This window comes from Protopterus annectens, chromosome 7.part0 (assembly GCF_019279795.1).
Source record: "Protopterus annectens isolate FY-2018-M chromosome 7.part0, PAN1.0, whole genome shotgun sequence".
In the NCBI taxonomy this organism is placed as follows: Eukaryota; Metazoa; Chordata; order Ceratodontiformes; family Protopteridae; genus Protopterus; species Protopterus annectens.
In genome coordinates, this window is record NC_056739.1 from 1,814,284,044 (window position 1) to 1,814,356,132 (window position 72,089).

Consider the following 72,089-nt stretch of genomic DNA (forward strand, 5'->3'; position numbering starts at 1 on the left):
AAAAGTCGGCTGGTAAGGGGGTATTGACTGTTGCATGGGAATATGAGGCATGCTCCCCAATATTATATTTTTAATACATAACACATGCTTCACTTGCTGATATCCAGTCAAATTACCTCTGCAAAACTCGCTGTTCAGAATACACACACACACGTGAGCGTACACACACTCACACACTCATACACAAGCACATTTACTGTAACATACTTTTTCTTCAGTTTGCACCAAGAATTTTTGTCTATGAGACAATTGTATAAGTATAGCTTGCATATACTCCATGTATAAGTGGTATTCCTTTAAGGAGAATGGGAATATGGCTGACAATTAGTCCCAGGGACAACAAAGGAGTATAAAAGCGGGTTGTGTAGCCCAGGTAAGTGAAGTAAAGCCAAAACATCAGAAAAGTCTGGAAAAGTGAAAAGAGAGACAGAGGCAGTGAGTAGTCACCATTGAAAGGGAATTGAGATCTGAATCAACAGCTCTGGAGAAGGGAAATTTATCCAGTGGCAGTTTGTCAGAGGAAGATACCTGTAGCCTGTTTACAGGGAGAATGCCAGAACTATAGACTTTTATTTTAAGTTGCATTCAGCACCTAAATTTGATAGATATTGTAATTTATTTTACACTAAAGACCATGAACATTAGTTTAATTCTGGCAAAACTCCAGCTTTTAACAGCTGCATTAATGTCTTACATTGGTGGATGCAGTGGGCAAAACTTCAGCAAAAAACTTTTTTTGAAGTCCCAATTTAACTTTTCACTGCCAAGTATGCAGTAATTCCCCTATGTGAAAGTGTTCTGTGGTCTATCAGTGCTGAGAAACCTTTACAGTCTTAAGCGCTGTACTAAAGCACACAGAAATATTATTGAAATTAAGCAGACCTGTTTCCATTTTCTGTTTCAGAAGTGTACTTGTGCCTGATTTCCATGCTGTGCTCCCAAAAAGAGTATACCTGCTCCTGAGCCTTGTGTTGTGCTTTTAAGTGAGTAAACCTGCTTTGAAAGCCTGTTTTTTTATACATTTCTAAACTGTGTGAGCCCAATGGACATGCTTCCTTATTTCAGTGGTGATCTGGGACCACTGTATCTTAAAGTGACTAGCACAAAGTCATATGGTAGGTAAACTGAGGTGGAAGGAAAGAAACCATGTACCCTTAACTACAGCAAGTAGCTTGTTAACAATTCAGAGATTCTGTGTACTAACTACCAGACGTGTGCCATGTTCCCAAGTGAAACTGCCTATCCTTATATTTCTGACAAGTTCACTACCATAGAGCAACTCTTCTAAATCATTGCTGCTGCTACTGATATCATGATAGCAGTTGTGAAACTCCATCCTAAAGCCTAAAGTCATCCTAAAGCCTAAAGTCATGCCACCACTGAAGCCATTGACACAGAAGGAAGATTTATTGGCTTACTTAGCTGCTTTCTGAGCAGGTCACCACCCAGGAAGAATGGGACCAAGCCAAATGGGCCCCCATATTTTCTGCACTGTTGATAGGAGATCCCCATCTGTGCTTTTATGGGCATGAAAGGAACAAGCTACATGATATGAAAAGATGGTCTCATAGAGATCCAAGCATATAGGATTCATGAGAATTTAAGGGAAAAAATAGAACAGTAAGAGCTCAATTGTCTAAGTTAAAACATGAAAAGTCTTTCTGGTTAGACCAGAGGATCTCAGTAATACATAAACCTTGACAGAAATATTGATGATTGACAAATTTAAATAGTCACTGATGACTGTGATTAGAAAGTGAGTGTGTCAGTCCAATCCAATACATTTTAAAAGTTTTGTTACATTAGTTGATAGAATTTTATGTCAAGAAAATCATAAAATAGTGAGTAACCTAGAGTGACAGAGAAAGCAGTTAATGAATCAAGGGGGTTCATTTACACAAACTTTGTTCCAAATATGGGGAAAAGGCTGCAATGCTAAATTATGTAATAACAATGATTATTCTGATACAGTTACAAAACCTACTGAACAGGTAGTAAGTGACATATAACTCATGGAATATGATAAGACGTCTGCTACAATGGTTGAAAATGCATTTTGCTGTTATACAACTACTACATGAATTAAGTGTACTGCATTAGTAAATAGAAAGGAACTGTAACGGCTGTTAGATTCTAATAGTATGAGCACCCTTATAAGGGGCAATATAGTTGCCAACAGAAGGCTATGTCACAAAAGTTTGTGGAAGTGGTCTGCATCTATGGGTACAAGAAACACTATCCCATTGCCCAGGTGATGGTCCATCTGAATTTTGGGAAATAGTACATGCTGTTTCAGCTGTGTCAAGCTTGACACATGCAATTAAAATTGCAAAGGACTTACCTCACTTTAAATCATTAAAAAAACAGCAGGAAGGGGTTATCACATTTGATAAACCATATCTCCAAGTTAAAAGGGGTGAACTCTCAAGAAAATCAGCCAATAGTCCTACATTGGCCTTCTTCTGAAATTGAGAAAAAGAACTGCCAACAGTTGTGAACATTAGTACGTTTGGATGCATACAGGGCTGGAAGTAGCAATAGAAAGCCCTAAAGGAGCACTGAGATGGGTGAAGATGTAACAAGAGAATAGCTACATGGGGAGTGTTATGGCCTTGGTGTAGAATAGCTACATGGGGAATGTTACAGCCTTGGTATACAATAGCTACATGGGGAGTGTTACGGCCTTGGTGTAGAATAGCTACATGGGGAGTGTTACGGCCATGGTGTAGAATAGCTACATGGGGAGTATTACAGCCTTGGTGTAGAGGATCATAAGCAGAAAGTCAAGATAGCCAGTAAGAGTGTGAAGAAGGAAACATACATTAAATATCCTTCAAGATCTGTGGGACTCACATCTAGGAGCACAAGTAAAGAAATGCCTCTGGGGATTGAGAAGAGCAATGAAGAGTTAGCAAACACTGAAAACACAAGTATAAAAACTCTTTAAACAAAGAAGTGGTTGTCACGCACCAAATCTCTTATAGTTAACAATAATAAAATCTCTATGGAAGACGAAGCAACCGGCAGTTTATCTATTTCTATTTGTTTACTAGGGTAGTGCACTGACTGACAGCGACTGATTTCAGGCTTAGCACAGGTGAAATACAAAATATTTCACAAACAAAAACAAAGTAGTTCAGACTAATTGCATAGAAAAAAATGCTATATACACATTCTTTTGAGCAAGCACAGTGCAACGTACAGTTAAGGAGAGTATAATGTGCAATATTTACATTAGTTTCTAAAGTGGGTCAATCCTCAGTAAATCTTGAGAGAGGAGAAGCGTCTTGGAAAAGAGCTAGGTTAGGAGATATGTTTGAAGTAGGAGCATTTGGCTTGGATGAAGAAGTGCTTTTGAGGTGCATTCTAAATTTGGAATAAGTATTTATTTCCTTCATGTTTATGGGAGAGCTTGCCAACGAGTAGGTCCCTTAGAAGAGAGAGTATGTGCAGTGCTGCTGAGTTTGGCTATAGGGATAACGTGAGATGGTGTGGCTTATGAGAAGTGTCTTAGGGTGTATGGGGAGGGTTTTTAAATAAGTTTAGCTGAAAGGAGTAAATATGTGGAGTTAGAGTAGTTTATAGAGTTGAGATCCTAAGTGTAGGTTAGATCTTTGTTTTATGGGTAGCCATTTGGCTTTTTCTAGGGTGATACAGTGATGCCAACAGAGATGAAAGTCTGTACTGAATCATCAGATGCTGTCAGAGATAGTCTTCTGGAGTGTGGCAGTATTTTTCTTGGAGGCAGAAGACACCATCAGAACCCATATTTAAGTTGAGAAAGGAGAACTACTTTGTCAATGGCTGCTCTGGCTAGTAGGGATAGAAAAACAGAGATCTTTTTGGCCCAGAAGAGGAGAGAGTTTATTTTGGCTCTCACTTTGTCAATAAGGAAATGTAAGTTTACTGACTAAGCCATAACCCCAGATAGTTGAAGGTGGAGGTTTGTCTCTATGGAATGGTTTTGGAAGTCAGTGATAGTTAAAGAATCTGGTGCTTGGTGAATTTTGTGTGGAGTTCCAAAAAAGCATAATTTTGGACTTGCTGGGGTTGAGATGTAGTTTATGGTTTATGAGGTATTGGTGGATCTCATCTCAGTCTGATTGGAATTGGCATTGAATGATGGCGTGAGAGGGACCTAACTGGTAAATGACCACATTATCAACATCAAGGCTAAGTGGAAGATGGAGGTGGAACTAGCAAGTTCATTAAAAAATATGGAGAAGAGGCAGGGGGCAAGAATGTTTCCTTGTGGTGCACCTTTTTTAATAGGTGCATATTTTGATTGGGAGTATGTTTCTGTCAGTCAGAAGTTTTTAAACCAAGAATTGCTGTCTATTGTTATATTAATTTCAATTAGTTTGCTTTTGAGAAGATAGTGGTCTGTGAGGTTAAATGCCTTTATCAGGTCTATAAACAGGGCACCTGTAAGGAGGCCACTATCAGAGTTTTAGGTTCATAAGTTCATAGGTGTTTATTAGGTTTAACGAACACAAGGGCCTTTTTAAGCCTAGCCATGCATCCCAAATCTCTGACACATTCTGGTACCCTTGATAAGTGTAAGCAGGGGCTTAAGAAGTGAAATATTTATAAGCAGGTGCTTGGAAAATGAATCATTTACAAGCTGCCTGTGTCCATTAGGGGCATAGGTACCAAACCAGGGATGAATTTCCTGTTCCTCATCTAATTGTCTAAGTTACACTTGAATTGGGTTAGGGAGGAACTCTGCTTCACGTGGATGGGAAGCCTGTTCCAGATAAGTAGTCATCTCTGGGACACATATCTGTCTTTCCAGTAGGTCCTATTTATATCACAGACAAGGTTTAAGTCTTTAGAATGGGTAACTCTGGCGCTGTTTGTTTGGTAGATATGCAGGTCTGGCAATACCTTGTATGCATGTATGGATCTCACATCAACAGCCTGTGGGAGACAGAATACAGGGCTAGAGCCTTGAGGTGGTCTGCATAGGACATGTTACTTACACCCTGCATTCTTTTAGTGAGGAACCTCTGTGGACATTCCAGTTGTTGGATATGCAAGAAAACAATGAAAGCCAAGCTGCAAATGGCCAAGGTACCAGATCAGCATTAAACTGGTGATGTCTAAACAGCCTTTCATTGTTTTTTTTTTTTTTTTTTTTTTTTTTTGCATTTACAGAATTCATTGTTGGTGCAATTGTAGGATATGTCTGGGTAGGAACATACTAAAGGGGCATTGTACTCAATGATAGGTCTAATGAATGTTAAATACTTTGGAACAATGACTTCCTTGGATGTAGATGCCATAACTTTTATAGAATGATTTCTTCACTACTGTAGGTCAATCGCTAGATTACTGTCTATGTGTGTCCCCAAGTCCCTGACTACTGGGTCAACTCATAGGGGTGTCTTTTGCTTATGTTTATATGGTGTTTGTGTGTGTTGTTCTTGATACATTGTAGGCAGCTTAGTCAGGGTTTTGTAGGGTCGATGTTCTGTGTATCGGATAGGTGAGGTGTCGGGTGTTTGAAATGTCGGTGTTTAAGGCTCAGTGATGTGAATGTCAGTCTACTGAGATTTCGATAATCTCAAGTAGACCCACATATATATATATATATATATATATATATATATATATATATATATACAGAATAAAGTAGAACCGAGGTCCAGATCCACTCAAAAATATTGTTTATTGAGTGCTTTCGTCTCACTAATGGAAACTTCCTCAGAATGAAGTACACATTACCCAACATCCCTTTTATATAAAACCTATAACAATCACCTGTACAAATAATGAAATATATATATATATATATATATATATATATATATATATATATATATATATATATATATATGTATATACACATGTATAGAGAGAGAGAGTTGGGTGTAGACAATATTTTGTAGACGTTTTCCAAGAACTGGCAGGATGGATATTAGACAAAAGTGAGAGGTATCATTTAGATTGGTTTGTTTTGGGAGGGGATAAATTAGATCAGTTGTCCAAATATGTAACACGTTTAGTGTAAGACAGGGATTATATATGTTGGTGAGAGGAAAACACTGATGATCTCTGCAGTGACATATGAACCAGAGGTTCATGTTGTCAAATCCAGGAGTCATTTTATTGGAAATATTTTCAAGTAGAATAGAGATTTCTTTGGGACTTGTGCATTTGGGGTGGAAGAGGGGGAATGAATGGTGGTGAGGTGGGAAGTATGTGATCTGTGGGAAGTGTGGTGTTTATTGATGGGAGATTCTAAAATATTTAAGGAAATCTAGAGAACGTTTTGTTGTGCCGCATTGAGTGGTTTCATGAGGAGGTCTCCTTCCTGTAGGAAGGTTAACCATTTTCAAAAATGTTTCTTTGGAGATTTTGGTAGTGCCTTCTGATGGAGTTAAAACTATAAAGGAGGTGCGGTTGTTGATTGTGTTTTTTTTCCATTTTTCCATGCTTCATCCCTAAGAGTTAAAAGATGTTTGATTTCAATGTATATCCATTTAGTTATGGTGGTTTTATAATGAGAAGAATTTGTCTTGCAGCTGGTGTAGAAAGTCGGTTAGGCTTGCAGCTGCTATTAGGGTCATGCAAGGAGAGTATATGGTTCTAGTTGTAGACTATGAGAAAGGTTCTGAGCTTTCAATATTAGTCAAACAAGGAGATGTAAGCGAACTAAAAAAGAACTAGAAACCACTACAAGAGTTCGCTTCTGGAGATCCAAATAAGGGGATGAGACCAAAAGTGAATATATTCCAAAATACGATGTGTTTATTCAGAGCCACAAACAATAACGCTTTACACTGGAAATACGTTTTCGAGCGTCTTCATCAGAAACCAAAAGGCTTAATCAATAAAAAACATTCTTATATACACCTTGTTAATTAAAAAATGTATAATTAGCCAATCAAAGGCTGGTAATAATAATAACATCAATTTACCAAAAACCTTTAAAAGTTATAAAACAAACTTAAAATGTTCCACAACTAGTCCACAAACCAAATAGTTGTGAATGCAAAATATAAAATATAATTTATTTTATCCTCTAAATTCTCTTTTTAATTATACTATTGAAAAATTTAACAATTACATTAATAGTCTAAGAACAACCTCTAAAACAAAAAAATAAAATAATGCTTGATTACAAGTTTGGGAATGACAAAACAAGGCATTGTTTACATTTTGTTTTTTAATTTCATAGTAATTCTCATAAATTCTAGATTTTAACTTTCTTTCCGTCTTCCCCACATAAAAAGAATGACAGGAGTGGCATGTGGCTAAATAAACAACACCTTTGGTATTACAATTAGAAAATTTGGTGCTTGAGATAAACCTATTTCTACTGGGATTTAGAATACTAGAACCATTCTTAATGTACTGGCATTGGGAACAAAATCCACACTTAAATGTACCCACTCTATGGGGTCTATTGGCAGATTTTATACCCCCCCCAAACTCAAACAAATTTTTAAAATTTAAATCATTTCTATATATAAATTTGAGTGGCTAACTGTGTATCTGTTCAAGGTCCGAAATTTGTTTGAACCTGTCCCATTCCCTGTTGACCACTTTTTTAATAACAACTGAATCTCCAGTATAGTCCATAACATACGCTTGTTCAAAATTTTTGGTCTCACTATAATAACTATCAATGTTTAAATTACCAGGATCATCTTGACCTAAAATTGGGGCAAACCTCCCTTTTCTGCCCTCTAAAACCTCTTGATACATCTCATCAATTAGATGATCAGGATAACTCCTCTCCCTGAACATGTCCATGACAAATTGACTATCCTCATAAAATTCAAAGTCCACTGATGTCGTCCGACTAGTCTTAACCAGTTGTCCCTTAAGAATATGTTTCTTTTGGTGAAAAGGGTGGCCACTAGTAAAATGAAGGTAAGAGTTTGAAAAGGTTTTTTTCCGATGTATCCTAGAAGAAAAATAATTGTTACACTTACTCAAGGAAAAATCTAAATAAATACATTCTTCACTGTTCAAATTATATGTAAAATCCAAAAAATTGGTAGTACCCTTAATATAGGCCAAAAATTCAAAAAAACTTTATTGTTTGTGGCTCTGAATAAACATATCGTATTTTGGAATATATTCACTTTTGGTCTCATTCCCTTATTTGGATCTCCAGAATCGAACTCTTGTAGTGGTTTCTAGTTCTTTTTTAGTTCGCTTACATCTCCTTGTTTGGTTTTTGGTGTTCTTTGAGATGGCGGAGGTACCAGGGGCGGAGACTGACAACGAATCACTATACTATGAGAAGGGTGAATTAAGGAAAGTGATAGGACAACTTTCCCAACTGGTGGATCTTTTGATGCCAGCGTGTGTTTCTATTGTGTCTCTTGTTTCTGATCGAGCAGTTATACCGGTGAGCAACCATTTACAACAAAATGACCCTCTTCCTGTTTCTCATCAATGGAATAGTAATGCCGAAGTTGTTCAGTCGACTTCACAACATTTGGATGATGATTTTATTGAATTTCCCAATCTTTTGTGAACTAATTCGGCTGACCAGGGTGAAAAACAAAACAGACAGCCTATGGCCGCTAAGGAACAAAGTACGCTACGTGAACAGCATATGCAATGTGAACAAGGTGACTTTTCACATCAGTTTAAAGTTACAGATTTAAACACTTTTTTGGACAAAGAATTTACTCTTAATCCTTTGAGTCCTAACGCCAATAATATTGAAATGGGTACTAAAACATACAAAGAAAATTTAGATACTTTGTTTTTTTATGTGGACAAATACAAAAGACTGGGATGTGATTCTGCTTTTTTAAAACAATGTTTAGACAAAAAAATTGTACCCAAGGGTTTGCGCGTTTGCAAATTTCCCAATCAGGTGGAGGAAGAGTCTACCTTCTACAAAGAATTGATAAATATTTTTGATAAATGTGGTTTGGATGTGGTGAATGCCATCATTGCAGAGAATGATAGAGTTAGAACTTCTCTTTTGTCCAAAATGAATTTTATTAATATCAATATTATTAATGATTTGATGTTTACAGTCGAATCTGAAAAGGCCTCTAACTACAACATTTTCGCACAGATCGAAAAGGAATGTGTTAACAACATGAAAAGAAAGGCAGGGAAATTAGAGAGGGATATAAGGGAATATAGATTAGGGATAGCCTACCCTAAACCCAGGCCCTTTAATATCCACTGAATGGAGTCATGTGGACACGACAATACTAATTTAGACCAACAAACTGAAGGGGTTACTGAATGTGGAAATGGTGAAGTTAATTATAGAGATATCCCTTTAGAACATATACCTCCCTTCGGAGATCAGACAGGATTCGCAACCAGAATGCTGTATACTACAATTGCAATCACAATTATTACCACAGGGGGAATTTCAGGAGATAAACCAACTGGATAACAACATTAAACAATATGGGAAAATTTTAGAGTTTAATAAATACAAAATTTTCAATTACAGCACCTTGGATGTTACTCTTGACCATTTTGAGCTTTTTTCGAAAGGCTTTAAATTTATTCCTTCTAGAAAGGTTAGTATTCCTAGGGCCATCGTTGACCTTAAGTTGTTTTTAAGAAAACAGAATTTGGCGCTTATGTTTCATGATTTAAACCCTAACCTCCAGACATCTCCATTGTTTAAAAAGAAGAGTATTATAAATCCCCCTCTTCGCCCACAGTTGAAAAATTTGGAGAGTTTGTTGGAAAGGGAAATTAGGAGCACCATTAGTACACATAGGGTGTTTTCTAACCTTTCCAAGAATGAGAATAGTTATTGAATCTTTTGAAAAATAACAAGTCCATTAGAATAATGCAACCGGATAAAGGAGGTGGTACTGTATTAATGGACAACATTTTATATGAGTCTAAGATGAAGGATTCCCTACAAAACACCTCCAATTATTCTAGAGCCTCCATTAATGAAGTTAATATTTTTAAATCCAAGATCAATCTTATAATTAACAAGTTATTGTTAGAAGGCTCAATTGATTTAGACACATATAATTTTTTGATAAACAAAAATCCCAGGGTTCCTTCAGTTTTTGGTATTCCCAAGGTCCATAAAGATCCTAATGACCCCCCTCTATGACTTATTGTATCCTCAGAAGGTTCTATTACTACCCCCCTAGCAAAATATATAGATGTGAAATTAAAAGGATTATCCAATTTGAGTTTCACAGTGTTAAAGGATTCTTGGGATTTCCTTAGACAAGTAAAGACTAGTCTTTTTTCTACTAATATTACTTTTGTTACCTTGGATATTGTGGATCTTTTTGGATCAATACCACACAATGTTGGTCTTTTGTGGCTTGAAGAAAGCATGAAGGAAAGTGGCAACTTTTCCCCTGATGATTTCAGAACTTGCCTTCTATTGATGGAGGTTATTCTTAAGAACAATTTCATGTATTTTCAAGGGGAATTTTTTAAGCAGGAGAAGGGTGTTGATATGGGGGCCAAATGTGCCCCCACATATGCAAATATTATACTTTCGTTGTGGGAGAATTTATTTATTAATCATTGTGAATTTTTAATTGTTGGGTCCTGTACAAACGTTTTTTAGATGACATTTGTATTTTTTGGACCGATACTCAGGAAAGATTTTTTTGAATTTTTGGCCTATATTAAGGGTACTACCAATTTTTGGGATTTTGCATATAATTTGAACAGTGAAGAATGTATTTATTTAGATGTTTCCTTGAGTAAGTGTAACAATTATTTTTCTTCTAGGATACATCGGAAAAAAACCTTTTCAAACTCCTACCTTCATTTTACTAGTGGGCACCCTTTTCACCAAAAGAAAAATATTCTTAAGGGACAACTGGATAGGACTAGTCGGATGACATCAGATGACTTTGAATTTTATGAGGATAGTCAATTTGTCATGGATATGTTCAGGGAGAGGAGTTATCCTGATCATCTAATTGATGAGAGGTATCAAGAGGTTTTAGAGGGCAGAAAAGGGAGGTTTGCCCCAATTTTAGGTCAAGATGATCCTGGTAATTTAAACATTGAGAGTTATTATAGTGAGACCAAAAATTTTGAACAAGCGTATGTTATGGACTATACTGGAGATTCAGTTGTTATTAAAAAAGTGGTCAACAGGGAATGGGACAGGTTCAAACAAATTTCGGACCTTGAACATATACACAGACAGCCACTCAAATTTATATATAGAAAGGATTTAAATTTTAAAAATTTGTTTGAGTTTGGGGGGGGTATAAAATCTGCCAATGGACCCCATAGAGTGGGTACATTTAAGTGTGGATTTTGTTCCCAATGCCAGTACATTAAGAATGGTTCTAGTATTCTAATTCCCAGTAGAAATAGGTTTATCTCAAGCACCAAATTTTCTAATTGTAATACCAAAGGTGTTGTTTATTTAACCACATGCCACTCCTGTCATTCTTTTTATGTGGGGAAGATGGAAAGAAAGTTAAAATATAGAATTTATGAGCATTACTATGAAATTAAAAAACAAAATGTAAACAATGCCTTGCTTCGTCATTCCCAAACTTGTAATCAAGCATTATTTTATTTTTTTTGTTTTAGAGGTTGTTCCTAAGGAGGTTAGGGGTGGCATGTGGGAAACAAAATTAGAATATAGAGAATTATTCTGGCAGATTACTTTGGAAGCAACAAAAAGGCCAGGTTTGAATGATATGCTTTCCCTTTTACCAGTATTGAAGTTAAGGGCAGCTAAGCTATAATCACCTTTTTCTTTTTGTTTTTGGCTTTGTTTTCCAGCAGATGGCAGTAGACCACATCCCTTAGACTATTAATGTAATTGTTCAATTTTTCAATAGTATAATTAAAAAGAGAATTTAGAGGATAAAATAAATTATATTTTATATTTTGCATTCACAACTATTTGGTTTGTGGACTAGTTGTGGAACATTTTAAGTTCGTTTTATAACTTTTAAAAGTTTTTGGTAAATTGATATTATTATTATTACCAGCCTTTGATTGGCTAATTATACATTTTTTAATTAACAAGGTGTATATAAGAATGTTTTTTATTGATTAAGCCTTTTGGTTTCTGATGAAGACACTTGAAAACGTATTTCCAGTGTAAAGCGTTATTGTTTGTGGCTCTGAATAAACATATCGTATTTTGGAACATATTCACTTTTGGTCTCATTCCCTTATTTGGGTCTCTGGAAGCGAACTCTTTCAATATTAGTGCTACTCTAGTTTCTGAAGACTTTTAACATAGTTTTTTTTATAGGACGGTTGACAATTGTAAAGGTGATTGGGCAGCGGATGCTTAGTGATGAAGGCAGAATGTTTATGTTGGAGATGCAGTTTGATATGTTTGTAATAATTAGGTTGAGTGTGGAGTGAGGGTAAGTCATATTCATTCTTTTACGAGTTGAAGGGGACCTATGTCTTCGAGGAATGTACCTATGTCTGATCAAAGAGGGCTAACATAATTAAGACTGGTCATCCAAAATTATTATGTTATTATTTTGGGAGAGTTATTAAGGATGTTAGTAATGAGTGATTTTAATTTATTTAGGGAAGAAGGGGGTGATAGATTGGTTGTTGTAATCAGTAGTGGTTAACCTTTATGAGCTGGAAATTTTTGGAAAATTCAATTAGAACTGCAGTCTGAAGAAGAGTTTCCTTGGGAAATGACTTTTGGGTTTTGGTTACTTTTTGAACATAATTAGAGAGCCTTTACCAGATCATTTACTGGTCTGGCATGACTGTCATACTTGTTGGAGTTGGGGGAGCCTTTATTGGCCTAGGATTCTGTGAATGCTAGAATATTAGGGTTGTGTTGAGAAATAAAAGCACATATGTGATATAGCTTGTTTCTGATGCTATGTACATTGAGGAGGGGGCAGGCTAGAGTAGGAAAAAGTAGTTCTGATGTCGAGGAAAGCGATTTGTTAAGCATGGGTTGGGTTCAATGTTATTTTTTAAAAGAAGTATAAAAATTATGGAGTATAGTCTGAATGAGGTATTTTGTGTTTTTTGATAGAGAGAGAAAAATATTTCTGAGTCTTAGTAATTATACAGAAGGGTGATATTGACAGTAGTAAGTGGGGGAGTTTGTTTGATCTGATTACTGGGGTAGTAGTGGTGGTGTGTTAGTGTGGAAGTTATGGAAGCAGGGGATAATACACGGTGATGTGACAATTGGTTGGGTAAGTGTTTTATGAAGATATTTGGTATTGGTTTTAAGGGGTGAGGGAGATTAAGAGGAAAGAAGAAGGAGGTAGGATAGAGTGAGTTATGGGAGGAGGTACATTTTACTAACTGAATGTGTGTTGTGTTTATATGGGAAGTTCTCCATAGGAATTACGACTTGCAGTAATTTGTAGTACTGACTATGAGGGCCTTGAGTTAAGATGGTGATGTTAGTTTTATGGCAGTGTCTTTCTAAGAGGAGTGTTTTAAGGGTATGACTGTGAGATACACTGAACATTGGTATGAACTGCCTTCAGAAGGGAAAGGAATCCCTGTGCCTATTCTAAAACTAGAAGGGACAAAACTCTGTACCTCACAAGATGCTGCTAGAAGGAAAAACCTCCAGTTTAGTTGATCTTTTGGTAAGTTGTACTTTCTTGCCAGTCATTGTTTCTTGGAGAGGAAACATACATACGCTAAGGGCTACTACAGCAGAGGGAATGATGCACATCCCAAGTGCCTATGCTAAAAGGAGAAGAGACAAACCCTTGTACCTCACATGAAGCTGCCAGGTGAGAAATCCCTAATTTAGCTCACCTTCTGGTGAGTTGTTTAAAACTTAAAAAAGCCCAGTGAGAAGATGACATTTTAAGAAGAACTAGAGAAAGTGTACCTAGGGTGGTAGATGAGGAACACAGATATCTCTGCTTCCTATTTTTATTTGAAATACAAAATGGCCTACTGCATAAAGTAAATAAAGAGAAATAGGGAATAGTGATTTATTTTATGTTCACAACCTCAGGCCCTAATTTTATTTTGGCAAAACTCCAACATTTATGTTTCATTTTGTGAATAAACTTATTTTGGGCAAATGACAATTGTGTCAGCTGCATTGATTTTTCCCAGTACATACACGCTTCATTACATTGGAAAATACAGTACCAACAATAACTAGAATATGGAAACCATTTATGCACCTGACCTACTGGATATTTCTTGTTACTGCAATACATTTACAGTGAGTAGATTGTGTATACCTGCTCACATATATACTAAGTTACATATTAAATCACTGTTTCATTTCACAGAGTCGCTGCATTCTATTTTGTATTGTCTTATTTTTAGGTATTTTTACTCTATTATTTTATGTTAGTTCTGTTCCAAAACATTTTTCAGTAAAATAAACAACCTAAATATTGTTTGCAGTATTACAATACTTGTGATTTGAAACACGTGCTGCAGCATCTGGCTGCTTTGTTTTCACATTACACTTACACCTCTGCTTTTACTTTGTTTCATATCATTTTGCACTTATAACATTGTTCCTGAACAGTAACAGTGGCACATAACTGATTATTGTAAGCCAGTTATGTGGTTACAATCTACTCTTCTTCATTGTGCAGGAAGTGGTTTAACTGCACCTGAGATAGTGCTGAGTTAAAACTACATTTCAAATTGGCAAGTTTTGTTGTCCCCTTTAAAAGAACAAATGGATAAAACATAGCCAAACCAGTAACAGCTGTATTGATTAACAAATATATCTGTTAATAACAGGCACAATAATGCTGGAAGGAGATAATGTCTCTTTTTGAATGGCCATAACACATATGATTTAACCTTACAACCTTGTGCTACTAATATGTTCATCTTCTACATGGTATGCAAGTATTTTCAAGTTTATTCAAGCAAAAGGAGAAAAACACAACTGACTCATAATTTAAGGTGTGCATGAAACTACATTAGAAAGTGGTAGTGAACCTGCCATATTCCCAGTTAAAAACAAACAAACAAACCAGAGTGCCTCTCATTTCCTCCAGACGAGCCAAAACAAGGAGCCTACAGAATCTTCATGCAGAACAAGAAACAGAGGTTTTGAATGTATATTAAAGTGGTAAAAGGTGGAGAGGTGTGAGTGAAAGGATTCAGAAGGCTGAAAAAACAACTGCATACATAAATAAATCAGAAAGGATACCCTGAGCACAGTAACTACCTATAATGATATGCCCTTGATTTCAAGTAACTGCAACGAGAAGAAAACAGTTTTTTTCCTGTACTCTGGCCTCTATGCCCTTAGGGAAATCTAAAACACTCAGCAGTGCTTGTACCTTATTGAATCTGCTAAACATTATTTATGGAACTTGTGTAGTGCCTCAGAATGATATTACCTAACAGATATTACATTGTGAAAATGATAAAAATGGCACATTTCATTAAAAGCACATTCTCTGTATCTTTCTACTAACTAAAAGCTCTTCTGCTTAAACTTATGGTATGAGGCAGAACAGTATGACATCTTTAAGCTGGCATAGCTCATCGAGTCATTTCTCACGTCTTCTTCACTTTGGATCAAAATTTGATGCTCAATGTGTCAATAAGGAGCCAGTTTTCACATATGATATTCAATGAAAACAAAGTACTGATTCTCTCTGAACTGAGACACAGGGATATGCTGCCTTATAAGCATGACCAAGATTTTTGTGTCTTTCTGTAACATATAGCAGCAGCATGTTTTCTGTCCTGTTTGACCTTTGACTTTAATCTTGTTTTCCTGCCTGCAGAATTCCCCAACGTATTTCCCACACCCTTGAATTTTACCATCATGTTTTAATTAAACTCTGGGACACAGAGTGCAACATGCAGACTTCTCTTGCAGTACCTAATTCTGTATATTTTAACTTTAAACAATTTTGCTAAGGTTTGGAAATTAAAATGATGACCCAAACTTTGTTTAGTAATGCCAAGGGTATGGGCTGTTTTATTCGTATCTCCATGTGTTAACTTCAGTGTAAATATATTAAAGCATTACTTTCTTTTCCAGTACCTCATGCAGCATGCTCTCTACTGCTGAAACTGCTTTCATTTACTATGCTTATAACTTTAGCAGATGTTTTAAGTAAATGAAGTATAGATTGATATGTAATAGTGACAGCTACATATCTTCAAATGTAATAGTGACTTCTACATACTCAAACAAGATGATATTTTCAGCCTTTAATTTTTGAAAATTAAGGTTTTTACATTTAGGGAACAGTTACTGAAAGTTGAAGATAATGAAGTTAGATTGGGCTCAGCAAAACAATCAAAAAACTAAAGCCATTCAGACTCAGTGGTTAAAAAATGGAAATACAGATTTGTAGACTTACACAAAATATGCAATTCTCCTGATTCAGTGTCTGTAAGCATCCAGCACTGCTATGATTTAATCCCAAAGTTGATTCAATGCCAAAGGATTGGCATTAACGTGTTTAAGAATTCTCCGCATTCAACAGTATTAGCTCTTTCAAACTTTGCAGTATTACAGTATTGAGAAACTGTGTCCTTTATATCGCTCAAGAGAATGCACTTTCATTGCTCAAAACCAGCAATGGCACATTAGATACAAAACTGGATGGTAAGAATGAGGCAAACTGCTTTCTGAACTTCAAGTATAGTAGTATAACTCATTTAAACAGATATAGTTAGAAAGTGCTGGAAACAGAAATGCTGTTAAAATCCAGTACTTGTCATGAATATAAATGAAATTGTTGTCCTATGGTACAGCCAAGATGGCTGACTAGTGACATCTACTGAAAACAGCTCTGCATTATAATATATTGAAAACAGGAAAACTTAAATTTCATCTTCTTATTCTTCTGCAGGAACATAATCCCCAGGATTCATAAACCTTGCACAAAGTGCAGGTATATCATCAGTGTTCTAACACCAAATATGGCCACCGAGCAATCCAGGTATGAGCTGTTCCCACGTGCACTACCTGCATACGCTACGCCCGCACAACTCCTAGACCCTGTATCCTAATTACCCCATGTGCAGCAGTGTAGCATGCAAATGAAGGTATGTAGCGATCCAGGAAGTGTTGCAGGCATAGTGTAAGCATGCAGAAATGTAAACCATAGAAAACGGTTTACACTTTTGCAAACATAAAATTGGAGCCATGACAGCCGACCAAACACATGTATTTTATTGTTAATATATGCCAATGGTGAAATATATAGCCAGTGGCATAACAAAATGTACAAAATATAAAATTAACATTTAATATATATAGTCGCACTTTTGCAACGTGGAAGTGCAGGTCAGCGGCGCGCAAAAAGGACCGCAAGGAAAATCTAAAAATATAGAATAAAACTGCAATGTAACACGTTATGATTTCCCCATAAAAGTCAGTGGCATGCATGCTACACCATACTACGGTGCAAGGGTTACTAAGGGGCTGTGACAGTGTTATGCGCAGTAGCTATGAATTAGTAGGCAATGCCATGCAAATGAGAGGAGTAATAGTGAATCACAGATTCCCGCTGGTGTAAGGATATACCTCACAGCATAGCGTTATAACATCGATGTGTGCCCGTGAGATAAAGATGACATCAAGAGAGGGGTGTGTCATCATTGCTGTAAGCACATTGGAGCATTGCTAAACCGGTTTGCCCCTAGCTAGGCAAAGCTGCAGAATAGGGGCGTGTTGAACTGGCCATAGCTTTGCTTAGCTAAGAGTATACAAGGTAACTGAGTAAGCATGTGAACGGAGATGACAACGCACGTAAAGTCGGTAAATGGGTTTGCGCGGCATGCACTGCACCTGAAACAGGAAGGATATAGGAAAGAAATAAGGAAATGCTGAAGCAGGGAAATTGGAGGACAAATGACTAATTAACACCTAGGAGCCTACAGTGGGCCATTAACAACAGCTAACAAGGCTGCAATCAGCTACCTGCAGAACAGAAAATGAGAGGGGCTGTACTGCAAAGAAAACAGTAAAGTGTCAAAGCAGAACAAAGCCAATTTGCAGTATATCAGCTACAAGACACATTTTGCCATGACTGGGTAGGGAAAGTACAAAACAAGAAAGGCGGCAGGTGGATGCATGCTGATAATAGGAGGGAATCCAGGTTTAAAAGTGAATTAAAGGGCAACAGATTATTCAAGGCAAGCAAGCATAACTCCACAGTAAAGGCCCCACACTTGCAGTACTCATTGTAAAACCCATAATTAAGACGCTCTACAGCTGGAATAGCTCATACACACCCAATGACATTAGCAGCATCCATAGCACAATAGTATAAAGTGTGAAAGCCCCTCACACACATTTGTGTATTCCCATACACTCTGCACCAGTGGTGTATACCGATGGGGAACTTTTAGTATGTACATGTTAGGGGCTGCCATAACTTTCATCCACCAGCATGTGTTGGAGACTGAAGGTGGTGTGGAGGATGATGCACACAACCACCTCACGCACCAGAGGAGGAGGAGAGTGTTCAAACCCAGAGTAACCTACCAGGGGCTACATGATCTGGAAATAGTAGATCATTACAGGGTGGACAGGGACATCCTACAGCAATGTATGGAGCTGTGCTGGCCATGCCTCAGAGCCAGAACAAACAGAGGGGAACCCATCCCAGTTGATATGAAGGTATGTGTAAGCCTGAGAAAACTAGCTACAGGTACCTTTCAAAGACCAACTGGGGATATCATGGGGATCTCACAGGCATCAGCATCCAGGGTACTACACCAGTTCCTGAATGCCATGTTACCACATGCCAATGAGCACATATACTTCCCCCAAATGCAGAAGGAGTTGGCCAGCAATATGTGTCTCTTCCACCGTGTGGCAGAATACCCATAGGTACTGGGTGCAATAGACTGCATGCACATACACATCAAGTCACCACCCGGTGAGCAGGGTAGATGCTACATAAACCGCAAGGGATACCCCTCCATTAACTGCCAGATTGTGTACAATGCCCAGGGCATTATCATGGATGTGTGTGCTGGCAGCCCTGAAAGCTATCACAATTCCCACATTTGGCATGCCTGACATCTGTATCAGTTATTTGCCAGGGGGGACATCCCAAATGTCCACCTGGTGGGGTGTGCTGGCTATACACTCAAACCGTGGATGATGACTCCCATCAGAAATGCACACACACCCATGCAGGAATGCCATAATGAGGCACACGCACAAACCAGAATCATCATAGAGCGTGTGTTTGGGAAGCTGAAATCACAGTCCCATTGCTTGAACATATCTGGTGGAGCCTTGCAGTACTCTCCAGGCACATGTGCCCACATCTTCATAGTATGTACCATGCCACACAATATGATCCTGTGGAAACAGCTGCAGCAGGGACAGAATGGTGAAGGCCCTCACAGCCCACCACCATTGCCAAGGGCCCCACAGGCACAGAGGTACTCATACCACAAACACCCTGAGCCAACCCCAGTAGGCAGATGGAGGTGTGCCCAGTATGCCCATGCCTTGGCAAGGAGGGAAGATACAGCACACACATTGACAGTGTAGGCACCTAGGGACTGATACCATTCTCCACCTGCACACACAGTAAAAATGGATGGCACACACACAAGACTGCCTATAAATTATCATGCATAGGCAGTCTACTGAATGCATCCAACATAGGCAGCCCTCAACTATTGCACACACAACTACCATTGGCACAAGGTAAGTCAACACCTGAACAGTAAATTAAGCTATCAGCATGTGCTGATACTGTATGTATAGGTTCATAGGTAGGTACTTGGCCAACTGCCAGAGGCCATTCATTAGCCTAGCCAAAATGTGTCAGCTTTTGCCACCCCATTGATTCATTAACTGTCCCTTTGTGGAGCAGAGCCAATGGCGGGATCCCTGGGGTGCATCTACTGTTTCCCATCCACTCTTCAAGGTTTCTCTTGCAGAGTGTTAGTGAGGGGCTAAGTATAATGTAGTTAGGGATGTTGTTCCAAAGTATAGGGAGTGTCTGTGACTGGATGCCATCCCTCCAGCATCTTCCAGTTATTGCTATGGCAAGGCTCAGCTCACTACAGTGTGTGGCTCCCTGTGACACGGATTCCCATAGGTGGAGCATATCCATTAAGCCTGAGTTCAACATGGCTGTTTTGACCAGCAGAGATCATCTCTGGGTAAATGAGATGCCACTGAGTAAAGCAGGAGTTTATTCAGTCTGGGTGCATAGGGCATATGTTTGAGGCCAGTAATCCCCTTGGTGAGGTACATTTGTGGACCTTCCAGCTGTTGGAAGTGTCTTCTGAGGTACATCCCAAATGGGTTATTATACCCTATGATGGGACTGATGAGTGATGTGTAAAGGGGCACTATAACCCCAGTATGTCCAGATGGGAACCCTTTAGTAATCAGATGGCCTACATAGAAGGATGTCCTAACTACTTTGGAGATATCCATACAACTTTGGAGATATGACTGTCAAAGGGGAGATCACTATCTACCTTAGTCCGCAGATACCACATTACCTCATCCATATTAAAGTGGCTGCCACTTATGTGTTAATATGTGGGTGCTTAATATTCCACAATGGAATGACCATGCAGTTAGTGGCACTTTGCTGGAGGCCATGATGTTGACACCCTGTGTCGGTCTCTGTGAGGCCCGTTGAGGGATGTCTGTGTCAGCTGGACTATAAATCATGGCTCCCAGTTCGCAGTCATTGCCAAACATGGTCTGCCGTAGTTCACCTGTGTTTGCCTGTACCTCTGAGAAGTATATGCCAAACATTACGGCTCCCAGGACTGAGTCCTGTGAGACACCAGTCATGACTAGTAAAGAGTTGGACATGGAAACCACTAGTCGTACCATGTGGGTTCTGTGTGTAAGCCCATTGGCAACCCAACCTGTGATGTATGGGTGTATGTACAGCGTGGTGTGTTTATCAATAATACCTGAGTGGGGCATGGTGTCAAAAGCCTTGGCGATGTCAAGGTAGTATGTGTGAACCACCTCTCCCATCATCTAATGTCTTGGTGACTGTATGTAAGACGTCAAACAGGTTCAGTAGGCATGAACTGCACTCAACCAAGCTGACCTGGGTTGGGACACGTGTTTGGAGGTTACCAATGTCTTTGTTAATGAGTGTCATGAGGATGCGATCCATACCATTGCAGACCAGGCTAGACAGGCTTATGGGGTGGTAGTTACCATAGTCAGTTGTGATTCCACCTTGATGGAGTGTAATAACCATTGCCACGTGCCATTGTATGGGCATGTAGCCTGTGGAGAGGCTGAGGTTGAAAAGCTTAATTAGGTGGGGGGGGGGGTCAGGTTGTCTTGTACAGTTTGCAAGATGCAGTCTGGGACAACATCTGCCTCCAGTGATGCTGTGTTCTGCTGTTAGAAAGAGCCATTTCCACCTGTGTGTCTCTGATGTGTGGGATACTGTACCTTTCGGGTAGTGATGTGGGCTCTTTAGGGGGTGAAGTATGCACTGAATGTATCTGCAAGGATGTTGGCGATATCAGTAGGGTCAGCATATTTTGTGCTATATTTCACCGGAACATTGCAAATCTGTGTGTCACCACTTAGATCCTTGACATAGCCAAAGAAGGCTTTGTGGTTATCTTTCGAATCCTTGCGTATTTTCCTGCTGATGTTAGCCTTGGATGATGTCATGAGGGACCTACATATCATACTAATAGTGGTTACGGATGTCTGCCCTTTGTGGGATTTGCTGTTTGTCTGGAACAGTGTCCTACTTCTGTAGTATTGCCTGTTTCTTGCAGGGGTCCACCAGACTGGTGTCCTTGTCTAGGAGGAGTGAGTCTTGGTTTACCAGTGATGGCACGATCCATACACCCATGTAGGTGCTTATAGATTGCATTTGTAAATCTGTCTGTATCTTGAGCAGTGTTTCCCTTTAGCGTGGGGGCAGCGAACCCTCCCACCCCTGTCACTAGCAGCGTAAATTTAGCTGTAGGAAAGGTATACACTGTGATTTCCGTGGGAGGGGGAGATGTTTGGGTGTGGAAACAGTGAATAGTTCATGGTCAGATCTAACCAGTTAACCTCTGCTGTGGTGCACCTGTTGCCCATGTTGGTGATGACCACTTCTAGTATGTTTTCACCCCTCATTAGGGAGGTTACCACCTGATACAGGGCATATGAGGTGACAAATTCCAGGAAGCGCTGGGCCTGGAAGTGAGTACTTGAGTGAGTTTCCCAGTTAATGGTAGGGTAGTTTACATCGACCAATGCTAGGGTTTGCATTAGGACTGTCATGTTCTCCACTGTCTCCAGGTAGGTGGAGTGGTGGTCCTGGGTCATGGAGGGTGATGTGTAGCAGGCCACAGTTTACATTGCAGTTGTGGCTGATGTTAGCTGCACATGGATGATCTCAGAGGAATCGTGCTGCACCACTAACCTGGAGTTGTAGATATCCCTGATGAATATGGATACACCCCCTCCATGTCTGCATCAGTCCATGTTCTGTGGCTGAAATGTGTGGTATGGGTTGTAGTCTGGTAGTGCTGGTGTGCTCTTAGGAGCCTTAATACAGGTCTCAGTTACTGCACAGATGTTGATGTTGTCCTTCCTGAGGAGTGCTGTGAGTGCATGCATGTTGTGATCACAACCCCTGGTGTTGAGTAGCATAACCCTCATTGATTCTGCTATTGTGCTGTTTAGGGAGCTGGTATTCACCTTTGAGACTCTCCTAAAAAAGGCACCATGGGGGCGCCAATAGCCTTGGCCAGTATTCCAAAGCCTAAGGCTGACACATAAGCCGGCATGGTATTGTTGCAAGCATGTTTCCCATCTGTGCTTGTTTCTCATCTCTCCTGTAGGTAACCTACTGGTAAGCAATAGAAAGCCTTAAACTTATACAAGTCTTCTAGCTTCCAAAATAGGCCTTTGGTGTGACTAAGTATCGGTGTTCTGTATGTTCTTGCTGTACGTAACTGTTTCCTGACTACATGGTGATTTCTCACTGTATATTGTGATCTGAAAGCCTGTTTATTCACATATTATGGCTCTGATGGCCTGCACTTTAGAGATTCACATATAGTGTACTACCTATCTGCCCATGGGCAATTAGAAGCATAGCTACAGTGTGTTGACTTTCTCTGCACCATTGATGAAGTAACTGAGCCTCTGTCAAGCATAGCCAATGAAGCAATTCCAGGCAGAGTTGCCGGGAGCTGTTACAGACTGGGGTGGTGGAGGGTGATAGGGGCACTTAGTGATCTAAAGAGGGCATGTTAATATGACAATTCAACACCATTCAATTTCCCCAACAGGTCTCACAGCTATCAAACTGGACGGGCTCCCCCACCCCCTGACTGTATGGTTCTGGGACACATGATCCTAGGGGTGTATATTCTGTTACCCATTCAGGCAACAAGGTTTTCCTTGAAGTGTGTCAGTGAGGGGCTATGCCTAATGTAGTTAGGAATGTAATGTATTGTCTCACATTACATTTGTTATATGTTGTTATTTCAAGAGTAAGTGAAGCTCAGTGGGTTTGGGGGCCTTCGCCCTTTGCTTAGCCTAGCTTACACATAGAAATCATCTAAATAGGAAATAGGCAGAAGCAACATTGATGTCAATAGTGTAATGGTTACAACATCTGCATAGTATCTGTGCATTCGAGGTCCCAATCCCAATAAAGTCAGGGATGTTTATCATGTTAGAAAGTATACCTTAAACACAGCTTGCATATATAGGTAGTATTCGTCTGTATAATAAACATTCAAAACACCCATATAAACCCATGTGTGCTGGAGATTAAAGTTAACAGAGAATGTAATGTTATGTAAGTACATAGTGAGGTGTTACTTCACTGAAATGTATATATCCTGAGTAGTTAGCGGATGTAGCCATGTTTGCGCGTGCAGGTTATATGTTACAAAGTTTGTTTAACTGTGTTTAACCACTGCTATAATGTCACACAAACACTTTTAAACATGCTTACAACTGCTTAAATGAGCCTTATTCTGGAGTAAAAAAACATTTTTAAAGCATCACAGGTGTTGAACCCTAAACCATGCACACTATAGTCATGGGACTTACCATCTGAGGTGTAAACATGTTTCACAGTCTTTAGACTACACCTTATACCATGTGCATTCCACTGTAATGACCACAAATGGGACAGTCACTTTGTGTACATATGAACAGTACATTGTAATGTACTGTAGTTTGTGAACCAACACATACAATAACTATTAATATTAACCTAATTCACCATAAAAGGGATGGTTGTTGTGTATGTGAAGATTGGGGTGGGGGAGGAATGATGGGTAATGAAATTATGCATCAAGGAGAGCCTGGGACAGATGTTCAATAAGAGAACTGGAGGGGTATACATGGAGTATGGGGACAATATAAAAAGGACACAAAACAAGAACCTTTTTCATCCATAATACACACTGTCATGTCACATTGCAACACCTAATTTCACAAACATATGAACATTAACATGTATCAGATATATGTACACCGACTGACTGTCACATTTGTTTTCAGTAGTGAGGAATGCCTTTAGTAAAATATATATTCTAAACACAATAACATTTTTACATATTTCAGATGCCTTAGTGGTAAAGTCAGTGACTGGTGTTCAAGGCCTGCAAGGGCTGTTAAGTTATTTTGAGGGACAGAATAAGGGCTGTTGGATGCAGGTGCATTAAAGCACTTTTAAGCAGTTATAAGGGGGTTTTGATGGGTTTCCGCGACGGTAAGCGGTGCTTAAACACGGTAAATGGAGAAGCGCTTTACAGGTTTAACCTTTGCTTAACATCGTGTAGACCACAGGCAAACTTGCTTACAACCGGTTAAATGTGCATTATTCACACTTTCCCTACTAGTGCCTACTCTGAGAGGTAAAATAATAACACCTTCCAGGATTAGAACCCACAACCATGTACTCCATCCTCAGAGTAACCTACCACTCAGCTACCTGAGATTTACCTATCACAGTTGTGTATGCAGACAAGTTAAAACACAAAAGGGAGGAATGTGTTGAAGACAACCCGCCATGTACCCAATGAAAGGTGTATGCTCATATATATATATATATATATATATATATATATATATATATATATATATATATATATATATAGATGTAGATAGATAGATATGTATATATATAGAGAGAGAGATACATAGAGACATTTCGATATATACAGATCTACATATATATGTAAATATATAGAAAGGTTAGAAACATCTACACATCTATGGAGGTACAGATAAACATATGCAATAATATATATTATATCTATACACACACACACACACACACACACACATATATATATATATATATATATATATATATATATATATATATATATATATATATATATATATATAAATATACATACACACACATACATACATGTGTGTAGACAGCAGCTGAAGTGTTTATATCTGAGTATAACATGGACCATAGCAATCAAACATTCCGCCCCCCCCCCCAAACAATATGAAAATAACATATGAAGAGTGTATGCCAATACACTATTACAAATATGTTCTATGGACACAGTCACCAACACAACTGTAATGACTGCAAATATCCATGACAGAAATACACAGACAGCTTTCATTTAGCAAAACTTTATCACATTCCGAAGTATTGCCAAAAGGATTCAACGACTAACAGTACCTGCATGCTATACAGGAAGTATTTAACAGTGCCTTAATGAATCAGCTTGCAATTACCATAGTATTAGTCAACTAAGGGATAGGTGTTCACATAGGGAAAGAACACCCATACACATATAGAAGTTGTATAAAAGGGGTTCCTACACACCTGCATGTGCTATGTACACCCACCAACATCTACTCCACAACCAAAATAATTACATCAATACATACTGTCATACCATAACCAATTATTCAACTACTGTACAACATCTGCTAAAACCTTAACATACCTGGACAAAGATACACTAACATGGCCCTATGTAAAATAGTTGCTGTTATACAATTGAACAGCTGCTGCTGTTACAGGGTTTGTATGAACTAATCCCGTTTCAGAGGGTTGAAAGGTTCGTACACCAGGAATTGTTACCGAGTACTGATTATCAGCACAGTATGATACACATTAACACCAAACTAAATATGTCTGGTAAGCACACTATAAACACCCTAACATTATATGCATAGCTATGCAGCCTTGAGCTGGTCAAACATCCTGGCCAGACTGAAACATATGCAAAAGTATTAGGTACAGACAAACCCTTCACAAGTAGCAATGTTCAGAAATATAACAGCAGTACTCACATTTAGACCAAATCCTCTAGGCATTACACACAATATATTACTGTTAGTCTCCATACAGCTGTTGCAATAGATTCCAAACAACCCTTCCACACTGTCTTCCTCACAAGTAAGGCAAAGGGACAATGCCCATGTGGAGTACTCATTTATACTCCACTGTTGCCATGGTATTGGCTAAGGCAGTAGCAGCACAGATAATGTCCATGTAATTAGCTACTTAGGAACACCAAATGGTTATCAGGATAGCACATGTTACTGATCTGTAACTATAAAATGTTGCCTTGTCACACATTCAAACCATCTGTATCTACCTGTAAGACAGTACAAAACATTGAAAGACAAACCGAAAACGAGTATTATGCTAGTCAATAGCACCTCCAATTACTAAGAAGGTATGTATAACATGTAGTATGCCTGTGTATGTAGTACCTGTTCTTTAAGAATTAAAGTGTAATCAATGCATATATTGGAAATAGCTATCTTGTAGCGATGTGTTGTTGAGTAGTAGTAATGCTTGTAGTATTCTATGTGTGTACTGCTGTAGGTCACAAAGCAAACTCCTCATACACCACAAGAGATGATATGGGCTTGGAACTCACCAATTGGCTTCCAGCCACTGTCAATGTCAGGGTTGGTCCAACAAGTATGTGCTATAACAGGGGATAGTATATGTCGATATATTGTAACAGTCAACATATGTATGGGTTATAAGTAAGATGAACATGTCAAAGGTGGGCTTACTGTGCAAATATGGTTTGCATTGTGGGATAGTGTGCCAATAACTGTGTAATGTACAGTATTTTAGGCAGATCTGTATTCCATTCTACATAGCATTTCTGTTATGTTATGCAAACAGTAATGTCTATTGGCAATTACAATACTCAATAACAGGATACAGATCACTTGTATTCATCTGAAAGTTTAGCAGCATGATAGCAAAGATAATTGGAAAAGCTAGGTAACTATCCCTGCACATAACAAATGTAATATCCACCTCTCTAGTATCGTTTGCAAGCAATAACAGCTGTGCATGTGTACATGTTATGCAAATGTGTAGTGACCTTTGTTACAGGGCTGGACCTCTCTAGTATCATTTGCAAGCAATAACAGCTGTGCATGTGTACATGTTATGCAAATATGTAGTGACCCTTGCTACAGGGCTGGGCCAAATGGCTATGTGCACACCTACATAGAGGGGATATTGAGAGGAGACACACACTGATTGAACTACCAGGTTTGTGTAGCCTAACCTCTTATTGCCAACCTAACAGCCGCTTGCATATACTGTATGTAAGGTAGTGCACAGTACTAGTAATGAAACAGGTTGCATATCATCTTTAACTCCAGTGTAACATCTGCAGTAGGAGTGTAAGATATAGGAGACTGCTGCCCATGTGTAATAGCTGCTTCATAGGTGATGGCTTACACTACCTGATTATATCCTGATCATGTTGATAGTGGCATCAAAGTCTATTGATACATGACTCTGTTTGTGGGCTGGGTGTCTGTGACCAACAGAGCTCATGGTCCTGGTGGATATGTGAGTATATACCCAGAGAAGGAAACAGACCTTTAGACACTTGCATCATCTGTAATCAACTATCAGGATGTGATGTGCTCCTCAGAGGAGGATTGCTGCTAAAGGTAGCTACAATGTTTCCATAATAGCCAGTGTTGTCACGTCCATAACACAAATATTTACATGTGAGCATCATTGTCTAAAACATCTTCATAAGCAATAAGTAAACTAAATACAGTACTTGGTACTTGTAGTACTGAATGCTCATACAGGCATGGCCACTAGTCAGCTACTGATGTTTACTAATGTCACCTTTGTGTATGTGGCCATCCTGGGGGAATGTAATCTCTATGCCATGTACACTGCCAAACCCACCTAACACCACACCCCACACATTGTCTGTGATGCAGCTACAGGGGTAAGCCGGAAGGCAGTCCAGTCTACAGCCATGACTGGACTGGACAGTCATGAGTTGTAGGTTAACACATGCATCTCATCATCACAACCAACATATACCCTTACCATAACACAGTAAGGACATCCACACACACTACCAGAAATCACACACGTTCACAGATGCTTCTAAGTATCTGGCTAAACAAGTGACCTCCCAAGCTGGAAGAGACAGACAATGAAATACACAAACTATATGACATAGTTTGCATAATTGTGCCACACCTCTGAACATCTGGCCGGAAACATGCCCAACAGTACTCATTTGTGAATGCAAACTCTAGCAATATGTTACACACCAACCTATATGAGGGCATACCTACTGTCAGCTGCCTGTCTGCCAGGATTAGCCATATACCCATACACTCAGACCACCTTTTGAACTATACACATGGCTCTGGCATATTCCATGTTGTTGTGCAGGACCTGTGATGCAGTAGCTTTATTGCATGGAAACACATGTAGGAACTGTCAGGTCTTGTAGCCCATGCAGGTATGTCCCAAGACCTGGGTAGCATTCTGCCATTGGCCAGAATGATACTGCAGTACAGGGACAAAAGGATTGTATTCCACAATTGTATAATGTAGTGGTGCAAGTCAAAGGGTATCCAGTATCTGTCTGCCTGGGATAACATGGTTGACAGACCATGATGCTTTGCCAGACAGGGCCTGCACCTGTTACCCCTGGGAATCTGGACATTGCCTAGGGCTCATGCTTCCCCTATAGTGCCTTCATCATGCACAGTTCAAGTGATGGTCCACTGCAGTTACAGGGGCAGCCAAGCAATAAACTGCAGGTCTTGCTACACAATGATACATGTCAGAAACACTATATGGACTCACATATGTCAATCCCTAACATGGAGAACATATCTGTGCAGTGGCTGAGACATGTTTCAATGCTCCAGAGAGCACTCCTGCATAAACATGTTATAACATATACCTCACCTCTTCCCATTATCCTTTATTGGAACACACGGGCTGCAGGTGTGTCCATATTTCTGAAGGATATATACACCCCCATGCTGATTGCACTTGCATAACTTCAAATGCATTATGCTGAGCAACTATCTCTGTGCCAAAGTGGAATTCAAATTGCACCTTGCGAGAGATTACCCAACATGCCACGGATTTCCCAACTGTCATAATGTGCTGTAATGGGGAAGATTAGGTTTGAGACAGAAAACCATTATAATGGCTACTCTCATCTATTACATTATGAACTGGGAAGACTCATCATGTACCAATACCTGCGCTCAATGGATGTTGGACTCCATCAACCCCAATGACCTGGATCACAATAGTCACACAAACAGGGCTAGCAGTATGATACACATAGTCAGTCTCCAAAGCCAATGTTATGCTTCCTAAGAAGTGGTGACTGTTATGGCACCCATGCAGATGGACAATGCATGTGCAAATGCTGAATCCTATACAAATGAACCTTAAGCAGTCACATGCGTGCAGTGATTGTGCCACTGAAACAGAATCAAGATTCACCAAACACAAACAAGAAGGCAAATTGGTGGTAGCATGCTTTAAACTGTACCACAGAAGGTAGTAACTTTTGCAAGAGTGTACACACATGAGTGTAGGTGATCTCTGGTCAGCCTCAGTAAGATGCAGATACACCATATAAAACCATGCAAAGCTACTGTGAAACTAATCAGCCACATATTATGAGGCCAATCACAGAGCATTCTATAGCTGTGTCATTAATCGTAATGGCAACGACAAGATCTGCACAGCAATATGGCATGGGAAGTACTGCACCTACAGAAGTAACACCTGTTCATCCAGATAGAGTCTTGGAGAATCTAAACCCACTGTCATCTCCCCCTCCCCAACAGGTACACATAGTTATATATCCATGTACACTACAGAGCCCCTGTAATATCAACTATGCACGTACAAGCTGCACTCTCTAAAGCCATACATACAGCTTTCATGGGACCTGTCAACATCCCAGGGTGTATCCTACACAAATGTAAGAACAATCAGCTCTCCACATACACATCATGTTCAATCATAGCCTCATGTCAGGCTGTGTACACAACGAATGGTGCACACCAACAGTTATCACACCCCACAAAGTGGGAGACACCATTGATAATGGGAAATAGTGCACTACTACCCTGCTGAGTCTAGTCTGTAAGGCCATGAACCATGATCAACGTATTTGATGTACTCAGTACAGATGTATATGACAGTAAGGTTGATTCACACAGCATATCATGACCTTTCCAGGTCTTAGGACACCATCACCCATACTGTGTTCCAGCTACACTCATTAAACTAGGTGTATATTCCTATATCACAGGAGTGGTTGGCAACTGGACTGCTGGCAGAACCAACACTACAGAAGGTGTCTGACTAATACATGCACATCAAACCAGTGCCAGCCACAGTAATATAGGGTTCATTCCTGGTACTCCCCCTCTTTGTTATCTATACCACACAGACTAACACAGACGGCATCTGCCTATTGATGTTTGCAAATTACTATGAACTAGGAGCAATAGTGGACTCAATGCATGCTGTGTTCAACATACAGAAGGACCTTTGTGTGTCAAATGTGTGGTGTGTGACATATGGCCACAATCTGACAGCTAAGTATTGCATTGTCATCCCCTATGTTAAAAACCCTGCACCCATTAACTACCGCTTAGGCAGCGGTCAACGTAATGGCAACTGTGTGTGTATGGAATGCAGCTGGGACAGTAGTCTTTCCTTTGATAGTTACTTCACCACACCAGTCAGGTAGTCATATGTGGAACCCCTAATCATGACAGGGTGCCATCTATGAATATAGAGATAATTGTTCAGCCATACTCAACACTCATGTGACCCATAATAGATCACATATTTCCTTTAAGGGTTATTGCCCATGTGTAGATGTCCTACACTGCCCTTCCCAATCTCTAGCTCCACTATGTAGCATGCAGCCTACCCTGAATAAAGCCATGTCCAACTTAGAGATGTTGGACATGCTACACTTAACACATTCTGATCCCAAATAAACACATACTTCATGGGCATCCACCTTTCTAGTACAAGGATCGCAACATGCCTTGACAGATCTCTGTTCCATACACTTTACATACTCTTGCCATAATATGCATCCCTGTCCAGCAAAGCTGCACATGGCCCCTCTCTGTGACATGATGTGATGTCCATATGCCAAATATATCAGTAACCCTGTGGATCAGTTCTGTGGCACTGCTTGAACTGGCCACTGAAACTTACCTGGCTGTTGCCTACAGCTAGGTAACCTGTCTGCCTAGGCTCATAAATGGCCCAGGGCATATAGCCTGCTAGTTCACTATGACATACATGCTATAGTCAATATCCAACCCTGCAAATACCATCAGGCTAGCTATTGTCCCATGTATTTTACATGTGCAACACAGGCAATACATGGCAGGATGCTACATAGCTGTACAGTGCCATTTACATGTATATGGAAAAACACATACATGTAAAATATTCTGTGAACAAGTCTGCAGGGTCACAGGTCACATCCCTAAAGGCTATGTATGACTATATATGTGACATATACACAGCATTAAGGTTGATTGCATTAATGAGAACACATATAGGCATGTGCTGATAGGTAAAGACACCAGTACAGGCAAACTGACATGCTCACGTCAAGACAACATCCACATGGAGTATGAGCAATGTCATCACATGACACACACACATATATGGTGATAACATCACATCACCAGTAAGTATCAAATGTGTGTGACTTAAACATGTCAGCGGTGTTAGTGTCATGTATATTTGCAAAGACTTATTTGTAATCTTAATAAATGTGATACACATGTATGTTCAGCTGTACTTCTGTACTTCTCTGTGAGTTACTGTGACCTGTCTCCATCATTATGTCTTCCAGGTATGCCACATAGCAGGCTGCCAGCATACACCCACTTGGAGGATGAGATCTCCATTCCATACCTCCTCAACAACCATTCATCACTCTTCAGCCATGTGCCACAGGATGTACAGCAGCGGGATGCCCTGTGTGAAGAACTCCACAGGAGGGTAAATGATGTTGGCAGTCACAATCACACCTATCAGCAGCTGCACTGACACTGTACTGACCTCATAAGATGGGTGAAACAGAGTGCTAATGCAATCACTAGGGAACAAGGTGCAACAGGGGGGGGCACTCACCCAGCCCCCACTCACACATGCTGAGGAGCTACTGGCCAACCTGGGGACACCTGCAGACCTCCATCCACAAGCTTTAGCTGGTATTGTGCAGGTGGGTGTGTCTCAACCACCGAGCCTGGAGTTGCCTATATTTCACATAGTTACATGTGTTACTGTACATTATGTAATGTAACATCGTATGCAAGGCATGTATGCACACATGCCACATACTATAGTTTGTCACTCTATGTATGCATAGATGTTCATACTCCATAGTATAGTGTATTGTACTGGCTTATGTGCTAACATGGACATTGCACATTGTAGCTATCACACAGGTGTGGATAATGATCTTACTGCTGTGACACTCCTATTTAGGTACCTCTGGCATTTTGCAGCGACAGCAGCCTGTGTCAGGTGTGATTGTTATTATTTACCAGGCTTGATAATGCACAGATCATATTAATTGCATGCTATCTGCCATAACACACGTACACATAATGTATAGTGGTCCTATTAATAGACACTGGTCAGACCTGCAATGCATCACAGTGGTTACCCATGTGAAACAATTGAAGACTATATGAAACACCTACACTAAACCTTCCAAACCGTCATTGCCAGATGTGTGGACAACTGAGAATACAATGGTGGAGGTGTGTTTCACTGTCGGGACAGGTACTACATATCAGCATTACACACATTGGGAATGCACACAGTACTGTACAGAGAGCATATGTGTGCACACACTCTAAATGTGTTGGAGCTGGAGTATGACTGGCCCACAGGATACACTCTTGTGGATTATACCCTTGCTATGAATGTCACACAATGTCATGTGCTATCTCACATGTCCATGACATGTAGTAGGCTGACTGCAACACTGCTCAACTATCCTGCAAAACATGATGTCTCACATCCCATACATACCACCCTTTGTCTGCATAACCCTGTCCTAAGTGGAGGATATGACATCTATGGGTGTATGTCATATGGGATAACACTGACGTGAAATAGATGCCCATCACAACCATTGGACAGAACATGTGTACACATGGCCATGGAGGATTGCCAGAGACATGAACAACACAAACAGTAGAAGTGATTTACATGTGTGTACACCCTGTTGTACATTGGCTCGGCACAATACAACTATGGCCTTTGTGTAATGGTGATATTCTAGATGTGAAACACTAATCATACAGGTCTGTGCACAGCTTGTGTAGGCATAACATGAAACCACCACATAGCATGTCTTGAACATCTTGAGTGTGTCATGACATGAAATCATTCACCTATACAGTATCCAAATACATACATGTGTTGCACAACATACACATACAACCACATCAGGCCAGAGATACAGTACATTCACCTTGCTGGTGTCAGACATCACTGTCATGCCTGCTCCTCATGTGTGTGAGGTACACAGATGGCATGTGAGACACAGAGTACTGCTAAGTTAACCATGTGTGGGCATAGTTGCCAGGCATCAGTAATATGGTTGCAGAGGTGCAGGAGTGTTATTTGTATACCCTTCTGTGACCTGTGTCACACAGTCCACATTTGGGGTTTAGAATGTATACACCTCAGTGATGTGGGTCACATTCCACATTAGATATGTATTATATGTGAACACAGTCATGGATATGAACTGTGTCAGTAACTCACACTGTATAGCAATAGTGAAGCCGCATGATGCCCTGCAATAGCTATGCACATCAGCTCAATGTGCAGTATGTCACTGCATATTTGTAGGGTGGACAGACATTGTGTCAGCTGAAGGCCCATGTTAGTATAACATGTCCCTGCACTGGGACACCATTACCGTACTGTAGAGTGGAAAGGACACACTTGTGTTACACATGTATGCATGTCATTCAACACATCAGCAGAAGACATGTCATACTACATGTGATTGGCAAGGTCATATGCCACAAATCATGCCGGTGTAGTGTAAACCTGTACTGGTCTGTGGCACCATTGCAAAGTAGGGACAGCCATGTCAAACGTGTGTACAGCCACATGCACAATGTCTGTAGACTCAGCCCAGGGGTAGGTGGAATAATGTTAAACAGACATGCCCTGCTTTGGGGGAGATATGCAAGCAAGGGCTTAGGCAAACATAGTATTCAGTCGACATACCCTTCTGCTCATGTCCTCACACATAGGGGCATTGGCCAATACAAAGCATCAGTGGCAGATGTACAAATGTCAGTGATGGTCTGTTAACATGTGGTGTATGTTGCACACACCATGGCAGTGCATAGTGGTGGTGCATACTGCATGCATTGTGTTACAGGTATGGGGCATAAGCAATGGAAATGGTGCAATACAGGTATGTATGCTAACCACCACTATAACTGTGTAAGGTGCATGCCGTCTGCTATAACACATGCATGCTGTTGTGTGCAACTCAGGGATGTATGATAATTACCACTATAATTGTCTAAGCTGAATGCCATCTGCCATATCAACTGCATGTTGCATGCCGTTGGATGCCATAGCATGTGCCTGTATGTGTCTGTGTATGTCTGTGTGTGTGTCTGTATGTGTCTGTGTGGTATAACTTGTAATGTACAGTTCTTGTCTTCCCCTCATCGGTGTTGATGTAGGTGTGTTGCCCTGCTGCAGTCCACCTGATGTTAGTGTCCCCACAGACTCTAGCAGTGATAATGAAAATACGATTGAGGCACAGGCTGGATTGTCAGGGGCTGAATCTGTGCCATTGGTTGCCATTCCACCTGTATCACTCTCATCCTCGCACAAAGTTCCCCTGCCTACACATACCCCATCACCACTGGCCATAGAGGAAGGACAGTTGACTGGTGGTAGCATGGAACAGGGAAGCATGGAGACTATGGAAGGTGTGCCTGCACACCATGATCCCAGTCAACTGACTGGTGATGTCCCACACAGGCATGTGCCCAGTGCTGCTCGTAGGAGGACCACTGGCCAACATGCCCCTGCGAGACAAAGCACATCAGCTGGAGTCACCAGACACATATTTTGGGCTGTAATGGATGCACAGGCATGTGCTGAATGGCACAACAGAGAAGGTCTGAGGCTTCAGAAGGCTGATGTCAGTTCTTTAACTGACAACATCCAGGCAATTGCAAATGCTCACCATCATTTTGCAAATATTTTGGATAGACGATTGGGTGATGTGGTGGGAGTCCTTGACCGTGGCATGTCAATCCTCATGCGTGGAATTTCTGGTGAGAGTAAGGCATTCGTCATGTGGACATAGGTCAGCTACATCACCTGTTGAAGGTCTATGTGAACATGCTACTGCACATGTCCGCTCCATAGTGGTGGTAGCAGCAGCAGTGCAGCTGGTGTTGTGCAGTCCACACCAGGACACAGCAGGCCACATGCACATGGTCCTGGATGGTCCCAACAGGGGCACGATTCCAGTGGACATGTGTCATCAGACAGTACCCAATCTGGACCTTTGCCTAGTAGTGCCCATGCAACCCCTGACAGGTGCAGGTCATGTGGCTGTGGCTGGGCACTGAACTGCGAAACCTGCCTTGTACAGTCTGCAGTTGTCAATAATACCCCTGTGTTGGCCAGCCACATGCCAGACCTGTGTGCATGCATACACACACCAGAAACAAATGTAGGGCACCTCAACACACACATGCATAACATTTACACACATCCAATTACATCACAGGCCCTAACACACATACATGATGTCATCCAATGGCGCAGCCTAGGCCTCTGGCAAACATTATCACCCTGTGCATATGATGATGCCTGTGCCACATCCCTGTCATCCACACCATCAGTGCAGGGACATGCTCATATGGTCTGATGCACATGGTGAACATACTAGGTAGACAATTGTAGATTAATATTGTTGAGTAGTGTTGACAGGCCGCAGACATACCATATATTACAGTTTTAGAATTAATTTTGTATGTTTAACAGTATGTATCATGTGTAACAACACTAACAGCACGTTGATCTTGATGTTCTGCCTTCCTGTTTCAGGTGTAGTTGCATGTGCCGGGGGATGTCAGTGCTTGCAGTTAGGCTCCCATATGTACATGTTGACTACTCACAGGTCTATATGACAATAATTGCATGCACTTTATAGCTTCCACGTCACAGTTATAATCTCCCATGTTTCAATTATGTTTACTGTTCTAATTATCCAAGAGCATGATAGCTGTGTAGTAAGCTACTGTGTTCAGAGCCATCACATCCATAGTGGGTGACATCACAGGTATAGTTACCTGGAGTGGGGAGGAGGTAAAAGAGAGGTATAGCGGATGACAAGGGTAAAAGCCAGTGGAAATAGTGGCTTCTCATTGGGAAGCAGTAATACCCACTGCCATGACAGAATGCAAACACAAACACACCCACACACTCAGGGATTCACAGACACAGTAACACACATTCTGACACACAAAGTTGCCAGTGTTCAGATGAGAACCCCTGCCTATGTGCATATCATCATTATAGTACTACGCAATTACAAGACATGCCACAGAGATTACACATGTATAGGTAGTCAGAATGGCCTATGATCGAGGACATCGAAAGGGATACTACAGTGCAGTGAGTGTATGTGGGGCGAGGGGTTCATCAGTAGGCTATATAACAACAAGTCGCACCCAACGGTGTACATGTTAACAGGCATTTAGAATGTCCGTCTAAGACTGATGATATCAACAGGGATACTAGATTGTATTGAGTGGATGGGGGGAGGGGGCATTAACATTTCACTATGGTAAAATAAAGCCTCACTCCAGGAACCGGACAGCCATACACATGGACAGCCATACACACACACACACACACACACACACACACACACACACACACACACACACACACACACACTGTGGCATTCATAAATATATACACCTATGTCACACACATACAGACACGACATGTGTGAGGTTCAACCACCTGCCTATACCTCTCTTTCTACAATTCACTCTGTACTGATGTCAACAACAGTGTTCAGGAGAGTGAACAACATGTGGGATGTATTCCCAACCATACGTGACATATATGGACACACACACACCCACAAGTGCCAGTACTGTGAATCAAACATCTGCCTATCTCATGATAGGTATTACAGACGTACACCACTATTGCATTCACTACAAAGCATACTGACTCTTTCCTTTGCCAACTGTGCTGATATATGCACAATATATGTACAGGGGAGGTATTACTGTTACAGATGTCAAGAAGTTTGTTTTCAGTGTCACCCTTACTGCATTCTACATTGTCTGTCTTCCACTTCAATTAAGAAAACCAGACCTTAGCAGTTACACAGGTTATTGTAGGAATGGTTGTAACACACCTGTGAGCTGTCCTCAGTAATCATTCATCTGCAAAGTAGCCCCACCACTTAGTCATGTCCAAACATCTGTCCATACCTCATGTACAGCTTACTGTACTTTGAGCATATCACCATATACAGTTGGCAATGTTGAGGCTGTATTGCAACAGCATGATGTACTAAGACAACAGTCACCTTAAAACATTGGACACTGCACACGCATGGAATCTAAACAAACATCAATACATGTACACATATGCGGTCTACATCAGTAAGTGGACTAGCAGGTCAAAAGGATACATTCCACACCTTCCCCACACCATGTGCGACACATAGCCTAGCATTACACCATAATGGATGTTGTATTCATGTACTGGTAGGACACAACCACCTTCACCGAGTAGCCAAGTGTACATATATGACAACAGCACATATCAGCAAAACACACACAGCATTATTATATGTCATGCTCCTACAAACTGTTAGTTGACAGTGCCATGGTGAAGCCAGGGCACTGTAATGTCAACAGTGAACACATCATATTTGCCACACACACCTCATGTTTACTGGAACAGTGCCAGCAATGTGCTCTGTTAGAGCTAGGCAGTACACTCTTTCAAGCATGTGCGAGGTCTGTGGCTTGTAAACATCTCACCCCAGCACGTACTGACTATTGTGGTACTAAGGCTAATGCCCAGACAGCACACAGCATGCATGGCTTGCAATTGTTGACATGGGGTATATGTAGGAGTTGTGGGCACACATGGCTGTACATGCCATGAACATATCGTCTGTGACTACTCAGGAACATACACAGCAGAGCTGGATTTCCCCTGAGTCTGTCAATAAAGGTCTTGTGTAGGTCCTATGATTCTGTTATTTGGGCATGTTTTTAGGCATTACATTATGTGGACATGTCTAATGACATACATGCCACATGGGTTGTTGTATGATATGATAGGTGTCATGGGTGACCAGTAGAGAGAGAATATTACCTCTGTTAACATAGATATCAAACCTTATGTACTGTTAGCATGCTATCTGCCATGTGCATGTGTGTAATGTCTGTAGCCACCTGTAGTAGAAATGATAACAAAAGCTATGGCAATGTCATTTATGCTGTATGAGTGTGGGATGTACATATCCAGGGCAGGTACAGTTAGGTCATATCCAACCATGAGGGTGTTGTTTACTGGTGTACAGCAACAGTTGACTGTGTTAATGCTGACAACATCCGAGGGACCCTGGTATGTGTACAACTGAGCTGGTTACAAACAGTGGTATTATTGCATTGCATAACACATTATGCAGCTGTGTCTGTACATGTGTACTTTGCACAGTTGCTGTAGGCCTAGGTACAGTCCACCAATCGAAGATTATCTGATGGTCTACCATACTATGTCATGCCACATATGGATGTGTGTTGGTAGTCTGGGGACAATGTGGTGGATGTATATGAGGATACAACCTAGAATGCAGCGTTTGCCACCCTCACCTTTACCTGACTCATCTGTGATGAGTTATGTTGGAATAGTGGTCGTTACATGTGAGTAGTCTTTATGAATATGTGGACACCACCACCTGGAATGGTCTATACCAGTGTTATGGCCCACGTCTGGATCTGAGTTATATGGAGGTAGTGCAATTGTGCACTACAGAGCCTTCAGCCAGGTGTTCCTCACTGCACAGATGTCAGTATTCCCCATTGTAGGTTCTGTTCTACATTGAGCAAATGAATTACAAAAGCCACACATCTAGCACTGGTTAGCATAAGCATCCAATGCAATTGTCTTGTAGGTGTCAGGGTGTTACTTCTGTGTGTTGGACATTTGCCTTGGAATGCGACTATATGGGTAAATGCGACCTAGGTATTATCCACACTCACTTGAAACATGTATGCATGTGCTCTGTGTCAAAGGCTTGTCGTTCAGTCATGACAGCCCAGAATGACAGACAATGGCCAACCTCATAACAATAGCAGGACATTGGCTCATTGTTTTGGTCTAGCAGTTACCACTCATGCAATGACATCACTGCGAGTGGCAGTAATGTCCTTGGTAGGAAAGGCCACATGTAAGATGACAGACAGCAGCAGATATTGTGTATATAACCAATGTGAGATATACTTTGTGTAGCAGTCCTGCTAATAATGACAACTACTAACACAGCTGGGAGAGGTCATCTTGACACCTGCACCTCAGTACCATTACACAATGTGGCTCACAACATTATGCTTGCACATGAAACTGTTCCAAGTATAATGCCACTGTCCACAACCTGCTATCAATGTATGCCTTTCAGGGCAGCAAGGTGTGTGACACATGCTGAAGAAAGCATCTGCCTGTGTGTCCCAGTTAACCTATTGTCTGTCATGTCCACACATGCATGATTGTGTATACTTACCATATATATATATATATATATATATATATATTAGTACTTCATGTAAATGCATGCATGTGTATCACACAGCACAGACACAGATATATCATTTACATACAGGTATCTGTTAGCAAACCAGTATGATGTGCATATATACTGACAGGTAAGTTGTACATAGCTGTAAACCTGTGTGTTTACAATAGGAGTCCATTACAACATGTTCTGTACATGTAAGTGTATGAGCATGCACACTGTGGCCTTATGTGGTTAGAATCGGAGTGTATCCCAAACAGCCCTGTGCTACTAAGTGTATGAGCTCACCCACTGCCATATTGTGTAATTTGAGTCAGTGCATCCAAACAAGCCCTTTGTTACCAAGTGTATGAGCATGCCCAGTATAACCTTGTGTAGTTGTAGTCATAGTGCATACCAAATGACCCTGTGCTACTAAGTGTATGAGCATGCTCACTGTCACCTTGTGTAATTTTAGTCAATGCATCCAAACAAGTGATTCTATGTGTATGAGCATGACCACTGTAACCCTGTATAGTGATAGTAGTTGTCCATTCCACCGATGAGCATACTCCAGTTCAGGTTCTTGTTGTGCTACAACTGTACCACTCAAGCCTACCTATGTACTACCTGCAGATGATGTGTCTTGTTTGTGCATTCAGGTTGTAATGGACACCTACTTTAAACACACAGGTTTACAGCTATGTGCTTCATGACTGTCATTATCCCCATTGTTGCCTTCTGTCTTAGAAGGGCATTCTGAGTGCCTTGGAATGTGTAATCTCTGTGGCATGTCTCGTAAAGGAGTTCTGATCCCACCAGTGGAAACTGTGTGTGTGCATGTGTGTGTGTTTGTGTGTGTGTGTGTGTGTGTATGTGTGTGTGTGTGTGTGTGTGTGTGTGTGTGTGTGTGTGTGTGTGTGTGTGTGTGTGTGTGTGTGTGTGTGTGCATGTCAGCAAATGCCTGAGTGTGTGTGTCAGCAAATGGCTGAGTGTGGTTGTGTGTGTGTGTGTGTATTTGTGTCTGCATCCTGTCATGACAGTGGGTTTTGCTGCATTCCAAAGAGAAACCACCTTTTGCACTGGCCTTTATCCTTGTCAACTGCTAAACCTCTCTTCACCCCCTACCCACAGCAAGTAATCAGTCATGTGATGTCACCCAGCTCAGACGTGGAATCAGAGTAAGTGTTATTGTATGTGTTCTGTGGCACATATCCCAACTGCATACCACTGTACTAGTTACCTTTACATAGGCAAGACGTGTATGCACAATACTGGCAAGTGTGTGCGTGTTTGTGTGTGTGACTACCCTTTAGCCAGGCATACACATGTGTAATGTCTTTTAACATGATGCACACCATGGTAGCCATCTGTGGTGACTGGTGTCTACAAAGTATTACATAGTTAGGAATGGTAAAGGATACACAGTCAAGAACGACTACAGTTGGGTATGTTATTTTCCTGTGCCACTGTCGAGCAGTGACACAGTAGTGGTCGCCAGGTTGTAAGTCCATACCCATCATTCCCCCACCCAAACTCCACAATCCCCAGGGTAGATTACATTAGCCATCATTCCCCATCCCAAACTCCACATAAACAACCATCCCTTCTCTGATGAACTGATTAAGATTTAAATATTCTAAAACAAGAGATGCCTCTGTTTTGTGTACACATCAGTTCCTTTGGAACCCATCTGTGTCACAAAGTATATATATATATATATATATATATATATATATATATATATATATATATATATATATATATATATATATATAGCTGTATCTGTGTATATGAATGTATATATATATATATATATATATATATATATATATATGTGTGTGTGTGTGTGTATACACATCCCGTAGGTGCACATATATATAGATATATATATATATATATATATATATATATATATATATATATATATATATATATATATATATATGTATATATGTATATATATATATATATATATATATGTGTGTGTATATATATATATATATATATATATATATATATATGTAGTTATGACAGTTGTACAGATGTAGACTTGTCTTTGTTGTTTCACAGAGTACAGTACATTCAAGGGTACTGTACATATGTACACAAAGTGACTGTCCCATTTGTTTTCCGTACTGTGGAACACGTGTAGTAAGATGCGCATTATAAAATCCATGAAACATGTATACACCCCAGATGGCTTAGTGGTAGGTCCAGTGATCTCAGAGTGCATGATCCAGGGATAAAGACCTGCAAGCCTTGCTGATACTGTCATTTAGGACTGAATATGACACTTTTAAGCAGTTGTAAGTGGGTGTAAATGTGTTTTCATGACAGTAAGCAGTGGGTACACTCAGGTAACAGAGATGTACAACTCGCAGTACACTTGAAATGCCCTTCTTTGGCAATCCTGCTGATGTCATCCACCTACGAATACACCTCTGGGACTGCTGTAACCCAGTATCTCCGTGGCGTGTTTGGTAGGTGTTCTAATCCCAGACAGGCCAAGTGTGTGTGTGTGTGTGTGTGTGTGTGTGTGTGTGTGTGTGTGTGTGTGTGTGTGTGTGTGTGTGAAAGAAACGATACTTTTTAGAGTATGCACACTCTTTGCAATTCACATACTCAGCTATGGAAATCCTGCTGATGTCACCCACCTAGAAATACACCTCTGGGAGTGCTGTAACCCAGTAATCTCCATAGCATGCACTGTAACTGCGTAATGATGTAGTGTGATAAGCTAGTTATGTAGGGGTTCTACTCGAAGACATGGCAGGTGTGTGTGTGTGTTTCATAGAGCCTGTGTGGAGGTGGCTGTGAGAGTCTAACCACTGGACATGTTGGGGAGCATTTTTTTGTAGTTTTCCTATATGGTGTCCATATTATATGTTACAATGTCCACCTCACGAAGAGTACAGAAGTCAAACAGCCAAGGGACTGTGTTGGCAAGCCATACCCTTACATCTGGCAATAGGCCTGGTGAACAAAGTATGCAACCCTACTATTACCCAGAATATGTTCTGAACCCATGTGTCATACACAAACACACTTGCCTAGAATATCCCGCTATGTTGCTAAGTACCCTGCACATTGATGACAGATAGTAGGCATGGTGTGATTGCAGTGGGCGGTAGAGGGCAATGCACCCTGTCCAGCAGTACAATAGGTACATAATTGCTGACAATGTGCCTTCACTATGTTCCCCACTGGATGCCTGCAACATAAGTGGTGCCATCAAATGTGAACCACAAAGGCCATACAATGCCTTACACACATGCCCTGTATGGACAGATGCCACTGACACAAGGGAATACCTGTGTCATGCTATCAATGCAGGTACAGGGTCAACCTGCTGTCTATTAGCAGGTCCTGCCACACCAGGCCAGTATTGGCATATCTGATGATAACAGTCTGTGTACACAACATGTGCCAGCCAAACCAGGTACACTTGTACATGTCACTGTACATTATTGTGGGACGTGCACATCCCAGGCAATGTCCATGTCAAGGACTATCAAACACAGACATGGTATGCATCCTAAAGCAATGGCCATACACAATGGTAACCAGGATGACAGGACAGTTCATACAATACCCATCTGTGTGGGACATTGCAGACACTACACCCCTGAACCACACTGCACACCATTGTAGGGTGGCGTGATGCCAAGGATTACCCCTCACCCAGCCTTGTACAGCCATCTTGCACAGCCAACCACTACACACCCATGAAGCAATGCACACATGCATGTCAGTACTGGCACCTTGTGTCTGCATGTGGGGTATGATGCTGCCAACCACAGTCACACCCAGTATAACTCCCATTGGCATACCGACTGATGTCAAACACCTTCACATGCCCTAGCCCATAGAACCTCAGGATATCCCTTGTGGTGCATGTAGTACCTGTGCATTACTGCAGTGTGGCAAACTAAGTAGTTAGGAAGAGTATTTGTGAGCCTGGCAAAGTGTTGAAAATGATATCTGTTCATGTGGACAGCCATGTGTGCTACACCTAATGTATAACTACTATATGTCTGTTACAGATGTTGCTCACCAGCACACATATATGTTCTTACAGCACACCAACATTTCAGTTATGTGGCACAAGGAGTAACTGCATGCACTTGTAATAGTAATGGCTAGTCAATCAGGGGTTTGAACCCCTGTACTGGTAGGTGTGTGACAGATGATGCTTAGGTTTTAGTCTCCAAGTCCGTCTCTGATGTACTTTGCCTCTGTCTGTCCCTCCCACACACTCTCTGGTGGATGTGGAGTTGTATACCTGCTAAGCAGCAGCTTGTGTTTTGTAAGTGATGGTCATGATCAAGTGATGGCCTCTGCACCTATTGCAGTCTTCCTCTAGCTGATTGCATGTGGAACAGCTGTGGTGATGTTCCCAAAGCCAATCACATGGAAACACATTACAATATCTAGGAACATCATGTTGGTGTTTGCCCATGACAGTCGCTGTGAGTGGAACCTGGATCTGGTGTTTGGTAAACAGCATCACAGATGATATCTGGATATTCCTCAAACAGCATACACAGTGGAAAATAACCTAAAGACAGGAGAGTGATGTGCCAGACATGACTATAGCATATAAGCGTAGCTATGCTTCATTGAGACTACTGCCAGTTTAACAAGTTGTGTGTGGTAATGGCTATTCTGCATGTTTTAAAACTGACAAGACAGTGCTCTGTTTGTGAGGGACCCCCATCTGTAGGGCCATCTGTGGACTGGTCAGTGTGTGGAACCATTTGTTTTTTGTGTTACTCACTGAACACACATCTATGAACTGCAGAAGCATAGTGTGTGAGGATTGCAGTCAGTGATGGTGATAGTGATGAGAGTTACTGCCATCGCATCCCTGACTGGACGTATGTCACAAGAAACAGTGGTATGACAGTCACTGTCTGAAGTTCTCACAGTGACATGCCAATAATTGGCCACTGTTCATAGCTGCAGTCACAAGTCTTCTCCACTTTGTACAGATGTCATGCATTATATATGCATGCGTTGTGCTCCCTCTGTAAATGTATGCCATCTGTTGTGTTGGGTTGATGGTCATATCTATGCATGCTGTTATAAGTATTCCTGAATGCTGTTGACTATTACTAAGCCATATCTGTGTTAAAACTGCAACACCATAGGCTGTATGGGATTGGAGTTCTCGGCGGAACCTCCTGTCCCACTTCAGCTGGCCATGGCACTGGGCAGCAGCACATCTGGGGCCCAGCCTTGGACCGCCACCTCTGTTGGCTCTGCACCACCTTTTGGTGGAACCACCACTGAGGATGGGTTTGTCCCCCCTGGGAGCAGGTCCAGACAGGAACTTGTCCGCTGTCGTATACTTTTGGACGTGGTGCAAAGGGGGCTCAATAAGAGGTTTCAAGGCCAGATACACCAGCTTGAGGGCAGAGTGTCAGATTTAGAGGGTAAGCCTGCCCCTCCTAGACAGCCCCCAGCACAGCCACCTTTGCGGCTGTTTTGGTGCAGTGGTGGCTGCCCATGGGTGGGGACCTCTGTCCCACTGTTTCCATTTGGGGGCACATTGGCTTGTGACTGCCGAACACCCCATCCAAGGTGTATCCCCCCACATGTGTCATATACCGACCCTGTATGCAGTCTTGTCTGTCATCCTACCCAACCTATCCTCCACGAGCATACCTACACTCCTTCCCCCACATCCCACTCTCACTATACAGAAAAAAAAGGCCAGTCTGTTCCTAAAACAACATTTGCCCCATAGATAGCTGTCCACTTCACACACTTGCCCACTGGACACATGTAACCTTTTTAATTTGCATCACAACATACTCCAGTTGTCCTCACCCCTGTCTCTCGGGCATATGATCCTGGTATGCACATGACTGGTAAAGGTTCCAGGTACACATGAGGCAGACAACCCCATTGTACACACGACACTACCGGTCCCTCTATGGTTACCCAATGTACCTTTTTCATGATGATGATGTTGCACACAGCACCTTGCAAGAGTACTATTATCACATAATGGTTGGACAGGAACTGTTGTGTTAATGTAAATAAAATGCACAGAGTGATATATTTGGCCAATGTACAAATGTTTGAGTGTATTAATGACACATGTGTGTCTGAGGGAGTCTTGATATTACATAGGACAACACCATAACATAATACAGGCATTGCTGGTGTTTCCCTTTTCATTCCTTTTTAATGCTTTTTTGTCATATGGGATGTTCTTGATATATCTATACATATGTATTTATCTATATCCGGACATAAACAGACACACATACATCTACGTGATCGAATACATTTCCTATACTGTTGAATGATTGTGCTTGATGATATGTTTGTGATAACATCTGATGTCTGTATGTCTGCCATGGCTTAGTGGTAAATCACATTGGCTGTGGTGTGCAAGGTCCTGGTTTCGAGCCTTGCAGAGGCTGTTTATTTTGTTGCTGGGCAGAACAAGGCTATTGGATACGGGGTGATTAAGGCACTTTAAAGCAGTTGTGAGTGGGTGTGTGTGGGTTTGCATGGAGATAAGCAATGCTAACCTCCAGTTACAGTTTCTTACATTCAGTTAGCTTCTACATTGCTTCACCAGTGTGATACTTGCATACTGGCGGCCAAACAGGCTTGCACCCGCTTGCTCCAGCACTTGCAAATGCACTGCATTTCGTGTTTGCATCTGACACAAACATCCCTGGGTGGGAGGGAGGACTACGATATTACCTTGTGATGCCTATTACATCAGATCACATGCCTACAGTATCAGGAATGGCTGCCCATTAGGTGTAAGCATGCCGTTCAACTGTACGAAATCCGCGGCCTGTCCAGAGTTTGATTCATACTATTGGTGTGTTCCTCTTACAATCTGCACCTGTCTGGCTAATACATGGGAGTTAACACCATTCAATACAAACAAGTAATTGGGTTTTGGAACCCACATCTTTCAGTAAAGTCATGCTACTGCATACCTATTATTCAATCATCTTTCTAAGGTTGTAAGTGGAATATGTGCTTTCTGTCCCTATCAGACCTCTCAAACGATTGGGGACAAATATCACCTGAATCAGGGACAAGTCATGACAACATCAGGGATAATTTAAAATATTAGTGCTATTAACTTGACACATTGACAGACACATTTTCTGAGGTAAATAAAGTTTATAACTCTTAATTGTTGTCATTATTCATTATGTGTAATTCACCACCTTTCCTCCAAAAGTCACTAGTTTTAGGAGGGATTAAGTGGGACAGAGTTAGAATTTGAGTCAAAATCAGGGACGTCCCTGGAAATCAGGGAATGTTGAGATGTATGGTCCCTATTTGTTCCCCCAACAGTTTATGTCCTGTCCAGTGAATTTGCTCTTAGGGGTTGAGAGGTATGGGCGTAAGCTATGCCCATTTTAGAATATTACTGACATCCCCGGGGCGGTCCTAATATGACTGCACCAGCCAATACCTGCATGCCTAGGCCCATAATTGCATACCCATAGTTCCTCCACCTGCCCCTCCTCTACAGCACTCATCTTTACTGTGGGTGCAGGTGGGGTATAAACACACCACTACACACTGCCCACCCTCCACGTGTTGGGACACATGTCGTACTCTGTGTCGACCCATGAGTTATCAGGCTTGCACAACCTACTGGTCCATGTACATCTACAGCCTGGTTTGATGAATCATTACAGGGACCGACTCCGATGATCAGTAATTTTTGGGGTGTCCCACAAGGGACACTGATGTCTTTGTTTCAAGATTAGAACTGGTAGGTCTCTCTCACCAGTAGTATCCTGCCGGTGGTCTGGGAAGCAGTGGTGTGCTTACTTTTATTGTGTGTCTGTATGTCTCACTGGCCTAGCTGGAGGGAAGGTTGATGCTACGTGTTACATGTTTGTTGATTGGATCCCCTCACCCCCATATGCATGGGCTGTGAACATATGTAATTCATAACTGCTGTATCATATCCTAGCTATACACATGTGTATATTTACAGTTTTATATATATATATATATATATATATATATATATATATATATATATATATATATATATATACACACACAAACACACACACACATTACTATATACAGATATATCTGTATATGTATGCATGCATGTATATATTTATATATTGCTGTCTATATATATATATATATATATATATATATATATATATATATATATATATATATATATATATATATATCTAACAACATATGGTCTATGGGTGTCTGCATATGTATATATCTATATGTGGGTATGTATATGTATTGTGTCTCTGTATGTATACATTTGTACTATGAAGAGGGAGAGGTATATCTCTATGTCACTATGGGTAGATATACACACACATACCTCTCCATATATACATCTACATCTGGTTATTCCGTTCCTTGCCATGTAGATTACACTTTGCTGTAGTGGGACTCATAGCAGATGTGGCTGCTCGTTGGGTGACGTCTCTGCCCAATGAACACTTTTGCTTACATCCCTGGGGCTATCCATATAGGCCCACATCAGACAACACCTGCACACCTAGACCCATAACTTGCTACCCATAGTTCCCCCACCTGCACCTCCTCTACAGCACCCACCCTTACTCTGGGTCCTTGTCGGGTCTAAACACACCACTACACGATGCCCACTCTCCACTTCATGGGACCTCAACCCATGGGTCATCAAGCTTTCCCACCCTTGTATTCCGGGTATGCACACACCCCAGCCAGAATGGTCAGCGTATCACCGTCTTTTGGTCTTATGTCAATTTTTGGGGTGTTCCGCAAGGGACGCCCCTGTCTGTGTTCCAAGATTAGATTTCATGGGTGCACTGTGTACCTCCCCTGGTTGTATCCTGCCTGTGGTCTGGGGAGCAGTGGACTATTTACATTTTTGCGGGTTTGTGTATATGTGTCCTGTGTCCAGCTGGGGGTGTGTGGGAGGTTATGCTACATGTTTCATGTTTCTTGCTTGGGCTCCTCACTTCCATTGGCATAGCCTGTGAACATATGTCATTCTTGTGTGCTGTTTCCTATCATAGCTGTATGTCTGTGTATATCTACGTGCACACACACACACACACACACACACAAATATATATATATATATATGTATATATAGTTTATATATATATATATATATATATATATATATATATATATATATATATATATTTATATATATATATATATATATATATATATATATATAGATATATATATATATATATATATATATATATGTGTGTGTGTGTGTGTGTGTGTGTGTGTGTGTCTGTAAAGCAATGCATACCCCACGCAAACACACTTACACATGCTTACTGGTGTTTATATATGCTTAAACCTGCTTACTAGTGCCTTATTCATTATGACACTGACACTTCGCTCCATTTCACTTTTAATTGTTATTTTGCAGGTTATACAGTGGACAGATGTTGAAATACGTTTATGTACAGATTACTGATGGAAAATGGTATGTGCTGCAGTGGGATTCAGAACGGGAATGTCTGTTTGTTAGGTGGATGCTCTAACCAATACACTATTGCTATGCTGTTTCTTGTGCATATATACCCATATACCCATGACTCCTGGTTCCCCAAACACCCACCTCAATACCTCACTAACACTGCAGTCATCCATTCTCCAGTTGGATTTGCGTTGTATACACACCACTACACATCGGCCACTCCCTACTCCTGTAGACCCATCCCATCGGTTGACTCACTCCACATATCCTCAGAAATCCCACACTTTTAGTCCACAAACATTGGTGACATGAGCGACCAAAAGGACACTATTCACAGTTTTTGGGTTGTCCCACATGGGATACGCATGTCTTTATTTCAAGATTAGACTCTATACTTCATTACATCCTTAGTCCAGTTAACATGACACTACAATAAATTAATAAGTATGACTATGTGGTAATGCACACATTACACATGAAAGCCTAATTATGCACGAGTTTGGCGGAATTCATTTACAAATAGACTGGTTTAGTAATGGACGTTGCCATAGCAAGCAGCTCAAAGGAATGATTCCATGTGTGAGAAAGTCCTCACATTTGATTTTTTCAGCACAGCACTGACTTTGGACATTGTATACACTTCTGCATTTTAGCAGTTTCGTCCCTTCCTTCTTATGCACAACCTATTATTCTATCTACTGTCGAGGTTTGTAAGGGCATATTCATGTTATTTATGTCTGCAAATAGAATGAATGTGTTACAGAGAATGTACTTCTACATATAGATGTATGAATGTGTGTATGCATATATATTTATAACAAACTCACTGACCTCCAAGAGGCGGTCCAATTAGAACCAGCCCATCCAACCCTGACACACCTGGATCCGTAATTTCATACCCATAGTTCCTCCACCCCACATGAGTTCAACATACACGCATGCCATCCATTGTCCAGTTGCTATCGCAGCCATGACACACCTCCACACATTGCCGTCTCCTGAGCGTTAGGGGCCCTACATGCATGTTGTCCCAACCCATGTATTCTCAGGCTCTCCCACCATTTAGTCCTTGAACATACTTGCCCTTGCTTGTGTAATGGTCGGATGGCCAAACATCCTATCAATTTTTGGGTAGTCCCACCAGGGACTATCCTCTGATTGTAAAGTAGACTTAACAGATCAACAATGTTACTCCCACTGGTAATATCCTGCCTGTGGTGTGAGTAGCAGTGCTTTGCTCACTCCTGCCCAGCTTGATATGACATACGCTGACAGTGCTATAGAATACTGTGGTTGCTGTTAATTCCCTTCTCATTCCTTTTGTATGCTTTATTGTTACGACATTCATTCTTCTTAGATATATATATATATATATATATATATATATATATATATATATGTGTGTGTGTGTGTGTGTGTGTGTGTGTGTGTGTGTATTATATATCTGTAAATACTTGTATACAGTTCCTATGCTGGGCACTGCTTACACCCACACAAGTGCACTCAGACTTGCTTACTGGTACTTATATATGTTTACTGCTGCTTATTTGTGCTTATACCTGCTTACTAGTGCCTTATTCATTATGACAGTACCACTTTGATTGAATGACATTTAGTTAAACATCTCATGTGATACTCTTATGTCGGTTTTACTGCAAAATGAAATTCATTCCACATGGAAAATTATATGTGCTATTGTTGGACTCGAACCGTGAATGCCTGTTCGTTAGGCAGATGCTCTAAACACTACACTATTGACATGTACGTTGATTCCACATGTTTTTCTCTATTTGAATGATTTTGATGTATAAGCTACGCTCAGCGGAGGGCAGCGACGGGCAAACATGCTGCGCTTTGCTTACACTTTCGATATTGCAGCAATACAAATGTATAATAGAGACATGAAGAATCTAAATGTTAAAGTTCTAGGGATTGGGCTCAACATTCCACAACGTGCTTGTGTGTTAACTACTTCGATTTTATTTCACTGTTATTGGACATTCTTGTATGCTTAGCATACATGTCGGTATCCACGGATACTGAATTACTGACTTACTATTAGAGGGGGGGCTCCAATAGTAAGCATAGCAGGATGTGCAACTGTCGGGGCATGTTTACGCCTTTGTAGAGCACTTGCACACACCCCCTGCACACGCACACGTTTCCTGTACACGTTGTGCCCTCATACATATTCATATGGCACTGCTGCCCCATCTGTAATGAGGATGCTCAGCGCAAGGCTAAAACCAGCCTTGCGCTGAGCTTCATGAATCCCAGGGATTGTAATTTAAGACATTATCCAAAAATTGTGGAGATTTACAGAAAATTCATTGACAAATAGTATTTTAACATTAAGAAGTAAATAAATTAATTCATCATTTTTTCCCCACTGGGTTGTCTCTCTGAGGAAGGGCCTGCAGAAGGTGATGCCTTTTTACTGAAATTCTCACTGACAACTGATAATTTTCAAGAACAAATTGAAAACATACAACACTTTTGAAACAATTCAGTTACTGAAATATATGATACAAAAACAAGATTCCAAGATATACGATAGAAACCACACTTACAGACATTGATGTGAGATTAAAGCAAGATGATATACAAACTGAATTTCGATTATGATAAAATATCTGGTTGGTAAATATGTTAGGACACCTTGAAATATCTGGATTGCCAGAACAAAAAGCAGAAGGAGATGATAAAGTTACTAATTGTCTACTTAGATACCTAAATTCTTAAGTCTCCAGGAAAGTTTTTCATTTTGTATTAAGAGTAACCACCTGAAACAATTATAAAATGTATGTCATTCTAAATTAATAACTAGTATTAAAGTTGGCCTTGACTAAATCTCCCTTAAAGTTTCATCAAATTACCATCAAATTCAATAATAACAAAGTTAAGACTTTAGAGAAAAGGAAATGATGCACAATAATAAATCTTTTAAAGCAAAACAAAATCAAGACTGAACTTTTACACCTGTCTAGAGTAAAATTATTTTTTCAGTCTGGACTAACAATTTACAACAGCATGAATGAAGCTACAATATTTGTAAAAAAAACTAAAACATTGTAACTAACAGAAAACGTGGACCAGACTCTTGCTTTACTGAAAAGATCATCAAAAAGTCTATCTGAACTGATGCTACTAATCAGAAATAAAAAAACAGCTCAATTTGTAAACACATCTTCGGGGGGTATATAACATGTTTGTTTAATATATTTACTATAAGTACAATTTTGAAAAGGAATGAATCTTGAAGTATAGGTGATTATTACACAAACATAGGTCATTGTTTCTTCAACTTATACTTTATTAACAAAGGTTACAAGAAACTTAAGGGCATGAATGTTTAAAAGTTATTGAGATTACAGCACCTAACTGCAAAATATGTGTATATAGATAGATAGACATATATAGATATATCTCTGTGTGTGGCTACACATGTCAATATATGTGTATCTATACACACGCACACACAGACACACACACACACACACACACACACACACACACACACACACACACACACACACACACACACACACACACACGCACGCACACACGCACGCACACACACACACACACACACACACACACACACACACACACACACACACACACACACAATAGTTTCTTCACCTAAATCATATATCCTTTCAGAAATTACAAACTGGAACAGCTTCAGTGGTTGAAGCAGTTTATTCACAATATAAAGGTACAAAAGATAAAAACATTACAAAAAACTTCAAGAAATATATTTCATGTGTTTAGCGCTTTCTTCCCATAAAATATGGGACTTCTTCAGAACAAACTGAACTACAAACTCAGCCACTTAAATACATATTAATGAAAATGTAAGCATTTCCAGTGTGTTAAAAATAAGGAATATAATGGGATAAATAATAGAAAGACCAAGCAACACATTAAAACATAAAAATATATAGATATTATAGCATTGTTATGCTTGATTTATTCATATATTCATGTTTCATTGTTTATTAACTTATGTTATGTTTTTAAGTTTTTGAAGTATGTATGAGAGTTTGTATCCGTTTAAAACATTAATTAAATGATGGATAATGGAATGTAATTAAGGATGGAGGGAATATGTATTTAAGTGGCTGGGTTTTGTAGTTCAGTTTGTTCTGAAGAAGTCCCATATTTTATGGGAAGTAAGTGTTTAACACATGAAGTATATTTCTTGAAGTTTTTATTTGTAATGTTTCTATCTTTTGTACCTTTGTATTGTGAATAAACGGGTTAAACCACTGCAGCTGTTCCAATTTGTGGTTACAAGTTTGGATATCTCAGCATCTTTTCAGAAATCTTTAACCAACCTTTCCACAATGTGTTTTTCAGGTATTTTAATAGAAGCTGTTAAACGTTCTCTTGGTGTTCTATTCATACACATTGTATAGGGTCACAGCTCTATCTGATTTTAAATTAAAAAATGTATAAGGTTCACATTTTGATGAAGAGACTGTGTCCATGACTAGTTTGCACTTGAACTGTATTAAAAGCACACTGATATCTATTTCTCCTTCTTGAAAAGCCGGAGGTTGCTTTGCAACATAGTATAAACAGTTGTCCTTTTTTTCTTTCTCTGTCTGTCTCTCTCTCCTGTTTTTTAATGCAGAAAAACTATAATGTTACAATATACATTTACATCCTGTCACAAAAACCTGTATTGCATTGCTCTACACCAATAGGCAGCTACTCCCTGGTTAGATCCGACCACAAACTAATCACGTTGGAAATCCATATCCCTCCCACCCCCTCCCCCACAAAGGTAACCACCATGAAAAACTTCTCCAAAGCTAACTTTGGGCTGCAAAGAACAAAGGTGGCTAACTTCATTGCACCCATGCAAATGGAGAATAGTTGCATGACCACTGAATCATACACCAGTGCACTGTATATCACTTACACTTTATATCAAGCCCCCTTGGCAAAATGGCTTGATATAAAACTGAAAGATTTGTCCATGGCAGGGAATGGTGTTGTCAAAGATTCATGGGCTTTACTTACTAATGTAACCCCTGATATGTTTGAGGAAGATATCATTTTTATTACCATAGATATTGTGGATTTGTTTTCCTCTATTCCATACTGTGAGGGTATGAGGTTGTTTGAAGAAGCACTTGTCAATTATGGAAAATTTACTAACAATGACTTTTATTTAATTCTCACTTTGATGGACCTTGTTCTTACCAATAATTTTATACACTATGAAGGTGAATTTTTTAAGCAGATACAAGGTGTTGCTATGGGGGCAAGATGTGCCCCCACTTATACAAACATTATTTTATCAGCATGGGAGGAGAAATTTATTATTAATCCCCCATTTAATCATTGTTGGAAACTATATAAACGTTTTTTAGATGATATGTGCTTCTTATGGAATGGGTCAGAAGATGAATTCAAAGCATTTTTCCAAAATATTTCTCAGTCCACAGATTTTTTGAAATTCACATATCAGATGGATAAAGTAGCCCTTAAGTATTTGGATGTATATATTGGAAAATGTGAAACAGTTTTTTCTCCAAAATTTTTAGAAAAGAAACATTTTCTAATTCTTATTTGTCCTACAATAGTTCCCACCCTTACCACCAGAAAAAGGGTGTGGTAAAAGGACAGTATGTACGAGCCAGTAGAATGACATCTAGGGACTTTGATTTTCAGGAGGAATGTGCATTGTTGCATAAAATGTTTGTTGAAAGAAATTATCCTTTAGAACTTATTACTAAGATAGAAGATGAAGTTAAGGGATGTAGGGATCATAAATTTAAACCTATTTTAGGCCTTGTTAATGGATGGGATATTAAGGTGGGAGGAGATAGGTATGAAATGGATGGCAATTTTGTCATCGATTATAGTGGTCAAGCAGTGAAGATTAGGAAAATGCTGGAAGATGAATGGAAAAGATTTGGTGACTTGTCTGACCTGAAGATATTGTTTCAGCAACCCTTAAAATGCACCTACCGTAAAGGCAGGTGCCTAAAGACATTAATTGTAGGTAAAGGTGGAACAAGGGTAGTTAAAAATGGTAAGGTAGGCACATATAAGTGTGGGAGGTGTTCGCAATGTCCTTTTATTTTAACAAAAACGCTATTTTCATACAAAGTAGAGATATGGTGATTGAGAGTAAGTCCTTCGCTAATTGTGAAACTAGTGGAATTGTATATATTGCCTTGTGTAAGAAATGTGAAGCTTCCTATATAGGAAAATCTGAAAGGAAACTTAAGAACAGAATCTACGAACACAATTATGAAATTAGGACAAATTGTGCCAACAATGCCCTTTTTAGACATAAAGTAAATTGTCAGACAGCAATATTTAGTTTCTTTGTGCTTGAGGTTGTAGAAAAGGATATCAGAGGAGGCCCATGGGAGACGCCAATCGAGTATAAAGAATTGGTGTGGCAATTATTATTAGAAGCCAACAAGTTCCCAGGCCTCAATGATATAATTTCTATAGCCCCTGTGTTAAGTGTGCCCTCTTTGTGGACTATTAAAAGTTTTGGATATATCCAGGAGCCGAGCCTTATTTCCTTCAAGGGTATGCTGTTTGGTTTGGCTTGTTTTTACACTTGATTCCAGAGTTTTTTCGTGTTTGGTGTTTTGCGTTATGGATTTGGAGGAGGGCGTGCCAGGATCCGAATCTACACAAGGAGGGGAGGTCAAACAGGATAGGATGGACAAGTTGTCTGACCAACTAACGCAGCTGATTGAGCTGCTTTCTCAAAGGTACCACCTACCTATGATGTCATCTGGGAGTATTGCCGGGTAATCAGGAAATGTTAAGGAGAAGCGAGAATGGCGTTTTAGGAATGAGTGCCACCAGTTCTAATAGTGGAAGACCGAAGGAGGGTAATGTTATTGACTCTATGGACAATGATATCCCTACTGTGTTTAGAGCTGTATCGAATGGTGAATCGGAGGCTACTACTGTGCGACGAGGGGACTTCAATTCTAACCGAGCTGGTAGAAGTGGCAACCATAATCAATTATCGGAAGGAGACTGTAGAGTTGCTGTAAGCAGCCGAGAGGCAGGAGAAATCTCCGTGAACTCTAAAAATAAAGCACCGAGGTATTATAAGGACTTTACTGATTTTACGCATATACAATTTAGTTTTAAAGACAAAAAAGCGCATTTGATGAATGTAAGTGACAGTAATCTTGCTTATGAGTCCAATGTTAAAAACTTGGACGAAATGTTGTTTAAATTTAAAAATATTGAATTGGAGAATGTGTACTTGAAAGAATGCCTTAGTTTGGATATAGTCCCTAAAGGACTAAGAATTTGTAAATATCCAAACAAGGTGAAAGAAGGGGGTGAGCTACACAAGGATTTGCTAGTTATTTTTGATAAATGTGGCTTAGATATTTTAAAAGCTTTAATTCGAGAGAATGAAAGGATAATGGGGATGTTGCAAGGTAGAATTGAAGAGATTAATTCTAGAATTACAAAGGACTTACTTTTTTCTATCGAAGAGAGTCAAAAAAAGTATCATGATATGTTAAGAAGGATTGAAAACAGTATTAGGAATGTGTATGAGAGAAAGTGCAAAAAACTGGATAGGGATATACAAGAATATAATGATAATGTTAGTTATCCCAAACCTAGGCCTTACAATTCCAGGAATTTTAATTGGTATGAAAATAATTATGAAAATGAACCACCTAGGAGGGAAATAGCAGGTGATAATGATATTTTCATTGATGTTGATGATTATGCTGAGTTTCCCCCATTAAGAAGGTCTGAAAGGATTAGGAATTATCAACAAAATAATAATTTTCAAAAAAACCACCAGAATGGGGGGGAGAGGGGGGTTGACAAGGACATATTTCAATCAGAATTACAACAAAGGACAGAAACATTGGTAGTTAGAGTACAACCCAGTCCTGATGTAAGTACTCACTTTAACCCTATTAGTGTTGATGGATGTGTTTGGAAGTATAATGGTTATAATATTTTCAATTATAGCCATTTGGACATTGATGAAACTTGTTTTTCTTTATTTTGTAAGGGTTTCAAATTTGTCCCTAACAGGAAAGCAGATCTAACTAGAATTTTGATAGATTAAAAATTATTTCTAAGAAAGAAAAATGTTTAAATCCTATTTCAGGAGCAACGCCCTGTTAATATGAATAAGGATTTAAGAAGAAAAAGTACATTTAATCCCCCTTTACATCCCTAGCTTAAAAATTTTGAGGCCCTTATGGAAAGAAAAATTAGATCAGAACTGTCCAAGAATAAAATAGTTTATAATTTGACTAAGGAAGAAAATACCTTATTAAGAAAATTAAGTAATGACCCTAATATTAGAGTATCTAAACCAGATAAAGGAGGGGGAACTGTTATAATGGACCAAATGTTCTATGAAGCTAAGATGATGGAACTTTTGGAAAATGAAATAAAATATGTTAGAGCATCTATAAATGAAATAAATATTGGAAATAGGAAGATCTCTATGGTATTGAAGGATTTGTTATTAGAGGGTTCTATTGATCCTTAATTATTTGAAAGTGGAGAAACCTACGATCCCTACAATCTTTGGAGTGCCTAAAGTGCACAAGGATACTAATAACCCACCTTTGAGACCAATTGTGGCCTCAGCAAATTCAGTGACAGCCCCCTTGGCAAAGTGGCTTGATATAAAACTGAAAGATTTGTCCATGGCAGGGAATGGTGTTGTCAAAGATTCATGGGCTTTACTTACTAATGTAACCCCTGATATGTTTGAGGAAGATATCATTTTTATTACCATAGATATTTTGGATTTGTTTTCCTCTATTCCATACTGTGAGGGTATGAGGTTGTTCGAAGAAGTACTTGTCAATTATGGAAAATGTAATAACAATGACTTTTATTTAATTCTCACCTTGATAGACCTTGTTCTTACCAATAATTTTATACACTATGAAGGTGAATTTTTTAAGCAGATACAAGGTGTTGCTATGGGGGCAAGAGGTGCCCCCACTTATACAAACATTATTTTATCAGCATGAGAGGAGAAATTTATTATTAATTCCCCTTTTAATCATTGTTGGAAACTATATAAATGTTTTTTAGATGATATGTGCTTCTTATGGAATGGGTCAGAAGATGAATTCAAAGCATTTTTCCAAAATATTTCTCAGTCCACAGATTTTTTGAAATTCACGTATCAGATGGATAAAGTAGCCCTTAAGTATTTGGATGTATATATTGGAAAATGTGAAACAGGTTTTTTCTCCAAAATTTTTAGAAAAGAAACATTTTCTAATTCTTATTTGTCCTACAATAGTTCCCACCCTTACCACCAGAAAAAGGGTGTGGTAAAAGGACAGTATGTACGAGCCAGTAGAATGACATCTAGGGACTTTGATTTTCAGAAGGAATGTGCATTGTTGCATAAAATGTTTGTTGAAAGAAATTATCCTTTAGAACTTATTACTAAGATAGAAGATGAAGTTAAGGGATGTAGGGATCATAAAATTTAAACCTATTTTAGGCCTAGTTAATGGATGGGATATTAAGGTGGGAGGAGATAGGTATGAAATGGATGGCAATTTTGTCATCGATTATAGTGGTCAAGCAGTGAAGATTAGGAAAATGCTAGAAGATGAATGTAAAAGATTTGGTGACTTGTCTGACCTGAAGATATTGTTTCAGCAACCCTTAAAATGCACCTACCGTAAAGGCAGGTGCCTAAAGACATTAATTGAAGGTAAAGGTGGAACAAGGGTAGTTAAAAATAGTAAGGTAGGCACATATAAGTGTGGGAGGTGTTCGCAATGTCCTTTTATTTTAACAAAAAATGCTATTTTCATACAAAGTAGAGATATGGTGATTGAGAGCAAGTCCTTCGCTAATTGTGAAACTAGTGGAATTGTATATATCGCCTTGTGTAAGAAATGTGAAGCTTTCTATATAGGAAAATCTGAAAGGAAACTTAAGAACAGAATCTACGAACACAATTATGAAATTAGGACAAATTGTGCCAACAATGCCCTTTTTAGACATAAAGTAAATTGTCAGACAGCAATATTTAGTTTCTTTGTGCTTGAGGTTGTAGAAAAGGATATCAGAGGAGGCCCATGGGAGATGTCACTCGAGTATAAAGAATCGGTGTGGCAATTATTATTAGAAGCCAATAAGTTCCCAGGCCTCAATGATATAATTTATATAGCCCCTGTGTTAAGTGTGACCTCTTTGTGGACTATTAAAAGTTTTGGATATATCCAGGAGCCGAGCCTTATTTCCTTCAAGTGTATGCTGTTTGGTTTTACAAGTTTGGATATCTCAGCATCTTTTCAGAAATCTTTAACCAACCTTTCCACAATGTGCTTTTCAGGTATTTTAGTAGAAGCTGTTAAACATTCTCTTGGTGCTCTATTCATACACATTTTATAGGGTCACAGCTCTATCTGATTTTAAATTAAAAAATGTATAAGGTTCACATTTTGATGAAGCGACTGTGTCCATGACTAGTTTGCACTTGAACTGTATTAAAAGCACACTGATATCTATTTCTTCTTCTTGAAAAGCCGGAGGTTGCTTTGCAACATAGTATAAACAGTTGTCCTTTTTTTCTTTCTCTGTCTGTCTCTCTCTCCTGTTTTTTAATGCAGAAAAACTATAATGTCACAATATACATTTACATCCTGTCACAAAAACCTGTATTGCATTGCTCTACACCAATAGGCAGCTACTCCCTGGTTAGATCCGACCACAAACTAATCACGTTGGAAATCCATATCCCTCCCACCCCCTCCCCCGCAAAGGTAACCACCATGAAAAACTTCTCCAAAGCTAACTTTGGGCTGCAAAGAACAAAGGTGGCTAACTTCATTGCACCCATGCAAATGGAGAATAGTTGCATGACCACTGAATCATACACCAGTGCACTGTAGAAGCATGTACACAACTGCATGGATCTCACCATACCCAATAGAACCAAGATGCTCTCCTCCAAAAAAAGGAAGACAATCTGGTGGTCTCCTGCCATAAACAAATTCTACAACAGAAGGCGGAAACTGATGTGGAATAAGGTGAGGTACCAAGACTGGAAAAACTCCCTTATCAGCCTCAGCAAAAAGTTGAGATCCCTCATCAAGTCTTCTAAACCTAGCTATAAAAACAGAATTGCAGCAGATAGTAAAGACAACCACAAGGCCTTCTATAGTTATGTAAAGAACCTCCACAGCAATACCCATATTTGCTCTGAGCTACTGCACAATGGTACCTCCTGTACTGAGCCAACAGATATTGCCAATATACTGGCCAACAGATTCAGTGCCAACTTTTCCCCTCCACTCCCCCAGAGGACTAAACACAATACCAGTAGATTGCCAGGCACCCAGTATTACTGCTTCACAGGTTAAAACAGCACTGTCCAAGTTCAAGAATACAGCTTCTATGGGACCTGACAATATCCCTGGCTATGTTCTACATGAACTACAGAGTGAACTGGCACCTCACCCGTATGCCCTGTTTAATCACAACCTCACCTCAGGCTTTGTCCCTACCAAATGGTGCACTGCTATAATCATACCTCTCCACAAAAGAAGAGCGACTACAGACCCTGGGAACTATTGCCCCATTAGCCTGAAAAGTCTGATATGCAAAGCTATGGAATGCATCATCATGGACCTAATAAACAAGGATATAGGGAATCTCCAAACTCTGGATCCCACACAGTTTGGTTTTGTGAAGGGTAGATCATGCCTGCTCAACTTGGTCAACTTCTTTGAGTCAGTCACCAGAGCTGTGGATGAAGGCAAGGTGGTTCATACAGCCTACCTTGATCTGGCCAAGGCCTTTGATACCATTCCCCACTCAAGAATCATAGGAAAAACTCACTAAGGTAGGCATCAACCCCTATATCACTAGGTGGGTTGCAAACTGGCTCACAGATAGAACCCACAGTGTGAAAGTAGCTGACTCCAAGTCAGACTGCTGATGAGTCATGAGTGGAGTCCCACAGGGATTGGTCCTGGGTCCTCTCCTGTTTGGTATCCACTTCTCAGAAGTCCAGGCTAGCACGAGGGGACTCTGGCTGACAAAGTTTGCAGACAATTGCAAGTTGGGAGCCATTATTAACTCCCCAAATGATGTTGACATCCTACAGAAAGGCCTCACTGAGACCAACAACTGGTGTTGGAACCATGTCCTTAAGCTCAATGCCAAAAAACCTGTCATCCCCTTTGGAAAAAAACTGGCTCCTATGAATTACCACATCGATGGTAGTCCACTGAGCACTGAAAGTGTTATAAGAGATCTGGGAACATAGGTTGACAGCAACCTCTCTTTTGACCAACACATTGCCACTGTGGTCAAAAAGTCACTCCATGTGGCACATCTCATTACTAACGGTTCTGCATCTAGGAAGAAAGAGGTCATTGTCTCACTCTACTCTTCCCTCATTAAGCCAATATTCGAGTACAATGGCCCATTTGGCATGTACCTCACTAGATATCTGCAACAACTGGTGAGGCCGCAATAGTACCTCACAAAGAGGATCCTAGGCCTTAAACACTTGTCCTATATGGACAGACTAAAAAAACTCCAACTATTCTCAGCCTCATATCACCTACTTAGAGGCGATCTCTGCTTGACTTATAAAGCCATGTCTGACCCAGCTCTGTTAGAAATGCTACATCTAAAGAAATCCCAATCCCTCCACACCACAAGCTCCAGAGACCTCAACCTCATTACCACAAAAATAATGTGCTGGAGGGACAGGTTCTTAACACAGACACAGCCCATGCTATGGAATTGACTTCCCATACATGTCAAACAGAGCACCTCACTGGCCCTCTTCAAGAGAAATCTTGATGAGTGGATGGGAAATAGAAAATTCACCCAGGGGATCACTTCAGTGGCTCTACTCGACAGAGGCACTGGAAACTAAGGTCGGGTGGCACAATGCCAGGGTAATCCTATGGGCTAGGCTTGTAAAGGCTCCGGGGACATTAGCCTAGTACACACCTACAAACCTGTGAACCTATACTTTTGACCACCGTATGAGTTAACAAAGCTTTAGCCTATTAATGGTCATCAGTTTCATGTTCCCACACAAGTATTGTAACAGTAGACTGGCTTTCCCAGTTTGTCTCCTCAAACTCAGAGACATCCATCTCTAATAACACAAGCACTGTCATGTAATATTAAAATAAAAAATAAAATAAAAATGCCATATGAGATGGATGAGGGGAAAACAGCAATGGATGAGAGGAAATGGTGCTTACTGCCTACCTGGACCTGGCTAAGGTGTTCAGTATAATGCCGCACTTGAGTATAATTGGCAAACTCATCAAACTGGGCATAACCCCCCACATAACTCACTGGATTGCCAGCTGGCTCACACCCAGGACCCAGGAAGTTATGACTGATGAGACCATCTCCATTAAGAGACTAGTCACCCGCAGGATACTTCAAGGCTCTGTGCTGGGATTGCTCCTATTTGGAATCTAATTCTCAGTGGTAAAGGGTAATATCAAGGGACTTTGGCTGACCAGGCACATTACTCATGTAACAATACACTTGCCCAATGTTTCCTAGAATTCATTACTTCCAATGCCCTGGACCAGCTCATTCTTATCTCTACTAGAGGTAGCAACATCCTTGACCTAATCATCACTAACAAGGACGACTGTTGCTCTGCACCAATAATCAACTCCTCCCTGGTTAGATCTGACCACAAACTAATCACCTTGGAAAGCCACACCATCCCAACCCCCACCCTGCAAAGGTAACCACCAGGAAAAACTTCTCCAGAGATAACTTTGGGCTCCTAAAAACAGAGGTGGCTAACTTCACGGCACCCATGCAAATGGAGAATAGTTGCATCCCCACCAAATAATAAACAAATGCACTGTATGAACATGTACACAAATGCATGGATCTCGTCATACCCAATAGAACCAAGACGCTCTCCTCCAAAAAAAAGAAGCCAATCTGGTAGTCCCCTGCCACAAACAAACGCTATAACAGTAGAAGGAAACTGATACAGAATAAGGTGAAGTCCCAAGACTGGAAAACCCCCCTTATCAGCCTCAACAAAAAGTTGAGATCCCTCATCAAATCCACTAAAGCTAGCTATGAAAACAGAATTGCAGCAAATAGTAAAGACAACCACAAGGCCTTCTATAGTTATGTAAAGAATCTCCATGGCAATACCCAGATTTGCTCTGAGCTACTGCACAATGGTACCTCCTATACCGAGCCAACAGATATTGCCAATATACTGGCTGACAGATTCTGTGCCAAATTTACCCCTCTGCCCCCCCCCAAAGGACCAAACACAGTACCAGTAGATTGCCAGGCACTCAGTATTACTGCTGCACAGGTTAAAACAGCACTATCCAAGGCCAAGAATGCAGCTTCTATGGGACCTAACAATATCCCTGGCTGTGTTCTACATGAAGTACAGAGTGAACTGGCAACTCACCTTTGTGCCCTGTTCAATCACAGCCTCACCTCAGGCTTTGTCCCTACCAAATGGCACAATGGTACAATCATCCCTCTCCACAAAGGAGGAGTGACTACAGACCCTGGGACCTATTGGCCCATTTGCCTGATGAGTCTGATATGCGCAATTATGGAATGCATCATCATGGACCTAATAAGCAAGGATATAAGGAATCTACAAACTCTGGATCCCACACAGTTTGGTTTTGTGAAGGGTAGATCATGACTGCTCAACTTGGTTGACTTCTTTGAGTCAGTCCCTAGAGCTGTGGATGAAGGCAAGGTGGTTCATACAGCCTACCTTGATCTGGCCAAGGCCTTTGATACCATTCCTCACTCAGGAATCATAGAAAAACTCAGTAAGCTAGGCATCGACCCCTATATCACTAGGTGAGTTCCAAACTGGCTCACAGATAGAACCCCCAGTGTGAAAGTAGCTGACTCCAAGTCAGACTGCTGACCAGTTACGAGTGGGGTCCCACAGGGTTTAGTCCTGTGTCCTCTCCTGTTTGGTATCTACTTCTCTGAAGTTCAGGCCAACACAAAAGGACTCTGGCTAACAAAGTTCACAGACAAATGCAAGCTGAGAGCTATTATTATCTCCGAAAGTGATGTTGACATCCTACAGAAAGGCCTCACTGAGACCAATGACTTGTGTCAGAACCATGGCCTTAAACTCAATGCCAAAAAATGTGTCGCCATCCACTTTGGGAAAAACCCAGTTCCCATGAATTACCACATTGATGGTAGTCCACTGAACACAGAAGGCATTATAAGAGATCTGGGAACACAGGTTGACAGCAACCTCTCTTTTGACCACCACATTGCCACTGTGGTCAGAAAGTCCTATGTGGCACATCTCATTACTAAGGGTTTTGCATCCAGGAAGAAAGAGGTTATTGTCTCCCTCTACTCTTCCCTCATTAAGCCAATCATCGAGTACAATGCCCCATTTGGCATGTACCTCAGTAGACACCTGCAACAACTGGAGAGGCCACAAACGTACCTCACAAATAGGATCCTCGGCCTTAAACACTTGTCCTATATGGACAGACTCAAAAAACTTCAACTGTTCTCTGTTTCATATTGCCTACTTACAGGCGATCTCTGCTTGACTTACAAAGCCATGTCTGACCCAGCTCTGTTAGAAATGCTACATCTAAAGAAATTCAAATCCCTCCACGTCATGTGTTCCAGAGACCTCAACCTCATTACCACAATCAACAGAACATGCTGGAGGGACAGGTTCATAACCCACAGTCTGCCAATGCCATGCAATAGACTTCCCATTCATGTCAAACAGAGCACCTCACTGGCTCTCTTCAAGAGAAATCTTGATGAGTGGATGGGAAATAGAAAATACGCCCTGGGGATCACTCCAGTAGCTCTACTCGACAGAGGCACTGGGAACTAAGGTCAGGTGGCATGATGCTAGGGTAATCCTTTGGGCTAGGCATGTACAGGCTCCTGGGACATTAGCCTAGTACACACCTATGAATCTATATGACTGCAAACTTGGAGCTATTAGAGATTTTCCCATGACACAAACATCTTACAAGAGAGTCTAATACAGACAAATGACTGGTGCCAAAGCCACATATTAAAACTCAATGCCAAGAGATGCATTATAGTGCCTTTTGGGAAAACTGCCACCCAGGCTAATTACTCCATCAACAAGACACCCTAACAGCTGATCCATTAGACAGGGATCTGGGATCATATGTAGACAGTAATCTGAAACTTTGACCAACGTGTGGCCAAGGTAGTAAGAAAATCATTCTATGTCACACAATTTATGCATAAAGGCATAGCACCTAGGTCCAAGAAAGTCACAGAACCCATTTATTCAGCCCTTATCAGACTCATAATCAAACATAATGTCCCCTTCAGCATGTACCTAACCAGACATATGCAACAGTTGGAACACCTACAAAGGTGAGAATCTAGGGTGTAAACACATTGCCCTATATGAACCACCTAAAAACCCTATTTTTATATTCAGTCTCCTACAGGTTATTCATCGGTGATTTATGTCTGGCATTCAAAGCATCCTTGAATCTAGCTGTGATGGTCCTTTTGCACATCCAGAAAACAAACAGCATCAGAACCACTAGATCCAAGGATTTAAATTTTACTATTGACATAAATAAAATGTGTTGGCAAGAATGTAACTCACAGGATCCCCATACTCTGGAAGAGGCATCATTGTGAAGCAGAGTCCATCCTTAACCCTTTTTACGTGTCACCTTGACTAAAGGATGGGAATTCAGAAATTCACCCTGTATATGGCCCCCATGCCTCTAATCGACAGAAGCAGACAATAATGCCCAAACTAACATAATGCCCATTACCTCTAGAAACTTCCTAACTGACATACCCCATCTTAATAAATGCCCTTCATAGAAAGGGACACACATCAGTTGGCTTGCACAGCTAGGCTGATAAAGGCCCTGGTAGTCATTAGCCTAATATAGACTTATAAAATTTATGAACTTATATTTTACTATAGTTAATTAAATATTAGCTGTAGAATAAAAGTAGTTACCTAGAGGTCCTTTTCTGATGTTGGGAGTGAATAAATAGTTCCTTTCATGGTTTTTAACTCATTCCCTTTTAGTTAATCATGCTGTCATTGGGTAAGCATACCCATTTGAAGTGGGGCTGCCATGGTATGTGAAATGTATTGTTCTTGGAGAGAGGAATGGGGAGCAAGCCACTTTTAAACAGCAGACTTGTTCATGTCGCTCACTTAGATTACTGTGTTCTTTTCTTTGCCTTTGGTGTCTTGCATTTTTTCCCTTTACTTAGCTAATTATCTATGTACGGAAAGAAAGTTGAATATTCATTTTCTGTAAAAGATGTTCATTGATGTGCTAAGAATTGTGCTCACTGTGTTATGTGGAGAATCCAGTTATAATTATTTAAAACTAATATAATATATGGTTTAGGAAAATGTACAGGTGGGATGCATTACCAAACTTGATATTTTATAACTTTGTCCTCTGCCTGAAGACCTTTCACATTTCCCTCAAGTGGCAAACTTCCCTAGTCTGACTTGTTGCACATTTCCCTATAACATGTAATTGCATTAACTTTTTTTCATAAAAAAATAAAAAAAAATGGTGGAAGAAAATAATGATGTGATTAGTGCTTCAGTTTTGCGATCCTGACCAACCCTTATTTTTGTGGTTAAAGGAAAATGCTGGAGTAAGAAGAAGTAAAGAGATATATAAGTGGAGATAAAAAAATGCATAAAAGTAATATTGTACAGAGGCACAGGAACACTGTGACTGAGAAAAGAGAAGTGAATGAATAGTAGAGTTAAATGAGTGGGAGGGAGAGAACAGAAATAACACCACAAAAAGAGGAACAAGGGGAAGGGGAAAAAAGAAAAATGTATATACATATAAAAATATAATATCTATCATTTAAAGTTACATTGTCTTCTAATTTACTTATCCCATGTATGTTGTGACTGCCATATACACAGCAATGTTCTGGTAGCTTGATTTAATTCTAGTATTACCGAAAAAAATAACAAAAACCACTAAACAGGAAAGGCGAAGCGGATCCAAGAGCACTCAGGAACCAATTTAATTAACGTATTTTATTAGTAACGTTTTCGCTTCTGTACAACAGGAGCTTCTTCAGACAAATAAAAGAAGCGCCAAAAGCACTTTTTAAAATGCAATAAATTTGCAACATGATGTCATTTCCTTGGCAACCAAAATGGTAACCAGTACACCCGTTTCACAAAGTGGAGTGTACAATCAATGTAAAAACACATTTCAAGTCCACGAAAAAAATTTTACATATGAATAATTTTTTTAAAAAAATTTAAAGCTAATAAAAAATTAAATAAAAAATTGTTTAACAATTTTTAACAATAGGAACGCCCTTAAGGCTAATTGTTCATGCAACCGTTTAAAAACTAGTCTCAACGAATGTAGTCAAGTAACAAAACAAAATATTAACAAAATAAAGTGCAGATTTAGATTCTGAAGTAGCTTTTGGTAACCAAAAAGTTTACAATTTCATTTAACTCAAAGCAATCTTGTTAGAAACAAGTCTCGTTAGCAAAAGTCATCTTAAAAAAGTAGCCACCTTTTAAAACATATTAAAAGTAGAATACAATAAATAATCCTATCTAAGGGGAATACATATTGTATAAAGTCCATGGAGCATTGTCCATTTTTTTGTTTTTTATGGCGTAATTATGTTGGTAAACCCGGTCCCGTAACCTACGGTCCGTTTTACCAACATAAAATGCAGGACAACAGTTACAAAATGCAATGTAAACTACTGACCTGGTATCACAACAGATCTTATGGTTGATGTTGAATTTTTCCCCTCTTATTGAAAAGGAATTCCCTACTTTTAATAATCTACACCAATTGCAAGTTCCGCAGGAGAATGTCCCAGTTTGTCTAGAACAAACAACTGAGAAGTCACCCGTTTGCAAAAGATCTTTTAAATTTTTACCCCTCTTGCTTGAAAAGTTTGACTTTATACAATATGTATTCCCCTTAGATAGGATTATTTATTGTATTCTACTTTTAATATGTTTTAAAAGGTGGCTACTTTTTTAAGATGACTTTTGCTAACGAGACTTGTTTCTAACAAGATTGCTTTGAGTTAAATGAAATTGTAAACTTTTTGGTTACCAAAAGCTACTTCAGAATCTAAATCTGCACTTTATTTTGTTAATATTTTGTTTTGTTACTTGACTACATTTGTTGAGACTAGTTTTTAAATGGTTGCATGAACAATTAGCCTTAAGGGCGTTCCTATTGTTAAAAATTGTTAAAAAAAATTTTATTTAATTTTTTTATTAGCTTTAAATTTTTTTAAAAAAATGATTCATATGTAAAATTTTTTTCGTGGACTTGAAATGTGTTTTTACATTGATTGTACACTCCACTTTGTGAAACGGGTGTACTGGTTACCATTTTGGTTGCCAAGGAAATGACATCATGTTGCAAATTTATTGCATTTTAAAAAGTGCTTTTGGCGCTTCTTTTATTTGTTGGAAGAAGCTCCTGTTGTACAGAAGCGAAAACGTTACTAATAAAATACGTTAATTAAATTGGTTCCTGAGTGCTCTTGGATCCGCTTCGCCTTTCCTGTTTAGTGGTTTTTGTTATTTTTTTCGGTTTCACCAGTTTGTTTGTTAGCGAAATGTCGAGTCCAAGAACACCGATCCTTTTTGGGTCTGGTAACGCTACTTCTAGCGATGTACCTTCTATAGGAGACCCAAATAATTTTCAAACTTTGTTGGCACTACTGACTCAACGGCTGGATTCTTTAAATTCTCGGCTGGACAGAATAGAGTCCAACGAAGCGTCAGCTGCACAGAATATTACACCCAGCCAACTTGCTACCAATAGCGCAAGGCTGGGGACTGGGTTATTGGACTCTTTACAACCAGGTCAACCTCAACGGAAGACGGCAACTATCGGGAGTTCTAACTCCGCGGAAACAACTGCTGGTACCAGGTCAACTCTTTTACCAAGGCAAGACGATAACACCAACCGGTGTCACGGAGCCGGTACTGCACTTGGGTCAAACAATACTGCTTTAAATAGTGGAAACACTAACGTGAATGGCGCGAACTTCAACCCTGGGCTTATTGGTGTGCCTATATTCGGTGAATGGGTCGAGAACATCGAAGCCTTTGATTTTTGCTCACCTTTTTCATCTGGCTCGCCGGCCACAGGACCTGAGACTACAGGTAACACGGATGATAGTATTGCGAGTAACTTAAAGCTTTTGGATACCAAAATGTTAAAGATAAAGAAACTTCAACTTGAAGTTTCTTACTTCAAGCAGTGTATTAAAGAAAAAGTTGTGCCCAAAGGCTTGAGAAGCTCATTTACTCCCACTGGGTTATTTTATGACCCTTCCTTCATGAGCGATCTTTCAAGCCTTTTTAACAAACAGGGGTTGGAACTGCTTGAATTAATGGTGAATCATTACTTGAAACATATTGACCTTTTACTGACTGAAACTAATGTTCTCAACAAGAAAATTAAAATTGACACTAACTTTCCCCGGTATAAATATGACTATCAACGGATTTTTGAAAGTATTGATGCTTTGTTAGTCAAATTAAAAACAAACAAAAATAAAAAACTAATGAGAGATAGACAAGCCTATGCCAATGAGCTTGCCTACCCTAATTTGGTTAAGAAAGTTAATGGGCCTAAAAATTTGCCCGAAACACACAATAAGAGCACCAATGACAGTGGCGTCACTCCTTCTATTACTACTCTGGTGGAACACGAATTTGATATTGAGGATGGAGATGAAGGCACATCTTCTCATCAACCCAGGAGAAGCAACAGGATTAAAGCTAACCACAACAACTATGGTTACCGCCCTAACTATAAAAATCAATCAAAGCCTTTTTTAGGGCGCAAGAATTACCAGAGGCAAAACAATCAGAACAAACTGAAGTAGAGGCCACTCTTGGGTCTACTTCAGTCTCCTCTGGTAAACCTATTATTTTGACCAACAATAAAGGTGACTTTACTGTTTACAACTTCTCCGATGTTAACATAGAACAAGAACTTATTGAACTGCTGGCTTTTGGCTTGTCTTTTGTTCCTGACCAGAAGATTTGCCTACCCAAACTTTTAATAGACTTTAAATGTTTTGTACATAGCCTAAACCTCAAGGTGTTGTTCAATGGGGATTCCACCAAGGAAAAAGTCCCTTTTAAATTGTTAAGTGCCTTTAACCCTCCTCTACACCCCATCTTGCATACCTTTGAGTATGTTTGTGAACTCGACTTTAGGCAACTGTTTGATAATATCAAATGGTTTGACAACCAAAGTAACATTTCACCCGACCAAAGATTATGCTTGAAAAACTTACGTAACCTACCTATCAGGGTGATGAAACCTGACAAGGGTGGGGGCCTTGTCATCTTTGACAAAGATGATTATATCGTTAGAATGTCTAAGGTATTGAACTCTCCTGCCTATGAAGTTTCATCTCTTAACGAGACATCAGGCCAATATAACAGGATTAAAGGGTACTTTAGGGACTTGTTTATTGAAGGGAGGATTAATATTGATACCTTCAATTTTATTAACATCTCTTTCCCTAGAGTCCCAGCTATGTTTGGGATCCCTAAAATCCATAAGAACTTATTGGATCCACCTATGCGAGCTCTAGTGGACGGGAGATGTTCCATCACCCACCCTTGCGCTAAAGTTGTTGATCACATTCTTGGTAAATACCTTACGCTACTTCCTCAAATTTGTAAAGACTCTTGGTCTTTTTTAAAGTCGATAAATGACATTCCTTTCAACCCATCCCACAACTTCTTAACAATTGATGTGGTGGATTTATACACCTCTATACCACACCAAGAGGCATTGGAATGGGTTGAGCTTATGCTAGCAGATTTACAAGCCCCGAAAGATGAAATTGATGTGGTTACCCTCCTCCTTGATATCATTTTATCCTCAAATTTTTTCATCTTTAACAATCGCCACTACTTGCAGAAAAGGGGAATCGCTATGGGCTCCCCATGTGGAGGCAGTGTGGCAAACTTGGTGGTCGCTTATTGGGAAAAGACCTTTCTTTTTGAGAACCCCCAGTTTAAAAAGCCACCAAATTTTACACACGTTTTTTAGACGATGTGTTTGTTCTTATCCAGGGTAATTCGGACATTGTTACAAGTTTGGTCGAAAACATGAATGAGTCATGTACTTTTTTAAAATTTACACACAAATTTTCTACTAGCGAGATCGATTACCTGGATGTTAAACTTGTTAAAGATCTCCATAACAACTGTATTCTTTCTAGCATCTTTAGGAAACACACTTATTGCAATGCCTTTTTACATTTTTCCAGTAATCACCCTTGGAAACAAAAAAGATCAATAGTTAAAGGCCAGTTAGTTAGAGCTACACGTATGTGTAACACTTTAGCGGCCTTTGAAGATGAGTGTTCCACTCTTAGGAGCATGTTCTTGAATAGGGGATACCCTAGTGAGTTACTAGACAACTTAATCGATGAAGTTTCTTCAAAAAGAGCTATGGGGTTCTACCAGTCACTCCTTCAAGGTACAAAACAGAGCACCCCTCAGGTTACTGATATGTTAGAAACACCTGCTCATAATATTGAACCTGGATTTGTTTCACATGAACCCAGTAGCCCTGTGTATCACCAACTT